Source organism: Pelodiscus sinensis, chromosome 1, assembly GCF_049634645.1.
Source record: "Pelodiscus sinensis isolate JC-2024 chromosome 1, ASM4963464v1, whole genome shotgun sequence".
Taxonomy (NCBI): Eukaryota; Metazoa; Chordata; order Testudines; family Trionychidae; genus Pelodiscus; species Pelodiscus sinensis.
Genome location: NC_134711.1, coordinates 330975041 through 331044114, shown reverse-complemented (window position 1 = coordinate 331044114; position 69074 = coordinate 330975041). Strand labels below are relative to the sequence as shown.

The 69074-nt window shown below is 52.4% G+C and overlaps 5 protein-coding genes across 5 annotated transcripts; 3 read left to right on the top strand and 2 right to left on the bottom strand.

The window, feature by feature from the left end:
• The first annotated feature begins 19535 nt into the window (after nt 1-19535).
• LOC142827392 (olfactory receptor 52B2-like) lies at nt 19536-20486 on the top strand. Its single transcript, XM_075922778.1, has one exon. It carries the CDS (start codon nt 19536-19538, stop codon nt 20484-20486), a length of 951 nt encoding a protein of 316 aa, XP_075778893.1.
• A 10019-nt stretch (nt 20487-30505) lies between these two features.
• Nucleotides 30506-32239, top strand: LOC102463410 (olfactory receptor 52B2-like). Its single transcript, XM_006128582.3, has one exon. The coding sequence runs from the start codon at nt 30506-30508 to the stop codon at nt 31454-31456; it is 951 nt and encodes a 316-aa protein (XP_006128644.3). The 3' UTR covers nt 31457-32239.
• Nucleotides 32240-41948: 9709 nt separating this feature from the next.
• LOC142827388 (olfactory receptor 52B2-like) lies at nt 41949-44110 on the top strand. The gene has a single exon (XM_075922760.1). The coding sequence runs from the start codon at nt 41949-41951 to the stop codon at nt 42897-42899; it is 951 nt and encodes a 316-aa protein (XP_075778875.1). The 3' UTR covers nt 42900-44110.
• Nucleotides 44111-46929: 2819 nt separating this feature from the next.
• LOC102445564 (olfactory receptor 51I1-like) lies at nt 46930-47874 on the bottom strand. The gene has a single exon (XM_006122361.2). The coding sequence runs from the start codon at nt 47872-47874 to the stop codon at nt 46930-46932; it is 945 nt and encodes a 314-aa protein (XP_006122423.2).
• Nucleotides 47875-60247: 12373 nt separating this feature from the next.
• Nucleotides 60248-62616, bottom strand: LOC142827387 (olfactory receptor 51I1-like). The gene has a single exon (XM_075922740.1). The coding sequence runs from the start codon at nt 61480-61482 to the stop codon at nt 60538-60540; it is 945 nt and encodes a 314-aa protein (XP_075778855.1). The 5' UTR covers nt 61483-62616; the 3' UTR covers nt 60248-60537.
• Between the last annotated feature and the right edge of the window lie 6458 nt (nt 62617-69074).

The window sequence follows — 69074 nt, the reverse complement described above, 5'->3', positions numbered from 1 at the left end:
AAGGGAAGGGGGGGACCAACCCCATCCGTCCTCTCCTCCAACACACCATCGCTATCCAGGGGCTACTAAAGCACTGGAAAACTCGGATTTTTGGCAGAGAACTTAGCAGTGAGCCGACAGGAGCACTGTGTCTAATCCCTATATAAAAGAAAGAAAATACACAGGAGCACTGTGTCTAATCCCTATATAAAAGAAAGAAAATACACAGGAGCACTGTGTCTAATCCCTATATAAAAGAAAGAAAATACAATCAATATTAGACCCACTCAGCTCCAACACTCACATATTCAGACACCTGGTGGCACGTCACGTCTTACTTTGTTACTAACTCTGGGGAGAGAGCGAGACCCCACCAGGACTCCTGGGCTCTATCTCAGCTCTGGAGGAGCAGTGGGGTCTAGAGGGTTGCAGCAGAAGGCAAGTACATTTCTGCTCTATAGAAACATCCGAATGACCAGGCTGGGTCAGAGCAAAGGTCCCTCTAGCCCTGTAACCCATCTGCCAACACTGGCCAGTGCCAGGTACTTCAGAAAGAATAAACAGAATCAGTAACCATCATGAACCATCCCTTGTTACCTATTTTGTTTGTTTTGGATCTGCTGCTTACACATCTAATTGAGCCAGCTTCTTGTGTTATGTTAGTGAAGGAGTAAATAAGATTTCCTTATTCTATGTTTCCACACCATTCATGATTTTTCACACCTCTAACTTATCCCCCCATTCTTTAGTCATTTCTTGTCCAAGCTGAAAAGTCCTTGTCTTGTTAATCTCACTTCATGTGGAAGCTGTTCCTTACACCCTAATCATTTCAGTGACCCTTGAGGTACCTTTCCAATGTTCAATATATCTTGTCTTAGATGGGGGGGCCAGACCTCCATACAGAATTCAAGATGTGGGCACACACTAACTATACATAGAGGCAATATGGTATTTTGTCTTATTATCAATTCCTTTCCTAATTATTCCCAATATGTTAGCTTTTTAGACTGCCACTGTACAATTAGGGGATGGAACGGGTCCCATATGAAGAGAGGTTAAAGCAACTGGGGCTTTTCAGTTTAGAAAAGAGGAGACTTAGGGAGGATATGATAGAGGTATATAAAGACATGAGTGGTGTGGGGAGGGTGAATAAAGAAAAGTTATTTATTAGTTCCCATAATAGAAGAACTAGAGGACACCAAATGAAGTAAATGGGTAGCAGGTTTAAAACTAATAAAAGAAAGTTCTTCATACAGCGCGTAGTCAATCTGTGGAACTCCTTGCCAGAGGAGGCTGTGAAGGCTAGGACTATAACAGAGTTTAAAGAGAAGCTAGATAATTTCATGGAGGTTAGGTCCATAAAAGGCTATTAGCCAGGGGATAGAATTGGTGTCCCTGGCCTCTGTTTGTCAGAGGCAGGAGAAGGATGGCAGGAGACAAATCACTTGATCATTGTCTTCAGTCCACCCTCTCTGGGGCACCTGGTGCTGGCCACTGTTGGCAGACAGGATACTGGGCTAGAAGGACCTTTGGTCTGACCCAGTACGGCCGTTCTTATGTTCTTATGTTCTTATTGAACAGATGTTTTCAGGGAACTATCCACAAGGATTCCAAGATCGCAATCTTAAGTGGAAACAGCGATTTTAGACCCCATCACTTTTCTATGTGTAGTTAGGGTTATATTTTTCCAGGTGCATTATTTTGCACTTATCAACACTGAATTCTGTCTACCCCTGTGTTGCTCAATCACTGAGCTTTGTGATTTCCCTTTGTAACTCTTTGCACTCAGCTGTGGCATAGTCACTGTTTACCCCTTTAAGAACAGCAGTGGTCCAAATACAGATTCCTGAAGCACAACACTCAGTCCTACACTATTTGTCCCTTATCCTTTAAGTGGGATAGCCAGCAATGTTTTCGTGTTGATCTAACAATCCTTCAGTCTCCGTTCTAGTCAGGAGGAGAGGATGGAAGATGATAAAATATGGGTAAGATCATACAAGAAACAATCAAATGAAAAAAGCATCTAACACATGAAGAAATGGCAGATAAATAGTGACAATTTTTTAAAGTATTTATACACCAACACTAGAAGTCATAATAACAAGGTGGGTGAACTAGAATGACTCATAGGTCATGTTAAAGGTTTAGAGAACATGACCTATGAAGCCAGGCTTCATGAACTGGGCTTGTTTAGTTTGGAAAAAAGAAGATTAAGGGGGGACATGATAGCGGTTTTCAAATATCTAAAAGGGTGTCACAAGGAGGAAGGAGAAAATTTGTTCCTCTTGGTTTCTGAGGACAGGACAAGGAGTAATGGGCTTAAAGTGCAGCAGGGGAGGTTTAGATTGCACATTAGGAAAAAATTCCTAACTGTCAGGGTGGTCAAATATTGGAATAAATTGCCAAGGGAGGTGGTGGAATCTCCCTCTCTGGAGATATTTAAGAACAGGTTAGATAGACATCTGTCAGGGATGGTGTAGACGGAGCTTGGTCCTGCCTTGAGGGCGGGGGGCTGGACTCGATGACCTCTTGAGGTCCCTTCCAGTCCTATGATTCTATGATTCTAAAGGAGGATATTGATATAATAGGCATTACGGAAGCTTGGTGGAATGAGGACAATCAATGGGATACAGTCACACCAGGGTACAAAATGTATCACAGCCGGTTGTGCTGGTGGGGGTGTGGCACTAGACATGAAAGAAAATGTAGAATCAAATGAAATAAAAATCTTAAATGAGCCAGAATGGAGAGAGGTAACTAGTGGTGTCCCCCAAGGTCCATACTGGGATCAATCCTATTCAGCCTATTCATAACTGATCTGCAGAAAGGGGTAAATAATGATGTGGCAAAATTTACAGACAATGCTCAAGATAGTTAAGCCAAAACAGACTGTGAGGAGCTCCAAAAAGATCTCACCAAACTAAGAGATTGGGCAACAAAATGGGAAATAAACTGTAATGTGGATACATGTAAAATAATGCACTTTGGAAAAAATAATCCCAACTCTACATACAATATGATGGGAACTAATTTAGCTACAACTACTTAAGAGAGGAATCTTGCATTGTGGGTAGATCTCTTAAAACATCCACTCAATGTGCAGTGGCAGGAAAAAAAAGCAAACAGAATGTTAGGAATCATTAAAAAGGGATAGAAAATGAGACAGAAAATATCATATTGACGCCATATAGAACCATGGTTCGCCCACATACTAGATACTGAGTACAGAAGTGGTTGCATAATCTCAAAAAAGATATATTGGCATTCGAAAAGGTTCAGAAAAAGGCAACAAAAATGTTTAGGGATCTGTAACAGTTCCCATATGAAGAGAGATTAAAAAGGCTGGGACTGTTCAGCTTAGAAAAGAGGAGACTAAAGGGGGATATAATAGAGGTCTATAAAATCATGACTGGGGTGAAAACAGTGAAGAAGAAGAAAAGTTATTTATTAGTTCCCATAACATAAGAACGAGGGGGTCACTAAACATAATTAATAGGCAGCAGGTTTAAAACAAACAAAAGGAAGGTTTTCTTCACTTAGTGCACAGCCAACCTGTGGAACTCCTTGCCAGAGGATGTTGTGAAGATCAGGACTTTAACAGGATTCAGAAAAGAGCTAGATAAATTCATGGAGGTTAGGTCCATCAGTGGCTTTTATACAGGATTAGTAGGAAAGGACCTGGGGATTGCAGTGGATGAGAAGCTGCATATGAGTGAACCATGTGCCCTTGTAGCCAAGAAGGCGAATGGCATCTTAGGGTGCATTAGGAGGATTATTTCCAGCCAAACAAGAGAAGTGATTATTCACCTTTAATCAGCACTGGTGAGTCCACGTCTGGAGTATTGTGTCTAATCTGAGGACCCCACTACAGAAAGGATGTGGACGCATTGGCGAGAGTCCTGTGGAGGGCAAGAAAAATGCTGAGGGGGCTGGAGCACATGACCTACGAGGAGAGACTGAGGGATTTGGGCTTGTTTAGTCTGCAGAAGCAAAGAGTGAGGGGGGATTTGAGAGCAGACTTCAATTACTTGCAGGGGGGTTCCAAAGAGTGTTTGTGTGTGTGAGTGTCTGGCTGTTTCGCTCTTTGGGTCTGTGTCAATGAGTGACTGAATGTGTGCGAGAGAGTATATTTGCCTGTCAGTCTCTCTGTGTGTAACATGCTGAGATGTTCGCGGTGAGGGGAGGGGAGGAGAGGCGCAGTCGGGGGGGCAGGCAGAGGTGCCGGGCTGGGGGGTAGCAGGGAACACCAGGGAGAACAGTGAGAGCTGGATGAGATTCCCCACTCCTGACATGGCCCAGTGCCCCCAGAGCCACCCACCTCCTGCACCAACCCCCCCACCAGTGGGCAGAGGAACCCTGGCCAGCGGCCCTGGGACAAATCCCTCCTCTCAGGACAGAGCCGAGGGACATGGACTCTCACAGAGCAGAGAAGATCCGGGTGTTAAAATTTCACTTTAAAAATCCCCCCTGTCCCTTCCCCAGCTGCCTGGTTTGCTGCCTGGGGGTGACGGGGCTTTGCTGGGCACCCGGCGTTTGGGCTCCTCTGCCCCGAGGGGACTTGCCTGGAACCGACTGGCCAGCGAGGGGCAGAATTTGCCCAGCACAGACGAGAAAAGGAAACGTTTGACGCTTTGTGGGGCTGGTCTCTGCCCTGGAGTCTCCCCACAGAGGGGTCAGAGAATCACCCCCCGTCTCTCCACGCAGCCGACTCACCGGGTGGGCAGGACAATGATCTTCAGTGGAAGGAACAAGCCCCCGGGCCCGGCTGCCTGGAGCGCAGGCTGCAGCCTGCCAGGCACCGGGAGTATTTATCCAGCATCCTGCCAGCAGCGCCGGGGACTCCCCCCGCCCCTGGGACACAGGCGGAGGCTGAGGTGTGACCAGGGGCTAATCAGGCACAGACGCCTCGTACAGCAGCAAGAGCTAATTGCCCCCGGCCTGGAGCCTGCCCAGGGATATAGACACGGCCGGCGTGAGTCCGACCCAGGGTCCATCTAGCCCAGGATCCGTCGTATGCCAGGGGCCAGGGCCAGGTGCCTCCCTGCCGGCTGGGTCCCTGCCAAGCACGGCCAGATTCCAGGCTCTGCTCACCCTGCCTGGCTCGGTGTTTTCTTCACTTTCTAACCAGGGAATAAAGTGAATTTCTGCAGGGCGCAGGCTGCCGGGCCTGAAGAATTACAGTTCTGAGCTCTTACACAGCCCCTTTGCCCCACGGATCTGAGAGAGCACTGCTAGGAGGGCAGGGACATGAGCCCCATTTGACAGATGGGGACACTGAGGCACGGGTGTAGTAGGGGAGTGTGGGGGGGGGGGGGCTTGGAACATAAACCCACGTATCAGAGGCCTCTGGCCTGGGCTAAAGTGCTCCAGGTTTTGCTGAGCTGAGGCACAGTCAGTCTGTGGGAAGCGGCAGGCCCGGCTCACAGAGATTGGCAAGCAGGGGCTGATAATGCAGATACACCCATGGCCAAGAGGGGCCGGGCCCAGAGCGCTCAGGCCAGCCCAGTGCGGGGGGGGGGCACCACAGCCCCTCGATCCCAGCTCACCCCCCCAAGGACAGGAGGACGCTGACCCCTGGGAACGGGGAGGGCAGGGTGAGACCTTGGCAGATACAGACCTTGTACCAGGCAACGGGAGGCCCCTGGCGACGTGAATGGGCAGCTCCCCAGTACGGCTGAGGGGGCCCTGAAGCATGAGGAGCGAGGGGAAATGTCTTTGGATCTGTGTGTGCTGACGTGTCTAGAGACACCGTCCCCGTCTGGCCTGGGGGCAGGGTCGCTGTGCTGGGTGCTCTGGGTGCTAGTGGTGATTGCAAGCGGGTTCTGAGTGTGGGTTTGGGGGGCTGACAAAGGGCTTCCTGGGTTGTTATTTTCTGTTTGCTCGTTCCGGGTCAGGGAAATCGAGTCAGGAAGACGAGTGAGAGCGAGGTTCAGAAGCAAAGGGAGCTGCAGCGAATCCGAGCAGCAAACAAGGAGCCAGAACACACCAGGCAAATGGAGCTAAAGAGGCTTGAGCTAGGAGCCCCAGCTGCCTGAGATAAAGCTGCTCACAAGAGAGCCCAAGGCTTTGTCTACGCTGCACCTGTGCTTTTTCAGATAGGCTCTTGGGGTACGTCTACACTGCATGGCTCTCGACGGAGCCATGTAGATTTGTTTATTGGGCAAAGGAAAATGAAGCGGCGATTTAAATAATAGCGGCTTCATTTAAATTTAAATGGCTGCCATGCTGAGCCAACAAACAGCGGATCAGCTGTTTGCCGGCTCAGCGTGCTAGTCTGGACGTTTAGTGGTTGACATCAAAGCCCTTTGTCGACCGTCCCGGTAAACCTCATCCCACGAGGAATAACGGGGCAGTCGACAAAGGGCTTTGATGTCGACGACAGAGCGTCCAGACTAGCGCGCTGAGCCGACAAACAGCTGATCCGCTGTTTGTTGGCTCAGCACGGCAGCCATTTAAATTTAAATGAAGCGGCAATTATTTAAATCGCCGCTTCATTTCCCTTTGCCTACAACCCTAATCTACATGGCTCCGTCGATGGAGCCATGTAGTGTAGACACAGCCTTTTTGCGCAAGAAACCCCTGTTGAGCGTCCACACACACCTTAAACACGAGAAGTCTTGTGCAAAAAGGAGCTGTTCCTCGTAGAAGGAGGTTTACCTAGGCCACACACAGCCCTCTGTTCTGTCGATTGACTGTAGATTTTCTTGCGCAAAAACGTGCTTGTGGTGAGGACGCTCCGCGGGGTTTTGTGCAAAAACGGTCTATCAGAAAAAGCACAGGTGCTCTGATGGCCATTTCTTGCACAAGAGCGTCCATGCAGAGTGGGCCTCTCTTGCGCAAACGCACACGGGTTTTGCGATGCGCTTTGAGGTCTGGAAGTGCTTTTGCGCAAGACGTTTTTGTGGAAGATCTCTTCCGCGAAAAGCTTCTTGCGCAAAAACCCTGCAGTGTAGACAAAGCCTTGGAGTTAGGTTGGTCTGCTCATCCAAGTGCCCTGCATGAAGAGAACTTGCTCCAGAGAAGAGGGGACTAGAAGAGGCTACACAAACTCGCCGTACTGACTGAGAACTTTGCACCATTTATTCTGGGAAATGACTTTTTTGTCCTGGGCTGAGTCCATCCCCAAGATTGTCAGCAAGGACCCTGGTGCTGAAATCCCAGAGGGGGAGGGAAATGCCACAGGGCCTGAGGAGGGGACAGGAGAGAGTCTCTCTCATTCTCCTCCAGCTGAGGGGGACAGTTTGCAGGCAGGGGGATGGACGGAGGAAGCCAGCCCTGACCCTGAGGTGTTGCCCAGTGTCGGTGGGTCTGTCCAGGCTGTGGCAAGTCCCGGGGGGCAGGGATGGGAACAGCAGGGACAGGTCCAACCCCTGGAGGCACAGAGGTGTGAGGCTTGGGACAGAGCCTTCAGGCAGAGGCCGGAGACCAAACGGCGACTGTGGGAGCCGAGGAATCCAGGGGCCTGGTGGATTTACCCCAGGAGGAAACAGGGCAGACTGCCGGGCTTCCCCAGGGAGGGTCTGTTATGGTTGGGAGCTGGGTGCATGCAGCTGGACAGGTGGCAGATGGGCCCGGAGGAGGGGGGGCAAGATGGGTCCATCTTTGACAGGGGGGGGCTAGGAGATGGACGCTGTCCGTAATCCCGAGCTGCCCGCCTGTCAATCATGCTTCGGGGGGAGTGGATAGTCTGGGCTCCCTGCGGGGGGGGGCTCTGCCTTTCGCCCCCTGGAAGCAGAAACTGTGGGGTCAGTGGAGCCCCCCTGGGTCAGAGCACACTAAAGCCAGACACCGGACTGGCCCTTGATGTGAGACGGGGGGCAGAAAGCTCGGGCTGCCTGTAGATGCAGGGGAGCCTGCTGAGGGGCCGCCTGAGGGGGGAGGCGAGAGACGCCTCAGCAGGGGGATGGGGATCTGTTGCCATTGGGAACCCATCCCTTCCCAGAGCCTCCAAGGCGTGCGGGATAGGGCAGACCTCACCAAGGATAATTTAGCATGATGGGGGAAGGATGGCTTAGTGGTTTAAACATTCCTCTGCTATACCTGGGGTTGTTAGTTCAATCCTTGCTGTGAGAAAAATCTGTAAGGGAGGGTAGATGGTCTGATTATGCAGGCAGGTGAGTGGACTTGATACCCTCTCAAAGTCCCTTTTAGCTCTATGAGATTGGTGTATCTCCAAATATTCAAGACAGATATGGACAATAAACCCCTGATAACCTGCTGAAAGTTTTAGGCCTGCTGGGGGCAAGAACAAGAGGATCCCAGGAACAAGCAGCTTCTAAAGCTCATGAGTGTGCACAGGTGTAGAGCTGAGTGTAACTGGAGAGGCACATCTAACCTGCCCTGCTGTAGGGGAGGGGAAACTGAGGCACACCACCTCATGGCAATAGGCGCTAAACACCAAGATGCTTACAGATGGACAGACATTGCTACCTGCACTCAGGGGACACTGCGACACCCACACTGGGGGGAAGGAACCAAAGACTCCAAGGTGAGGGACAGCCCCGGGGGTTCTGATCCCAGCTGGGGAGGGGTATCCCAGGAAACTGGGCCCCAAACTGCACTCGCCTTGGACCTGAAGAGGTTCTGTGTTTGTGCTGCTTCTCGGTGGGGGCAGGGACATCAGCTTGGGGCCTTGGCTGGGGGAGACCAGGGAGCTGGCCCAGCCGGACCAGGCAATGAGGAGCCCCAGAGAGCAGAAAGGTGAGCAGCAGTGTCTGTCAGTGCCCCGGGAGGCCTCCCCGAGGGGTCATCTGTGACACCCCCCGCCCATCACAAGGTCTCCAGGAGGCTTTGAGATCCATTTATTGATTTGCTTTTGATCCATTTTAATGAAACCACTAAAAAATAGTGAAGCTCTCACCAGTCTGGGGCAAGGGCAAAGGGGAGTTAGTTTTTGTGCTTCCCAATTTATGCTGGACAGAGAGGCATAATGAAGCTAATCTGTGAATTACGGTAATTTGGATGCACAGCGCGTATCTCTGCGTTCCATGGGGGGCTGCTGCCTCCTCACACACACGGGAGTTCATGGGCTAAGTGCTGGGTGATGATACTTTGCACAACGCTGCTAATCCTGCCCTCTTTCCAGTGTTAATATTCTACATCCAAAATATCCTCCCTGCCGAGCATGGATCGATCACACGGCAGAATGAACCCTACACGCAAGGAAGCCTTGGTAACCCAAGTCTTCTATTGCCTGAATACCCGGGATTTTGCATGGAGCCTTTACTGAGTTTGCTGCCCCCAATGTTCCTTATATTCTCCGCTGTTGACCAAGTTACCAGCAACCCTCTTTTATAAACAGCACAGTCAGCCCTGCCATGTTGCACCGATATGGGGCACGTGGCTGGTACAGACGGCATCTGGGAGTATTGTGGACTGCATGAGCAGCTTTGCGTTTCTGTTGAGTTAATGCCTTTTGCTGGCATTGTAAGACTTCCAGGACATGGACTTCTTCTGCACGGCCGTCTCTCTGCCTTAAGCACACAGAATTCTGCTCGCCTGATCGTTTCTGTACAGCAGCGAATCGCCGCACACCTGGGAAAGCCTGAAGCAGCTGAGCCATCTCGCTGTGACGCGACCCTCCAGGTTCTTTGTGGAAACAGGTTCATGATGCGAACGTGACAGAACTGAGACATGCTTTGTGGAAGATAACTCGTGTGAGGTGTCATTGGAAAGGTTACAATTTGCTGACCATGACTGTCCTATTTGTACAGCTGTCTCATTTGCATCTGAAGTGAGGCATTTTGACCAGGTACCAGTAGTTTTGCTGTGCTCCTTTGGGTGACACCCACTTCTAACACTTCAGGTACTGTGAGGACCGGGCCGGGTCTGGGCACAGCTGAGGGCATCCGCTCAGGGCGAATTGCTCAAATTCGGGGCTCCTTACAGCCCCCAGACTGGTGACCTTCCCAAACAGGCCACAAACCAGTCCCACAGAGCGCTTCAGCTGCCTGAAGCCTCACGAGCAAAACCCCTCCGACACCCCAGCAATATCCGTATCCCAGATGGCCCCGGACCTCATACACAGGTGAGGGGTCTTAGAACCCAATCCCACCTACCCCAAACAAGTTCTGTCCGGTTCCAAGAAACCAGCCACAGATCCCAGGTCAATTTACCCTCTGGACCTTACCCACAAATCACGCTGAGCCAATCCTTTAGAATCTAACATCTAAAGGTTTATTACTACAAGAAAGAAAAGCATGAGAGTGAGGTTATGGTATCATACATTACATGCACCGAATCTCCCAGTTATCGATGCAGGCTTGCAGCAGAGATGTTATAACTGCTGGCTTAAAAGTCTTTGGTGTACATCCTACATCAGGATGGGTCCACAGTTCTTTCTGGCTCTTCGATCCCTGCATTGCTGCCTCTGGGATGAAGAGCTGAGATGAGCACCAAGATGGAGTCGGATATATGGCATATTTTACCTCCTTCCTGGTTCCTTCCAAGCTGGCTAGAGTCCCATGGCCAGTGGCCAGGTGTGTCTTTGGCCTTCAGAGATCCATTGTTCCCTGGAGACTTGCTCATTAGCATGTCCATAGGAAAACATTCCTGGCCCATTACTCAACCACATACAGAGAAACTTCCAGTCTCCATACAGAGTTCATATCCATAACTCCACACACAGGCATTATACAGATATATGAAGAGCATGTACGGAACCAGTAGAAAGTAAGCTTTTGTTTGACACCTCACATGGTCCCCTTTGTACCGACTTTTGGGGTGAACACCAGCAGTGACCTGGCTGCTCCCCTCAAAATCCAATAACGTGACAGGTACAACAATGGAAAAGCGAGACAGATCTGATTGGCCATCACTGAGGACAATGAACCGTGGAAAGGCTGGACCTCCATGTGTATGCCCCCTTCTGACACTGACTCGTGGACAACGAGGGGATGTCTACACAGCAGAGGGTTTTTTGGAAAAAACAGCCATTTTTCTGAAAAACCTTCACTTATGTCCACAAGGCAGTTGCGTTCTTCCAAAAGAAAATCGAAAAAACAAAGGGGTTTTTCCGACATTGGTAAACCTCTTTCTACAAGGAAGAAGCCTTCTTCCAAAAGCGCTCTTTCGGACAAAGGCGTGTGTGGACGGGGAAGAGGGAGTTCTTTCGAAAGAAGAGGAAAGAGGAAAATGCACAGGTGCCCTGGTGGCCACTCCGTCTCTAGTAATCACCGCTTACATGTGAGAGAGTGTCCATTTGGTGAGGACACTATATTTCGGAAAAGCAGATCACGTTTTCGATGTGCTGTTGCTGTGTAGGGGCTCTCTTTCAAAAGAAGTTTTTCAGAAGATCTCTTCCGGGAAAGCTGCTTTTGAGAGAAGCCTGAAGTTTAGACACAGCCCGAGATACTACAGGGTCAGGTTACCTGGTCACCTAATACCATCCTACCTCTGGATGGCTGAACTTTTCCATGGCGAGGTGACATGAACCAAGGATTCCCACTTCATGGAAAACCTATATAAGGTGTGTGATTGAGGAGGATGAGGTGGAAAACAATCAAGGTCTTCAGTTCATGTCACCTCTCCCTCATCACCCAGCGTATGTCTAGACAACATGGCTCCGTTGATGGAGCCATGTAGATTAGTTTACCAGACATAGGAAAATGAAGCGGCAATTTAAATAATCACGGCTTCATTTACATAAAAATGGCTGCCACGCTGTGCCGATCAGCTGTTTGGCGGCACAGTGCAGTAGCCACATTCCACAAGACATAACAGGGTGGACGACAAGGGCTTCCCTTGTCGACTGCGGAGCTTCCAGAGTACCATGCTGTGTCACCAAACACCTGATCGGCACAGCACGGCAGCCATTTTGAGGTAAATGAAGCGGCAATTATTTAAATCGCCGCTTCATTTTCCTATGTCTAGAAACCTCATCTCCATGGCTCCGTCGACAGAGCCATGTCGTCTAGACATACCCCCAAAGAGAGAGTTGAGAACACCTGGAAAGGAAAGGATTTGAACTGAGGTCCGCAGGGGAGTACTGCTTGACCCATGTGGAGAATGGAGGGGTAACTCCATTCTGGGTGTTCTAGACATCCAGTTAGCTAAAGTCTCCTCTCCACAGTTAACTATTTGGACTTACGTCCATGAGCCCTAGACAGCCCCCAGAATGCTAAGGAAGTGGGACGTGAGCTGGCAGGAGGCCACGAAGACACAGTAAGGCCTTTTGAATTGGAAGCAGCAGCCCTTCCTGTTCCCCTTGGGTGGCCTGAGCAGAGCCCCAGCACGACAGGTGAAGAGCCAGGGAGCCAGGCTCGGAGAATCCAGTGACATCCACGCCTGGGAAGGAGACAGTCTTGGAACTGCAGATATGTGAGTAGAACAAGGAATGTTCCGCTAACGTTCCCTTTTCAGTGGATGGCAACAGCTGGGTTTTCACGCCCTATCCAGAGCGGCTCAAAAGCGTTTGAGTGTCCCTAACAGGAAGGAATTCCCAACTTCGCCTTCCTGGTTTTTAGGGGGTTTTTCATTGGGGTGGTGGCAGTGAACGGTTCTGAAAAAGCGGACGTGTTCCCTGGACGCAGGAGAGCTTTCCCGAAAACGTTCTGCCGTCTAGACATAGCCGAAGTGTGCTAAGTGCCACTACAGGGACAGTGAACCACAGTACGTGTGTGGGATACCCATGCTGGTATAGATCTCTGTCATATCCCCCTAATTCACATCTTGCCTGCGTTTATTCTCCCGATACCATACTCCGGTTACAAGACTCGCTGCTCCAAGACGCAGCCATTAATGGGGTCTACACATGTTAACTCGGCACCTCAGTTTTCTTTCATGCCTAGATCCACACCCCTGCCAATATGGCCTCCTCTCCCATTGCTCTGTTTTCTCTTGGTACCACCATGCTCCATTACGTTTCTGTGGCACCTGCTATAGACGAACATAATTAGGCAGAGACCCCGCTGCCCACAAGCCGCTCAGGCCCCTTTCACTCAGCTGCGTCTCTGCTGGAGCTGGAGGGGGAATTTCCAGCGGCGTTTCCATTCCTAGACACCAGGAACATCACTCCTGTAAACACACAAATCCCCTGACCCCAGCCTGCCCCTGCCTGCGGCTGAGCTGGAAACTGCTCTGTGCCCAGGGCTCCCTGCTGGCTCCGACCCCGCTGGGACTCCCAGGCAGGCAGGATAAATGTCCCTGCCTCCGAGCCCCGGCCAGTGCGGTTCCTGCCCCTGCAGCTCCCCACCTGGATCCCAGGCAGAGACTCCTCATCCCCGGCTGGGGCAGGAGCCCGGTGAGTGTTTGGGGGGGGAAGGTGCCCTCATGTGTCATCAGTGGGACCTGAGCTCGCCAAGGACCCAGTCCAGGGGAACCCCCCATAACCCCTGGTGTCCCTGGGAGCGGGGGCAGGTCGGGGGGAGCAGGATGGCGCCCGCAGGGGAAGGAAAGGCAGGGGAAGCACAGAGCGGGCTGCCAGGGGCATAAGTCTCGGTTTCCCTGCTCAAGAGCCAAGAGCAGCCCGGGCAGAGGCACCAGCATTTCCTGCCCTGAGCCCCCAGTGACGCCGCTACGAAATGCGAATGAACGTCCGGGACACAGACACGGGGGCAGGGCTGGAGGTGGCAGAGAGGGCGGGTGCATGGACAGACGGGCAGGGACAGACGGACGCTCTGTAGTTACTCTGTGCTGGGAGGGAAGGGGCAATTCTCATGCAGCAGCCGACGTCTCCGTTCTCAAACCCTGCGTCAGGGCTGCTGGGGGCTGGGCCGGACCGGGGGGGGGGGGTGGGGAAAGGCTGCTCGGGGACCCACAGTGGGGCTGTCTGGGTGCCGTGTCCCACTGACCCCGGGGCACACGCTGGCCCCAGACAGTCTCCAAGCTTGGCAGCCGCAGCTCCAGCATTTCCCTCCCTGCGCCAGGGCAGCCAGTGAGTCCCAGAGAGCAAAGGGCAGAGCCTCACCCATGGCCCCTGCCTGGCTCCGCTGCCTTTCTGGGCTGGGCAGGTTGCGCCCCTGGGGATCAGGTCTGTGTTACTGACAAGCTGCTGGACTGGGTCCGTGAATTAAAAACAGCAACCAGCAAAATTCAACTCCCACTAACTGGCGTTTCCAGCCTGGGTCAGAGCAGGGTCCGGTTTGACCAGCCTGCCCCCAGAGGCACCAGGGAATATAGGAACAGAACAGCCAGACTGGGGCAGACCAAAGGTCAGCCAGCCCAGTGTCCTGTCTGCCCACAGTGGCCAGCGCCAGATACCTTCACCTGATCCCTCTCCTGTCACCTATTTCCAGACAAACAGGGGCTAGGGACACCATTCCTACCCATCCTGCCTAATAGCCACTGATGGACCTAACCTCCATGAATCTATGTAGCTATTTTTTGAACCCCGTTAAAGTCCTAGTCTTCACAACATCCTTTGGCAAGGAGTTCCACAGGTTGACTGTGCGCTGAGTGATTGTTTTAAACCTGCTGCCTATTCATTTCATGTGGTGACCCCTAGCTCGTATATTGTGGGAATAAATAAATAACGGGAAGGGCAAGAAATTCCAGCACGGGCAGATGTGGGACAATGTGACACTTCTTCCGGCATCGTCGTGAGCTGCAGTCGTCAGCCACCGATTGCACGGACAGGCGAGAGGTTTCATCTCTCTTCCATACTCGTGTACTCAGCATTTTCATAAGTATTAATGGCTGGTGATTAGCACAGGGCTGCAGCCACGCTCTGCCCGGCAATGCCCAATTCCTACTGGGGAGAGGCTGAATTTCATTTGCTGCGGCCACACACGCTGCGGAGAGTCCTGGCCTAAGACCGGTGACTGTCCAGCACATGCAGGGAGATCGTACCACGGGGGAGACCACTGCTGGGGTCCTGGGCCCAGCTCTGGGGCCCTCAGCGGAAGGATGCTGTTGAACTGATGAGGGGTGAAGAGACTGGGGAACCGGCCTTCTGGGGACAGACTGGAGGCTCTCACTCGGCTCAGTGGCACTAAGAGGGGGACGGGGTTGTCATATTACCGAATTGGAGGGAAGCAGCCAGATCGCTGCTGCACCCCTAGGTGGGGGTGTTGGCCCCAGAAATTGGTATAAAAGGGAGCCATGTGGGGTATTGAATGGGAGCTTATTGTTTGCTGATCTTATGTACGCTATTTATGTGAGTGTATAATGTCTGTGTGTGTAGGTAGGAATCTGTAATCTGTGTGGAAGCTGAATATTTCTCTGAATGCGGTTGAGCATGGCTATGGACAGGCTGATTAGCCAGGCCCTGTAGGACAATGGCACTTGATGGGCCAAGGACACACCCAAAGAATGGGGGCTGTCACCTGAGAACAGCCAGCAGGAAAAACAGAGCTTGGCCTCTGACCAGGTGACCTGCTACATACAAGAAGAGGCCAGGAAGGGGATAAAAGGGGCCATGTGGTCGATGCCATTTTGTTCTCAGCTCAGCACTTCATCCCAGAGGCAGCACTGCAGGGATTGAAGAGCCCGGAAGACCTGTGGACCCATCCTGATGCTAGGATGTGCAACAAGAACTGTTAAACCAGCAGCTGTAACATCTCTGCTAGAGCCTGCATCGAGGACTGGGAGATTCGGTGCATGTAACATACTATTCCTTTAACAACCTGACTCTCAGGCTTTTCTTTCTTGTGATAATAAACCTTTAGATATAGATTCTAAAGGATTGGCCCAGCGTGATTTGTGGGTAAGGTCCAGAGGGTAAATTGACCAGGGATCTGTGGCTGGTTTCTTGGAACTGGACAGAACTTGTTCGGGGTAGGTGGGATTGGGTGCTAGGACCCCCCACCTGTGTATGAGGCCCGGGGCCATCTGGGGCACGGATATTGCTGGGTTGTGGGAGGGGTTTTGCTTGGGAGGCTTCAGGCAGGCAGCTGAAGCGCTCTGTGGGACTGGTTTGTGGCCTGTTTGGAGAGGTCACCAGTCTGGGGGCTGTAAGGAGCCCCGGATTTGAGCAATTCGCCCTGAGCGGACGCCCTCAGCTGTGCCCAGACACGGCTCAGTCTGTCACAGTGGCATAGTCGGCAGGATACACAGATCTTGGTTAATTGAGCTTTGGAATCAGGACCCCACGCTGTCTAAATTTAATTTTTAGTACTGAGAGTTTGGTTGGGTAAAGGGCAGCCGAAATGAGTCAGTGCCAGTAAGAGAGCCTAAGTAGAGAGGCTCTGAAGGATTTGTGCTCGGGGAGAGGCATTGCCTTTAGGAAAAGGGCCTCTAAACTCGATCTGGTAGTGTTGTTACTAACCAGAGATGTGGATGAAAAGGAGCAGAAGCAAGCCAAGGAAGCTGCTGAAAGAAGGCGGAAGGCAGATGAAGAAATTGCTAAGAGAAAGCAGGAGATGGATCGGGAACTTGAGATGAGAAAAGCAGAACATGCAGAGAGAATGGCAGAGCATGCAAAGAAGATGGCCCTAGCCAAGGAGGAAAATGCTAGACTTGACCTCCAGCTTAAGAGACTAAAAGAACAAGAGAGACTGTATCCTCCTGAAGGTTCAATGTATAACTCTGTGGGTATGCAGTGTGCTTATGATATGGCAGACGTATTTTGCCCAGCTGATGTGATGACCAAACCCCAAAGCATGTGTGAATGCAAACCTTTTGTGTTACCTGTAGCTAGCAGGGAGGTTTGGGAAGGGGGTGCATGTGGGTATGGAAAGTTTCCTGGAGCAGGTCAGTCTTGCTGTAACCAAGGGGAAAGTGTCTCTACATGTGTGCCTGTGGGTGAGGGCCCGTCTGATGCCTCAGAGGTGAGGCTGGAATCAGAAGCAGGGCAGGAAGAGCCCAGAAGTCAGGGAAATGTCTCTCTGGGGCAGTCTGGAGGGGCTGGCCAGAGTGGAGTTTTAGTTGAGGAGTTGTTGGCTGGTGAGGATTGTGGAATTGAACCTGCACAAGCTGAAATTGAGTTGTGTGAAGCACAGTGTGTGCAAGCTGGCAACTTGTCCGGTGGAAGTAGCAGTGGGGCAGTAAAGGAAGCTGTCTCAGTGGCTAGCTGTATGCCTAAGATTAGCCAGGGGTATTGGGAAAAGAGAGAAACTGTCTCTGGTTGCCTATCTGTGTGTGGGGGCTGTAAGGAGCCCTGGATTTGAGCAATTCGCCCTGAGCAGACGCCCTCAGCTGTGCCCAGACATGGCCCAGTCCGTCACAGGGGTGATGTGAGCGCAGGGTCTCCGTGTCCACAGGGGGAGCAGGCGTTTGCTAAGAGAGCTCCTCAGTCCCGCAGGGAAATCAATAACTAAATTCAACGGCTGGAAGGGGAAGCCGAACAAATTCAGAAACAAGGTTCGAATTGTTACCCGGGAGGGGGATTCGCCCTTGGGATAAGTGACCACACGCTGACCTGGATTCTCCACCCTTGACAATCTTTACATCAAGATTGGAGGGGTTTTATAAGGAGCTGCCCCCTTCAAACAGAGGCTGATTTCACAGAAGCCCTCCTGCCTGTATTATACAGAGTAATGGACAGGGGAAGTGCTGAGCAGCATCCGGTGACTAAGGGGTTAAACTGAGGTAGATACAAAGGTGTTGGCCAGTGGACCAGGAGAACCAATCCAAATAGAGGGTTGAAATGTGAATTGGATCTAGGTTCCCTGCCTGCTTTCTTTGGGGGGGAGTGAAAAACCAGTCGTTGAGAGAGACAGAATGATGTAAACCCAGGCAGGATTACCAGGCCTCCAAGGAATTTGGGGCATGAGAGTGAACTGAACAAAGAGAACTTTAGAAATAAAGTGAAAAGTGAATCTAGTCGTGTTCAGGGTATCCATGGGGATGGGTTCAAGTGTTCACCCCTGATTTTTTTAGGGATAAAATCACTGGATGGTGGCAGCGATTCTCCAAAATCTGTGTGTTGCAATTTGCGGGGGAAGTTTTTGTAACCAGTGCCTGGAGAGGCAAAGGTGGGTTTTTTTCTTTTCTTTTTGAGCTTTGCAGGCCTTCACCATCTGCACTCGGAGTCGCGGAGCAGGGAACAGCCCTGACATACAGGGAGTCACATGTGATGGTCCCAGGAGTGATTTCTGGCTTTCGAATCTGTGACTCTGGGAGTCACCCTCTCTGATGTGACCAGATGTGGAGGGGTCGGTGTATTTGCTTGCTCCGCTGCCTACTGTTGTGTTCAGCATCGCTCAGTGGGGAAGTACAGAGAAGGAACAGAGCTGGGAGAAGATGGTTACCAGAGGTCGCACAGCTGAACTCCGCCTGTCACTGTGTTTCTGCGTCTAGTCCCAGAGAGTTATCCGCCCGGCCAGTCTTGCTTTCTAGCTTGTTCCCTTGGGTTTGCGGGTGTTCACGTCTGTGCTCCCTGACGGGTCACTGTCCCAGGGTACGGTTCTGATGGTTACAGCTATAAATGCAGCTCTTGGACTCAGTTTGCAGTACAGCAAAGAAAGCCCTGCGATGGACGCCCCTCTATGCTTTATGAAATCAAGGGATGGACATGAATTTATGTGACGCAAAGGTGCTTTGAGCGAATTCTTTCATGCAAACCACCAATTTTCATGTCACAATCCACTGGGTCTGTTTCCCTTTCTTTGATGTGTGTGTCACTGGTGTGCGTAAAATTAGACACGTGGAGAGGGGAATACTCTGTGGGGATCAAATGTGCAGACCTGGCGGGTGTTATCTTCAAAGTCTTGATGAGTGACTGTTAAACAATCTCTTTTGCCCTTAAGTGCTAGCAGGGATTGGTAGGGAGTGGCCTAGATTACAAAAGAAGAGGAAAGCAGAGGCCTGGGTCTTTTGGCCGGGCTGCACCTGAAGGAAGGAGCCGAAGACCCCAGCGTGGGGAGACAGCCTGGTTTGGAGGGGCAGCTGGAAAAGAGGCTCTAGGGGGAGTTTGAGTAAGTTTCTCCTGAGGTTTCAGTGGAGAATTAGCCAAGAGATTTTGTTATTTTTGGTTTGTAACCTACTTTGCTCGGCCTGTTCTCACTTATCACTAATTAAATCCTACTGCTCGTGCTTAAGAAAATCATTTTTATTTTCTATTAAACCCAATGTAAATAATTGTTCCCTATGGGGGCAACCAGTGTGCCCATCCCCCCTTCCACTGCTAAAGGACTTAATTCTTTGGGGTCTGATCCCAGTTGGGGAGGGGTGTCCCAGGATGCTGGGCCCTACACTGCACTCTCCTTCACCTGAAGAGGTTCAGTGTCTCTGCTGCTTCTCGGTGGGGGCAGGGACCTCGGTCTGGGGCGTTGGCTGGGGGAGACCAGGGAGCTGGCCCAGCAGGACAGGGCGGTGAGGAGCCCCAGAGAGCGGGAAGGTGAGAGGCAGGGGCCGTGTCAGCCCCTCAGGAGGCCCCCCGAGGGCTCATCAGTGACCGCCCCCAGTCACAAGCTCATTTCAAGGGCCCTGTCTCCATCAGCCCCCAAATGTGCCTGTTTCGGGATGGAATTCCCCCCGTGCGGAGCACAAGCCCGGAGAGCACTGCCCATCCCCCTTCCCCTTGAGCCCTTGTGGCCCTGCAGGGGTGTGTGCGTGGGGTGGGCAAGGTGGGGGGATTAATGGGGCTGTAGATGTGAAATAGCCACGACCCCAGCAGGCACTGACCTTGTCTCTGATTCCAGCCAGGCCCGGCGCCCAAGCGGAGCCCTCAGCGCCCCATGGCCACGCCCAACAGCACAACGTTCAGTCACCTCAGCTTCATCCTGGTCGGCATCCCGGGCCTGGAGCCCTGGCACCCCTGGATCTCCATCCCCTTCGCGCTGATGTACACGGCGGCTGTTCTGGGGAACTGTGGTCTCCTCCTGCTCATCGCCACCCAGCGCAGGCTGCACGAGCCCATGTTCATTTTCCTCTCCATGCTGGCGGTGGCCGACGTACTGTTATCCACCACCACAGTGCCCAACACGCTGGCCATTTTCTGGTTTGGACCCAAGGCCATTTCCTTCGGTGCCTGCCTCACCCAGATGTTTTTTGTGCACTTTGTGTTTGTTGCTGAGTCAGGCGTCCTGCTGGCCATGGGGTTCGATCGGTACGTCGCCGTCTGCGACCCCCTGAAATACACGACTGTCCTCACCAACGAGAAGATCGGGAAAATAGCCACGGCCATTGTCATCAGAAGCTTTTGTATGGTTTTCCCTTTTGTCTTTCTCCTCAAACGGCTGCCCTTCTGCGCCAGCAACGTCATCCCCCACTCCTACTGTGAGCACATCGCAGTGGCCAAGCTGGCCTGTGCAGACATAACCCCAAATATCTGGTATGGCCTCGCAGTGCCTTTGTTAACCCTTGTACTAGACGTTGTGTATATCGCTGTGTCTTATGTGCTGATCCTCAGGGCTGTCTTCAAGCTGCCCACCAAAGACGCCCAGCGCAAAACTCTCGGCACCTGCGGCTCCCACGTCTGTATCATCCTCTTATTTTACGTCCCAGCCTTTTTCAGTGTCTTTAGCCACCGCTTTGGTCAGAACATCCCTAAACACATTCACATCCTGCTGGCCGATCTCTACGTGCTCGTCCCCCCCATGCTGAACCCCGTTGTTTATGGGGTGAAAACCAAGCAGCTGCGGGAACAAGTGAGCTGTGTGTTGTCTCGGAAGGGGAAATGGTGCTAAATGGTGCTGAGTCCTGAGCCATCTGACTTACTAGCAGGCTTCTTCCACAATGCAAGAAGAGGGTCCCTCGGCACCGACACATGGACGTTAACACTCTAGCTCCCAGTTGCAAAACAGACATTTTTAGCTCCTTGGATGTTTTGTTGTACGTCCAGGTGCACGGAACTACATGGGTCCTTCTTGAGAGAAGGCTGGGGGGCACTGGGAGAGCGCTGATAAAAGTCTCCACATGTTGTAAAGGTTCTTACCAAGAGGATGTTGATCTGTGGAACTCCTTGCTAGAGGATGTTGTGACAGCCAAGAATATAACAGAGTTCAAAAAAGAGCTAGATACATTCATGTGGGTTAGGTCCATCAATGGCTATTAGGCAGGTTGGGCAGGAACGGTGTCCCCAGCCTCTGCCAGAAGATGCGAATGGGTGGCAGGGGATGGATCATTTGATGATTCCCTTTCCTGTTCATTCTCTTTGGGGTACCTGACACTGGCCACTGTCAGACTAGAGGACACTGGGCTAGGTGGCCCTTTGTTCTGACCCCGCGTGGCCGTTCCTATGCAGGTTCCAATTGTTCTCCTGGCCCAATGACAGCAGGGCACGAAGCAAGGGGTCAATGGGGTCAGGGAGCTTGGGGCAGCTCTTAGGAAAACCTTTCCATCGCTCAGAGTAGCTGACACCGACACGGGGCCCAGGGAGGCTGTGGAACCCCCGTCACTGGAGAGATGTGAGACCGGGCTGGGCTCAGGGCTGACGGGATCGGTTTCACTGGCCCTGCCTCAGCGCCGGGGCAGGACGATACGACCCGGCGAGGCCCCTGGAGCCTGACGTCTCTCTGCAGCGCTGAGCACTGATCTGCTGAGGGGGCCGGGCCTGTTTCTTGCCCCTCGCCAGGGAAAGGAATCCCTTCTCCTTGCCCTGTCGCTAGGCCCCCTCCAGCCTCCCCGCCCAGCCCCTCTCCTGGGCTCGCCTCCCCTCACAGCTCAAAGGCCAGGCCTCCTGCGTTGGGTTTGCTTTTACACGGCCAGTGTAGCTTGGACGCACTCACATGCAGCATTCAAAGCCTGTGCACGAGGAGCTGTACAGCTGTGTTGCTCTGGGTCATAGGACAGCAAATAAAAACCCTGTTTTCTCAAAGCTTCTAGAAACTATTTCAGTTGCAGAAGGACCGAATTGTCCCAGCAGACCCAGGAAAGTGCGCCCAGCGCGGGGTGGGCCGGCAGGAGATCCTAGTCCTGCACTGCAAGAGGTTGCTATTCTCGCCTGTGCCCGTGCGCACTGGTGCAGAGCGTCCGAGCCAAAGCCTGGCCCCAGGCATTGCCAAGCTGTGAAGTGGCACCTGCTTTATCAGTGGCTCCTTCCAACCCTGCAGGCCCCCAGCACCCGCAGACCAGCACAGTCGCACAATAAAACCAAGTTCACAGCATGGCAGCTGGACTCTCACACCCTGAGAATACCCCCAGGGGCCTGGCAGACACGGCTCCGGGAGGCTGCCGGAAAACGTAATTCTCAGAAAGTCTGGAAGGTTCCACGACATTCGACAAGGCCCAGAACACTCTGGGAGGTGAGCGAGAAATGGACCCACCTCCGGGGGCCCTGAAACATTTTCCCCCAGCGCTCCATGCTCCCGGTGCTTGTTAATAACACAGCCCAGTGCCCCTCACGCCTGGCACCCAGCCAGTCCCCTGGGTCTCCTGGTCCTACATTCATATTCCCCCACCTGCTGCCCCTCAGCCAGATCGCAGGCGGAGATTCCTCATCCCCGGCTGGGCTGGGCCGGGTGCAGGAGGGGGGAGGAATTTGGGACTCTGGACCTGACTCTCTGACTCCCCAGGTGGCCTCAGGCCAGTAGCTCTGGTCCCTACTAGGGGCTGCCTTGATTTTGGGGGCCCAACTGTAGGCACCGAAATTTGAAAATTGGGGCCTAAATGTCGGTCCCCGCTTCCCCACCCCAGAGCAGAAAACCTTCCCCCAGCCCAGACAGCTAAGGCAGGAGGCAAGGCCGCCTGGCGCACGGGGGCCCAGCACCGCTCCGGTTTGGCCCCACTGTCCCTGGGCAGATGGAGACAGGGGAGCATCTGCCCCAAGCAGTGGGGGCAGGGCTGTGACTCCCCCCCCCCCCCGTGCTCCTTCCAAACAGCGTGTTCACACAGGAGAACACGTGTGTCTCCGTAGCTACCGCTGACCCCTAGCATGCTGCCCCCTCCGGGGACGGGCGGGGCGAGGGCAGGGTGCTGTGACCCGCGCTCTGGGCAGGGGATCCTGGCTCTGCCGAGGTGACCGGCAAAGCTGCTAGTGACGTCGCTAGCGCCAGGAATTCCTCCCCCGGCGCGCTGTGAATCCCCCTCATCCCCCCCCCTCCCCGGGGCTGCTTTTCCCTTTCAAAAACGACTTTCCCAGAACCCCCAGAGCCCTGTGGCACCGCAGAGACCGACACCGATCCCCACGCTGTGTCACGCGCCGTGGTGGGAACCCCCTGCCGCCGCTGAGACCCTCCTGAGTGGCCCCCTCACCCGGCGAAGGCAGGGCCCTTTCCCTCTTCCTCACCGGACACTGAACAGAACAAAGGCCCCCGTGGCCGCTGCCCATCGCAGACTCCAGGGGAACGTTCCCCCGGTCGGTGTCCCTGGCACGGAGGAGTCGCCCATCCGGCTCCCCACCCCCCTTTCCTCCATGCGCATTATCCCACACATGGAATGGAATGTGGATCAATGCAACGTAATGCACATCGGAGTCACTGTGGAGCGTTCTCTGAAAGCCTCCACCCAGGCTGTGTCTAGACGACTGGGCTTTTCCTACTGCTTCTACTGACTAAAATCTCCTTTATTTTGTTTCAAATCCAGTGTAAATAATAGTTACCTGGGGGGGGGGCAACCAGTGTGCACATTCCCCCTTCCATTGTTAATGGGGGCTCACCCGTATCCAGTTCTTCGGGGTCTGATCCTATTTGGGGAGGGGTGTCCCGGGATGCTGGGCCCTACACTGCACTCGTCTTGGACCTGAAGAGGTTCCGTGTCTGTGCTGCTTCTCGGTGGGGGCAGGGACCTCAGCTCGGGGCCTTGGCCGGGGGAGACCAGGGAGCTGGCCAGCAGGACCGGGTGGGGAGGAGCCCTCGAAATTGGGAAGGAGAATGGCAGTGGCCGTGTTGCAATTTGTATCCATCATTAAAATATCAAGGGAGCCAAGCAGAACACAAGGAGGGGTCCTTGGTGTCTGGTTAGCTGCAGCAAAAGCTTTAACATCCCCCCCCCACCACCACACACACACTCCCAGATGTGGGTCTACATCAGTGTTCCCTAAACTTTTTAAGACTGAAGAACATGAAACAATATTTTTTTTATGAGGAATACCAAGGATGTTTTGTCGATCAAAAAAAAATGGGGGGGAGGGGAAGGGTCAAGGGGACAATTATTGAGGAAAAAAAGTCGCCTGTCCCTTTAAGAGTGGCCATTTTTATTTCTGTAGTTCTCCGCGGCACACCTCCGACTGCCTTGCGGAACACGGTTTAAGAAGCACTGGCATAGATTGAAGTCACAGTCGGTGGGAGCCACGTACATTTCCCGGCATAACGACCACCCCTGGCTCCGCTTTGGCCTCCAAAGCAATTTACAAGGTCGCCCATTCAGATGACTTCTCTGGCAGAGCGAGGGGAACCAAGCCCTGGGGAGATGGGGTGTCCTCTAAGAGAGGTGCACTGTCAGGGTGCACGCCCCCACCGTGCCTCAGTGCCCCCTGACTGTCCTCATCTAGCCCCTCTCAGGGCAAGTTACAGTCTGTGCGGGTTGCTCATCATTGGCATTGGGGTTATCTCTACTGCCCCGCTTACCTGGGCTGCATTGTGATCCGCCTCCCAACCCGGGGCCTGGCCTCCCGCCCCTAGCCAGGGGGAGTCTTGGCTGGCCCTCTCCCAGCCCGGGCTCAGGGCCTCAAGCCTGGTCTTAAAGGGCCAGTGCAGGGCAGGCGCCCTGTCACACACACAAAGAGCTTGAGGGGTGAGCAGGAAGGATGCCCGGAGGCTTTGCTGTGTGAAAGGGGCTCCCTTTGCAGATGTGACAAAGTGTGTGGTCTCCCGGCATTTCCGACACAGCTATTGGTCATGTATTGAGATAGGGCTGTGTGACGTAGTGGGGGTACCTGGCTGGTTTCTATGCTGCTGGCTCTGGGGTAACCCCCACTGGTTGCCGTGGGACCCAGCAAAGCAGGATGAGTCACTATGCAAACCAGTATGGCCAGACACCCCCCATGGAGAGGAACAAAGGAAGGTGGATGCTGCCCTGTCTGGGGGGCAGGGCTGGAAGAAGGTTAGTGAGTTGTTGGCTGGAAGCATGGAGGAGACAGCCTAGGGAAAGGGACTGGACTTTAGGGGCCCAGTCTCCCCCATCTCAAGGGGGCCTGAGGCATCCTAGCCCAGCTCTGTGACCAGATTCCATCTGTGCTGTGCTGTATCCTGGAGAGGCAATAAACTTCCTCTATTCCACCGGCTGGTGCAGTCTGTTTGTGCCATTTCGGGGTGCAGGAGACGAGGGACCCCCCAACGCGCCGTAACAGCCTGTATCCCCATTCTATTGGGCATTGAGCAAACAAGCCCCAAAAGGGTCCCCAGAGCAAAACGAGAATCAATTTACAGGTCACAGCCATGATGGGACATTCCCGGTTCACAGATACTGGAACCACAGTCCCTGCTCAAAACTCCCATTGACTTTGATTTCCCATCATAGGAGACAAAAGGAAAGCTCTAAAAAGAGGAGATAATGGAGTCGGTGGCAGGCCACTGGCCACGCAGGGTTTTAATTGCTCAGCTGTATTATCACTCAGCTGCGTCTCTGCTGGAGCTGCAGGGGGAATTTCCAGCCGAGTTTCCGTTCCTAGACACCAGGAACATCACTCCCGTAAACACACAAATCCCCTGGAAACTGCTCTGTGCCCAGGGCTCCCTGCTGGCTCCGACCCCGCTGGGACTCCCAGGCAGGCAGGATAAATGTCCCTGCCTCCGAGCCCCGGCCAGTGCGGTTCCTGCCCCTGCAGCTCCCCACCTGGATCCCAGGCAGAGACTCCTCATCCCCGGCTGGGGCAGGAGCCCGGTGAGTGTTTGGGAGGGGAAGGTGCCCTCACGTGTCATCAGTGGAACCTGAGCTCGCCAAGGACCCAGTCCAGGGGAACCCCCCACGGCCCCTGCTGTCCCTGGGAGCGGGGGCAGGTCAGGGGGAGCAGGATGACGCCCGCAGGGGAAGGAAAGGCAGGGGAAGCACAGAGCAGGCTGCCAGGGGCACAAGTCTTGATTTCCCTGCCACAAAGCCCAGGGCAGAGCCAGGCAGAGGCACCAGCATTTCCTACCCTGAGCCCCCATTGACACCGCTACGAAATGCGAATGAACGTCCGGGACACAGACACGGGGGCAGGGCTGGAGGTGGCAGAGAGGGCGGGTGCATGGACAGACGGGCAGGGACAGACGGCAGCTCTGTAGTTACTCTGTAGTTACTCAGCAACCAGCAAAATGCAGCTCCCGCTAATGGGCGTTTCCAGCCTGGGTCAGAGCAGGGTCCGGTTTGACCAGCCTGCCCCCTGCAACTGGCAGCAGTACCAGAGGTGCCAGGGAATATAGGAACAGAACAGCCAGACTGGGACAGACCAAAGGTCAGCCAGCCCAGTGTCCTGTCTGCCCACAGTGGCCAATGCCAGATACCCTTACCAGATCCCTCTCCTGACACTTATTTCCAGACAAACAGGGCCTAGGGACAGCATTCCTACCCATCCTGCATAATAGACATTGATGGACCTAACCTCCATGAATCTATGTAGCTATTTTTTGAACCCCGTTAAAGTCCTAGTCTTCACAACATCCTTTGGCAAGGAGTTCCACAGGTTGACTGTGCGCTGAGTGATTGTTTTAAACCTGCTGCCTATTCATTTCATGTGGTGACCCCTAGCTCGTATATTGTGGGAATAAATAAATAATGGGAAGGGCAAGAAATTCCAGCCCCGGCAGATGTGGGACAATGTGACACTTCTTCCGGCATCGCCATGAGCTGCAGTCGTCAGCCACCGATTGCACGGTCAGGCGAGAGGTTTCATCTCTCTTTCATACTCGTGTACTCAGCATTTTCATAATTATTAATGGCTGGTGATTAGCACAGGGCTGCAGCCACGCTCTGCCCGGCAATGCCCATTTCCTACTGGGGAGAGGCTGAATTTCATTTGCTGCGGCCACACACGCTGCGGTGAGTCCTGGCCTAAGACCGGTGACTGTCCAGCACATGCAGGGAGATCGTACCACGGGGGAGACCACTGCTGGGGTCCTGGGCCCAGCTCTGGGGCCCTCAGCGGCATGAGGTCGTTGAACTGGTGAGGGGTCCGTAGAAGCGACTGGGGAACCGGCCTTCTGGGGACAGACTGGAGGCTCTCACTCCGCTGAGTGGCACTAAGAGGGGGACGGGGTGATGTGAGCGCAGCGTCTCCGTGCCCACGTGAGGAGCAGACGTTTGCTAAGAGAGCTCCTCAGTCCCGCAGGGAAATCAATAACTAAATTCAACAGCTGGAAGGGGAAGCCGAACAAATTCAGAAACAAGGTTTGAGTTGTTACCCGTGAGGGGAATTCGCCCTTGGGACAAGTGACCACACGCTGGCCTGGATTCTTCACCCTTGACAATCTTTACATCAAGATTGGAGGGGTTTTATGAGGAGCTGTCCCCTTCAAACAGAGGCTGACTTTACAGAAACCCTCTCGCCTGTATTATACAGAGTAATGGACAGGGGAAGTGCTGAGCAGCATCCGGTGACTAAGGGGTTAAACTCAGGTAGATAGCAAAGGTGTTGGCCAGTGGACCAGGAGAACCAATCCAAATAGAGGGTGGAAATGTGAATTGGATCTAGGTTCCCTGCCTGCTTTCTTTGGGGGGGAGTGAAAAACCAGTCGTTGAGAGAGACAGAATGATTTAAGCCCTGGCAGGATTAGCAGGCCTCCAAGGAATTTGGGGCATGAGAGTGAACTGAACAAAAAGAACTTTAGAAATAAAGTGAAAAGTGAATCTAGTCGTGTTCAGGGTAATTTTTTTTTTAATGTTGCGGTTTGGTTTGAAGTGCTCTGTGTGAATCTCTGCCCTCCCTCCCCATTTACCATCTAGCATTGTGACCAGAGACTTTTCTCTGCGGGTATGTCTACACTACAGAGTTTTGTCAGAAAAATGGACGTTTTTCCAACTAAACTTGAGGAACGTCCACACTGCAATCGCATTCTTCTGCAAGAAAATTGAAAGAACAGAGGGGTTTTCCCGACATCGTTAATCCTCATTCTGTGAGGAGGGGAAGCCTTTTTGTGAAAGATCTCTTTCGGAAAAAGGCGTGTGTGGAAGGGGAAGAGGGAGATCTTTCAGAAGAAGAGGAAAAAACACAGGTGCCCTGGCAATAGCAATCACAGCTTACATTCGAGAGAGCATCCATTCAGTCTGGACGCTCTCTTTCGAAAAAGAAGATTGCATTTTCAATGCACTTTTTCAGTGTGGACACGCTCTTTCAGAAGTTTTTTTGGAAGGTCTCTTCCAAAAGAAGCCTGCAATCTAGACATAGCCGGAGTTTTAATTTGTTTGCCTTAGTTGCTCTGTAACATCTAGCAACCAAATTTGTTTTCTCAAGTTCTAATTCAAAAAAACTTTTTCTAAGGTGATGTTTAATTCTTGTGTCATGGGAGATCAGTCTGTGTATCTGCAGGCCTCTGACTGAGAAATCAGCTACTGGAGCCTGCAGCTTGTTTTCCTCTTTTCTTTTTTCAAGCTCTTTTAAGGCAAAGGAATTCGGGGTATCCGTGGGGGTGGGTTCAAGTGTTCACCCCTGATTTTTTTAGGGATAAAGATCACTGGATGGTGGCAGCGATTCCCCAAAATCTGTGTGTTGTGATTTGGGGGGGAAGTTTTCGTAACCAGTGCCTGGAGAGGCAAAGGTGGGATTTTTCTTTTCTTTTGGAGCTTTGCAGGCCTTCGCCTTCTGCACTCGGAGTCCCAGAGCAGAATGATGGTCCCAGGGGTGATTTCTGGCTTTCGAATCTGTGACTCTGGGAGTCACCCTCTCTGATGTGACCAGATGTGGAGGGGTCGGTGTATTTGCTTGCTCCGCTGCCTACTGTTGTGTTCAGCATCGCTCAGTGGGGGAGTACAGAGAAGGAAGAGAGCTGGGGGAAGATGGTTTCCAGAGGTCGGACAGCTGAACTCCGCCTGTCAGTGTGTTTCTTCGTCTAGTCCTAGAGAGTTATCCGCCCGGCCAGTCTTGCTTTGTAGCTTGTTCCCTTGGGTTTGCGGGTGTTCACGTCTGCGCTCCCTGACGGGTCACTGTCCCAGGGTACGGTTCTGATGGGTACAGCTATAAATTCAGCTTTGAACTCAGTTTGCAGTACAGCAAAGAAAGCCCTGCGATGGACGCCCCTCTATGCTTTATGAAATCAAGGGATGGACATGAATTTATGTGACTCAAAGGTGCTTTGAGCGAATTCTTTCGTGCAAACCACCAATTTTCATGTCGCAATCCGCTGGGTCTGTTTCCCTTCCTTCAATACGTGTGTCATTGGTGTGCGTAAAATTAGACACGCAGAGAGGGGAATACTCTGTGGGGATCAAATGTGCAGACCTGGCGGGTGTTATCTTCAAAGTCTTGATGAGTGACGGTTAAACAATCTCTTTTGCCCTTAAGTGCTAGCAGGGATCGGTAGGGAGTGGCCTAGATTACAAAAGAATAGGAAAGCAGAGGCCTGGGTCTTTTGGCCGGGCTGCACCTGAAGGAAGGAGCCGAAGACCCCAGGGTGGGGAGACAGCCTGGTTTGGAGGGGTGTGACGTAGTGGGGGTACTTGCTGGGCTGTGGTGACCCCTGCTGTCTGGAGCAAGACCCAGCAGGGAAAACCTCACTAGGCCAAGGTAGTGCCAAACTTGTTGAACCAGTGGCCAGACACCCCCCATGGAGAGGAACAAAGGAAGGTGGAATGCTGCCCTGACTGGGGGGCAGGGCTGGAAGGGAATTTAGTTAGTTCCTCACTGGAAGGCAGGGTATAAGGAGCTGGGGAGGGGGCTGGGACTCCCCTATCTCAAAGGGGGGGGGCACTGAGGCCTCTTAGCCCCAGTTCCTGTAACCAGATTACATCTGTGCTGCGCTGTGCTGGAGGAGCAATAAACCACCCTCAATTCCACTGGCTGGTGCAGTCTGTTTGTGCCATTTCGGGGTGCAGGAGACGGGGGACCCCCAACGCGCCGTCACAAGGGGCAGCTGGAAAAGAGGCTCTAGGGGGAGTTTGAGTAAGTTTGTGCTGAGGTTACAGTGGAGAATTAGCCAAGGGATTTTGTTATTTTTGGTTTGTAACCTACTTTGCTTGGCCTGTTCTCACTTATCACTAATTAAATCCTACTGCTCGTGCTTAAGAAAATCATTTTTATTTTCTATTAAACCCAATGTAAATAATTGTTCCCTATGGGGGCAACCAGTGTGCCCATCCCCCCTTCCACTGCTAAATGACTTAATTCTTTGGGGTCTGATCCCAGTTGGGAAGGGGTATCCCAGGGAGCTGGGCCCTACACTGCACTCTCCTTGCACCTGAAGAGGTTTAGTGTCTCTGCTGCTTCTCGGTGGGGGCAGGGACCTCAGTCTGGGGCGTTGGCTGGGGGAGACCAGGGAGCTGGCCCAGCAGGACCGGGCAGTGAGCAGCCCCAGAGAGCGGGAAGGTGAGAGGCAGGGGCCGTGTCAGCCCCTCAGGAGGCCTCCCCCGAGGGCTCGTCAGTGATACCCCCCCAGTCACAAGCTCATTTCAAGGGACCTGTCTCCATCAGCCCCCCAAACGTGCCATTTCAGGATAGAATTCCCCCTGGTGCAGAGTACAGGCCTGGAGAGCACTGCCCATTCCCCTTCCCCATGAGCCCTTGTGGTCCTGCAGAAGCGGAGGTTGGGGGGGAGGTGGGGAGATTTAAGTGTGAAATAGCCACGACCCCAACAAGCACTGACCTTGTCTCTGCTTCCAGCCAGGCCTGGCGCCCAAGCGGAGCCCTCAGCTCCCTATGGCCGCGCCCAACAGCACAACGTTCAGTCACCTCAGCTTCGTCCTGGTCGGCATCCCGGGCCTGGAGCCCTGGCACCCCTGGATCTCCATCCCCTTCGCGCTGATGTACACGGCGGCTGTTCTGGGGAACTGTGGTCTCCTCCTGCTCATCGCCACCCAGCGCAGGCTGCACGAGCCCATGTTCATTTTCCTCTCCATGCTGGCGGTGGCCGACGTACTGTTATCCACCTGCACCGTGCCCAACACGCTGGCCATCTTTTGGTTTGGACCCAAGGCCATTTCCTTCAGTGCCTGCCTCACCCAGGTGTTCTTTGTGCACTTTGTGTTTGTTGCTGAGTCAGGCGTCCTGCTGGCCATGGGGTTCGATCGGTACGTCGCCGTCTGCGACCCTCTGAGGTACACGACTGTCCTCACCAATGAGAAGATCGGGAAAATAGCCACGGCCATTGTCATCAGAAGCTTTTGTGTAATTGTCCCTTTTGTCTTTCTCCTCAAACGGCTGCCCTTCTGCGCCAGCAACATCATCCCACACTCCTACTGTGAGCACATCGGGGTGGCCAGACTGGCATGTGCAGACATAACCATAAATATCTGGTACGGCTTGGCAGTGCCAATTTTATCCGTTGTACTAGACGTTGTGTTTATTGCTGTGTCTTATGTGCTGATCCTCAGGGCTGTCTTCAAGCTGCCCACCAAAGACGCCCAGCGCAAAACTCTAAGCACCTGCGGTTCCCACGTCTGTATCATCCTCTTATTTTATGTCCCAGCCTTTTTCACTTTCTTTAGCCACCGCTTTGGTCAGAACATCCCTAAACACATTCACATCCTGCTGGCCGATCTCTACGTGCTCGTCCCCCCCATGCTGAACCCCATTGTTTACGGGATGAAAACCAAGCAGCTGCGGGAACAAGTGAGCTGTGTGTTGTCTCGGAAGGGGAATTGGTGCTAAATGGTGCTGAGTCCTGAGCCATCTGACTTACTAGCAGGCTTCTTTCACAATGCAAGAAGAGGGCCCCTCGGCACCGACACATGGACGTTACCACTCTAGGTCCCAGTTGAAAACAGATTTTTCAGCTCCTTGGATGTTTTGTTGTACGTCCAGGTGCACGGAACTACATGGGTCCTTCTTGAGAGAAGGCTGGGGGGCACTGGGAGAGCGCTGATAAAAGTCTCCACATGTTGTAAAGGTTCTTACCAAGAGGATGTTAATCTGCGGAACTCCTTGCTAGAGGATGTTGTGACAGCCAAGAATATAACAGAGTTCAAAACAGAGCTAGATACATTCATGGGGGTTAGGTCCATCAATGGCTATTAGGCAGGTTGGGCAGGAACGGTGTCCCCAGCCTCTGCCAGAAGATGCGAATGGGTGGCAGGGGATGGATCATTTGATGATTCCCTGTCCTGTTCATTCTCTCTGGGGTACCTGACACTGGCCACTGTCAGACTAGAGGACACTGGGCTAGGTGGCCCTTTGTTCTGACCCCGTGTGGCTGTTCCTGTGCATGGCCCAATTGTTCTCCTGGCCCAGTGAATGCAGGGCATGAAGCAAGGGGTCAATGGGGTCAGGGAGCTTGGGGGCAGCCCTTAGGAAAACCTTTCCATCGCTCAGAGTAGCTGACACCGATACGGGGCCCAGGGAGGCTGTGGAACCCCCGTCACTGGAGAGATGTGAGACCGGGCTGGGCTCAGGGCTGACGGGATCGGTTTCACTGGGCCTGCCTCAGCGCAGGGCTGGACGATACGACCCGGCGAGGCCCCTGGAGCCTGACGTCTCTCTGCAGCGCTGAGCACTGATCTGCTGAGGGGGCTGGGCCTGTTTCTTGCCCCTCGCCAGGGAAAGGAATCCCTTCTCCTTGCCCTGTCGCTAGGCGTCTTTCGGCCTCCCCGCCCAGCCCCTCTCCTGGGCTCGCCTCCCCTCACAGCTCAAAGACCAGGCCTCCGCATTGGGTTTGCTTTTACACGGCCAGTGTAGCTTGGACGCGCTCACATGCACCATTCAAAGCCTGTGCACGAGGAGCTGTACAGCTGTGTTGCTCTGGGTCATAGGACAGCAAATAAAAACCCTGTTTCCTCAAAGCTTCTCGAAACTATTTCAGTTGCAGAAGGACCGAATTGTCCCAGCCGACCCAGGGGAGTGCGCCCAGCGCGGGGTGGGCCGGCGGGAGATCCTAGTCCTGCACTACAAGAGGTTGCTATTCTCGCCTGTGCCCGTGCGCACTGGTGCAGAGCGTCCGACCCAAAGCCTGGCCCCAGGCATTGCCAAGCTGTGAAGTGGCACCTGCTTTATCAGTGGCTCCTTCCAACCCTGCAGGCCCCCAGCAACCGCAGACCAGCACAGTCGCACAATAAAACCAAGTTCACAACATGGCAGCCGGGCTCTCACGTCCCTTTGCTCTCACATCCCACTGAGATACGGGCGATGCCCCATCCTGAGAATATCCCCAGGGGTCTGGCAGACACGGCTCCGGGAGGCTGCCGGAAAACGTAATTCTCAGAAAGTCTGGAAGGTTCCACGACATTCGACAAGGCCCAGAACACTCTGGGGGGTGAGCGAAAAATGGACCCACCTCCGGGGGGCCTGAAACATTTTCCCCCAGCGCTCCATGCTCCCGGTGGTTGTTAATAACACAGCCCAGTGCCCCCCATGCCTGGCACCCAGCCAGGCCCCTGGGTCTCCTGGTCCTACATTCATATTCCCCCCACCTGCTGCCCCTCAGCCGGATCGCAGGCGGAGATTCCTCATCCCCGGCTGGGCTGGGCCGGGTGCAGGAGGGGGGAGGAATTCGGGACTCTGGGCCTGACTCTCTGACTATCCCAGGTGGCCTCAGGCCAGTAGCTTCTAGTCCCTACTAGGGGCTGCCTTGATTTTGGGGGCCCAACCGTAGGCACCGAAGTTTGAAAATTGGTTCTAAATGTCGGTCCCTGCAGCCCCACCCCAGAGCAGCAAACGCCTCGTGGAATGAGGTGTACAGATAGTTCGGAACAACTACGTAGTTCGAACTATCTAGCCCATGTCGCGTGTAGCCGCGCTGCACGGGGTTCGAACAAGCCGGCTTTTAAAAATGGCGGATCCGGCTTTATGCTAATGAAGCCCGGGAAATTCAAATCCCGGGCTTCATTAGCATGTTCGGTATGCATACATTACCCCGCTAGTTCGAACTAGCGGGGTAGTGTAGACATACCCTAAGATCCTGGAAAAAATTTTGAAGGAGAAAGTAGTTAGAGACATTGAGGCTAATGGCAATTGGGACAAATTACAACATGGTTTTACAAAAGGTAGATCATGCCAAACCAACCTGATCTCCTTTTTTGAGAAAGTAACAGATTTTTTAGATAAAGGAAATGCAGTAGATCTAATCTACCTCGACTTTAGTAAGGCATTTGATATAGTACCACATGGGGAATTATTGGTTAAATTGGAAAAGATAGGGATTAATATGAAAGTTGAGAGGTGGATAAGCAACTGGTTAAAGGGGAGACTACAGTGGGTCATACTGAAAGGTGAACTGTCAGGTTGGAGGAAGGTTACTAGCGGAGTTCCTCAGGGATCAGTTTTGGGGCCAATTTTATTTAATCTTTTTGTTGCTGATCTTGGCACCAAAAGTGGAAGGGTGTGTCTAGACTACATGCCTCCTTCGACGGAGGCATGTAGATTAGCCAGATCGGAAGAGGGAAATGAAGCCGCGATTAAAATAATCGCGGCTTCATTTAAATTTAAATGGCTGCCCCGATCTGCCGATCAGCTGTTTGTCGGCAGATCGGGGGAGTCTGGACGCGATGCCCCGACAAAGAAGCCTTTCTTCATCGACACAGGTAAACCTGGTTTCACGAGGCTTACCTGTGTCGATGAAGAAAGGCTTCTTTGTCGGGGCATCGCGTCCAGACTCCCCCGATCTGCCGACAAACAGCTGATCGGCAGATCGGGGCAGCCATTTAAATTTAAATGAAGCCGCGATTATTTTAATCGCGGCTTCATTTCCCTCTTCCGATCTGGCTAATCTACATGCCTCCGTCGAAGGAGGCATGTAGTCTAGACACACCCGAAGTGTCCTAATAAAATTTGCAGATGACACAAAGTTGGGAGCTATTGCCAATTCAGAAAAGGATCGGGATATCATACAGGATGATCTTGTAAACTGGAGTGATAGCAATAGGATGAAATTTAATAGTGAGAAGTGTAAGGTTCTGCATTTAGGGATTACTAACAAGAATTTTAGTTATAAGCTGGGGACACATCAGTTGGAAGTAACGGAGGAGGAGAAGGACCTCGGAGTCCTGGTTGATTATAGAATGACTATGAGCCGCCATTGTGACATGGCCGTGAAAAAGGCTAATACGGTCTTGAGATGTATTTGGCGAGGTGTTTCCAGTAGGGATAAGGAGGTGTTAGTGCCATTATACAAGGCATTGGTGAGACCCCATTTGGAATACTGTGTGCAGTTCTGGTCTCCCATGTTTAAGAAGGATGAATTCAAACTGGAACAGGTACAAAGCAGGGCCACTAGGATGATCCGAGGAATGGAAAACCTGTCTTATGAAAGGAGACTCAAGGAGCTTGGCTTGTTTACTTTAACCAAAAGAAGGCTGAGGGGAGACATGATTGCACTCTTTAAATATATTAGAGGGATAAGTACCAGGGAGGGAGAGGAATTATTTCAGTTTAATACCAATGTGGACACAAGAACAAATGGATATAAGCTGGCTAGTAGGAAGTTTAGACTTGAGATTAGACGAAGGTTTCTAACCATTAGAGGAGTGAAGTTCTGGAACGGCCTTCCAAGGGAAGTAGTGGGGGCAAAAGATCTATCTGGTTTCAAGATTAAACTAGATGGGTTTATGAAGGGGATGGTTTGAGATAACATGATCTTGGTAACTAATTGACCATTCATTATCAGTGGGAAATAGGTCAATGGAGGGATGATAGGAGATACTATAGAGAACCTTCTGGGTGTCTGGCTGGTGAGTCTTGCCCACATGCTCAGGGTTTAGCTGATCGCCATATTTGGGGTCGGGAAGGAATTTTCCTCCAGGGTAGATTGGCAGAGGCCCTGGAGGTTTTTCACCTTCCTCTGTAGCATGGGGCGCAGATCACAGCTGGAGGATTCTCTGCATCTTGGGGTCTTCAAAGTATTTGAAGGCTTCAATATCTGAGATCTAGGTGAGAGGATTATTCTAGGAGGGGTGGGTGAGATTTTGTGGCCTGCACTGTGCAGGGGGTCGGACTAGATGATCATAATGGTACCTTACAGTCTATGAGTCTATGAGATAGGGCTGGATCCCCATTCTATTGGGCATTGAGCAAACAAGCCCCAAAAGGGTCCCCAGAGCAAAACGAGAATCAATTTACTGGTCACAGCCATGACGGGCCAGTCCCGGTTCACAGATACTGGAATCCACAGTCCCTGCTCAAAACTCCCATTGACTTTGATTTCCCATCATAGGAGACAAAAGGAAAGCTCTAAAAAGAGGAGATAATGGAGTCGGTGGCAGGCCACTGGCCACGCAGGGTTTTAATTGTTCAGCTGTTTTATCACTCAGCTGCGTCTCTGCTGGAGCTGGAGGGGGAATTTCCAGCCGCGTTTCTGTTCCTAGACGCCAGGAACATCACTCCCGTAAACACACAAATCCCCTGATCCCAGCCTGCCCCTGCCTGCGGCTGAGCTGGAAACTGCTCTGTGCCCAGGGCTCCCTGCTGGCTCCGACCCCGCTGGGACTCCCAGGCAGGCAGGATAAATGTCCCTGCCTCCGAGCCCCGGCCAGTGCGGTTCCTGCCCCTGCAGCTCCCCACCTGGATCCCAGGCAGAGACTCCTCATCCCCGGCTGGGGCAGGAGCCCGGTGAGTGTTTGGGGGGGGGGGGAAGGTTCCCTCACGTGTCATCAGTGGGACCTGAGCTCGCCAAGGACCCAGTCCAGGGGAACCCCCCACGGCCCCTGGTGTCCCTGGGAGCAGAGGCAGGTCGGGGGGAGCAGGATGGTGCCCGCAGGGGAAGGAAAGGCAGGGGAAGCACAGAGCGGGCTGCCAGGGGCACAAGTCTTGGTTTCCCTGCCACAAAGCCCAGGGCAGAGCCGGGCAGAGGCACCAGCATTTCCTACCCTGAGCCCCCAGTGACTCCGCTACGAAATGCGAATGAACGTCCGGGACACAGACACGGGGGCAGGGCTGGAGATGGCAGAGAGGGCGGGTGCATGGACAGACGGGCAGGGACAGATGGAAGCTCTGTAGTTACTCAGCAACCAGCAAAATGCAGCTCCCGCTAACGGGAGTTTCCAGCCTGGGTCAGAGCAGGGTCCGGTTTGACCAGCCTGCCCCCTGCAACTGGCAGCTGCACCAGAGGATCCAGGGAATATAGGAACAGAACAGCCAGACTGGGACAGACCAAAGGTCAGCCAGCCCAGTGTCCTGTCTGCCCACAGTGGCCAGTGCCAGATACCCTCAACTGATCCCTCTCCTGTCACCTATTTCCGGACAAACAGGGGCTAGGGACACCATTCCTACCTATCCAGCCTAATAGACATTGATGGACCTAACCTCCATGAATCTATGTAGCTATCTTTTAAGCCCTGTTAAAGTCCTAGTCTTCACAACATCCTTTGGCAAGGAGTTCCACAGGTTGACGGTGCGCTGAGAGATTGTTTTAAAAGTGCTGCCTATTCATTTCACATGGTGACCCCTAGTTTGTATATTGTGGGAATAAATAAATAACGGGAAGGGCAAGAAATTCCAGCCCGGGCAGATGTGGGACAACGTGACACTTCTTCCGGCATCGCCGTGAGCTGCAGTCGTCAGCCACCGATTGCACGGACAGGCGAGAGGTTTCTTCTCTCTTCCATACTCGTGTACTCAGCATTTTCATAATTATTAATGGCTGGTGATTAGCACAGGGCTGCAGCCACGCTCCGCCCGGCAATGCCCAATTCCTACTGGGGAGAGGCTGAATTTCATTTGCTGCGGCCACACACGCTGCGGTGAGTCCTGGCCTAAGACCGGTGACTGTCCAGCACATGCAGGGAGATCGTATCATGGGGGAGACCACTGCTGGGGTTCTGGTCCCAGCTCTGGTGCCCTCAGCGGCAGGAGGCCGTTGAACTGACGAGGGGTCCGTAGAAGAGACTGGAGAACCGGCCTTCTGGGGACAGACTGGAGGCTCTCACTCGGCTGAGTGGCACTAAGAGGGGGACGGGGTGACGTGAGCGCAGCGTCTCTGTGCCCACGGGGGGAGCAGACGTTTGCTAAGAGAGCTCCTCAGTCCCGCAGGGAAATCAAGCACTTCCCCTGTCCACTACACTTTACAAACTCAGGTAGATAGCAAAGGTGTTGGCCAGTGGACCAGGAGAACCAATCCAAATAGAGGGTTGAAATGTGAATTGGATCTAGGTTCCCTGCCTGCTTTCTTTGGGGGGGAGTGAAAAACTAGTCATTGAGAGAGACAGAATGATTTAAGCCCAGGCAGGATTACCAGGCCTCCAAGGAATTTGGGGTATGGGGGAAATCTCGTTCCCCTGGGGTACAGAGCCCCCAGCAGGGTCCGAGGCCGGAGGTCAAATCAAATCAGTCAGGCAGGAGAGAAATCTAGAAGGGAAAACTTTATGATGCATGCATGCAGGCTGACAGCAGAGCCATCGCAGTCAGCCCTGAGTTACAGGTTTTTTGATCCTTTATACCAGGGGAGTCCAAACTTTTTTCAAAGAGGGCCAGATTTGATGAAGTGAACATGCGTGAGGGCCGACCATTTTGCCTGACATTCTTCGAACCATTAAAATTAAATGCAAATTAACTATTTTATGCAAAGTTTATTGCAAACGGCATACTTTTCATTTTGTCACATGGATGACAAATCTAAACCGGTGTTAAATCACTCTGCCTTTCATATCTGAAGGCCAGATGAAAAAAAATCCAGGAAGCTGAAATATATGTCAGGAACATTGTAAAGTACGTTACATATTATTGGTAATAAAGGTTGTCTGTCAACTTTTAAGTTCAAAAAATATGAACAGGAACATATCACCAAGTATACATGTTATGTCCAAATATATTTATTACTGATTTAGACCAACTGACATTAACTGAGATTTTACAATGTATTCATCTCAATACATATGGATTCGTTGGGGGCCATAAAAGATAGATATTGCCAAATTACCTGTGGGGCCGTATTAAACCGGAACACGGGCCGCAATTGGCCCGCGGGCCGGACTTTGGACATGCCTGCTTTATACAGAATGCTTAGACAGTTCAGTTGTGGATTGTTTTTCTTTAACATATCAAAGTCTCAGCAGAAGCACTCTGAGACTTCTGTTCACCCCAGGAGTGCTAGAAGTAAGTTTTACAGAACAAAGCCATATGAGAACTTGAGTGGAGAAGTTTACAAGGCAAACTGTGACAAAGATAAGGGTTTACATGACAAATTGTGACAGACTAGGAGTATCCATGAACTTGAGATAGGCATTGTAAGGGTCTTTGATTAGAGTTAATTTGATTTCACTCTGATACAAGGAGAAAGGTCTGGAAAACATAACCCTTACAGCAGTTTTCTTTTAGAGAGTTTTGATTTCCTGCACAGTCGCCCCTTTAGACACAATTGGAGTTATTTGATTTTTCTCCCACAGGGGCATGAGAGTGAACTGAACAAAGAGAAATTTAGAAATAAAGTGAAAAGTGAATCTAGTTGTGTTCAGGTTAATTTTTTTTTTAATGTTGCAGTTTGGTTTGAAGTGCTCTGTGTGAATCTCTGCCTCCCCTCCCCATTTACCATCTAACATTGTGACCAGAGACTTTTCTCTGTGGGTATGTCTACACTACAGAGTCTTGTAGGAAAAACAGCCATTTTTCCGACAAAACTTGAGGAACATCCATACTGCAATCGCATTCTTCTGCAAGAAAATTGAAAGAACAGAGGGGTTTTTCCGACATCGTTAATCCTCATTCTGTGAGGAGGGGAAGCCTTTTTGTGAAAGATCTCTTTCGGAAAAAGGCATGTGTGGACGGGGAAGAGGGAGATCTTTCGGAAGAAGAGGAAAAAACACAGGTGCCCTGGCATTCCGGTCATGGCCATCACAGCTTACATTCGAGAGAGCATCCATTCAGTCTGGACGCTCTCTTTCGAAAAAGCAGATCGCTTTTTTAATGCGCTTTTTCAATGTGGACACGCTCTTTCAGATGTTTTTTCGGAAGATGTCTTCTGAAAGAAGCCTGCAGTCTAGACATAGTCCGAGTTTTAATGTGTTTGTCTTAGTTGCTCTGTAACATCTAGCGACCAAATTTGTTTTCTCAAGTTTATCTTTTGTTTTCTAATAAAAAAAAAAACTTTTTCTAAGTGTCACGTTACTGGAATTTGAGGGAAGCAGCCAGATCACGGCTGCACCCATAGGTGGGGGTGCTGGCCCCAACAAGGGTCTAAAAGGGAGCCATGTGGGGTATTGAATGAGAGCTTATTGTTTGCTGATCCTGTGTACGCTATTTATGTGAGTGTATAATGTCTGTGTGTGTAGGTCTGTCTGTGTATCTGCAGGTCTCCGACTGACAGGTCAGCTACTGGAGCCTGCAGCTTGTTTTCCTCTTTTCTTTTTTCAAGCTCTTTTAAGGCAAAAGAACTCGGGGTATCCGTGGGGGTGGGTTCAAGTGTTCACCCCTGATTTTTTAAGGATAAATATCACTGGATGGTGGCAGCATATCCCCAAAATCTGTGTGTTGTGATTTGGGGGGGAAGTTTTTGTAACCAGTGCCTGGAGAGGCAAAGGTGGGTTTTTTTCTTTTCTTTTTGAGCTTTGCAGGCCTTCACCTTCTACACTCGGAGTCCCGGAGCAGGGAACAGCCCTGACAAACAGGGAGTCAGGTGTGATGGTCCCAGGAGTGATTTCTGGCTTTCGAATCTGTGACTCTGGGAGTCACCCTCTCTGATGTGACCAGATGTGGAGCGGTCGGTGTATTTGCTTGCTCCGCTGTCTACTGTTGTGTTCAGCATCGCTCAGTGGGGAAGTACAGAGAAGGAAAAGAGCTGGGAGAAGATGGTTTCCAGAGGTCGCACAGCTGAACTCCGCCTGTCAGTGTGTTTCTGCGTCTAGTCCTAGAGAGTTATCCGCCCGGCCAGTCTTGCTTTGTAGCTTGTTCCCTTGGGTTTGCGGGTGTTCACGTCTGCGCTCCCTGACGGGTCACTGTCCCAGGGTACGGTTCTGATGGTTGCCGCTATAAATGCAGCTCTTGGACTCAGTTTGCAGTACAGCAAAGAAAGCCCTGCGATGGACGCCCCTCTATGCTTTATGAAATCGAGGGATGGACATGAATTTATGTGACTCAAAGGTGCTTTGAGCGAATTCTTTCGTGCAAACCACCAATTTTCATGTCACAATCCGCTGGGTCTGTTTCCCTTCCTTCGATACGTGTGTCAATGGTGTGCATAAAATTAGACATGCGGAGAGGGGAATACTCAGTGGGGATCAAATGTGTAGACATGGAGGGGGTTATCTTCAAAGTCTTGATGAGTGACGGTTAAACAATCTCTTTTGCCCTTAAGTCCTAGCAGGGATTGGTAGGGAGTGGCCTAGATTACAAAAGAATAGGAAAGCAGAGGCCTGGGTCTTTTGGCTGGGCTGCATTTGAAGGAAGGAGACGAAGACCCCAGCGTGGGGAGACAGCCTGGTTTGGAGGGGCAGCTGGAAAAGAGGCTCTAGGGGGAGTTTGAGTAAGTTTGTGCTGAGGTTTCAGTGGAGAATTAGCCAAGAGATTTTGTTATTTTTGGTTTGTAACCTACTTTGCTCGGCCTGTTCTCACTTATTACTAATTAAATCCTACTGCTCGTGCTTAAGAAAATCATTTTTATTTTCTATTAAACCCAATGTAAATAATTGTTCCCTATGGGGGCAACCAGTGTGCCCATCCCCCCGTTCCACTGCTAAAGGACTTAATTCTCCGGGGTCCGATCCCAGTTGGGGAGGGGTATCCCAGGATGCTGGGCCCTACACTGCACTCTCCTTGCACCTGAAGAGGTTCAGTGTCTCTGCTGCTTCTCGGTGGGGGCAGGGACCTCAGTCTGGGGCGTTGGCTGGGGGAGACCAGGGAGCTGGCCCAGCAGGACCGGGTTGTGAGGAGCCCCAGAGAGCGGGAAGGTGAGAGGCAGGGGCCGTGTCAGCCCCCCAGGAGGCCCCCCGAGGGCTCATCAGTGATACCCCCCCAGTCACAAGCTCATTTCAAGGGCCCCGTCTCTGGCTATTTCTATTAGCCCCCCAAACATGCCTGTTTCAGGATGGAATTCCCCCCGTGCGGAGCACAGGCCTGGAGAGCACTGCCCATCCCCCTTCCCCTTGAGCCCTTGTGGCCCTGCAGAAGCGGAGGTGGGGGAGGAGGTGGGGGGATTTAAGTGTGAAATAGCCACGACCCCAGCAGGCACTGACCTTGTCTCTGATTCCAGCCGGGCCCGGCGCCCAAGCGGAGCCCTCAGCTCCCCATGGCCGCGCCCAACAGCACAACGTTCAGTCACCTCAGCTTCATCCTGGTCGGCATCCCGGACCTGGAGCCCTGGCACCCCTGGATCTCCATCCCCTTCGCGCTGATGTACACGGCGGCTGTTCTGGGGAACTGTGGTCTCCTCCTGCTCATCGCCACCCAGCGCAGGCTGCACGAGCCCATGTTCATCTTCCTCTCCATGCTGGCGGTGGCCGACGTACTGTTATCCACCACCACAGTGCCCAACACGCTGGCCATCTTCTGGTTTGGACCCAAGGCCATTTCCTTCAGTGCCTGCCTCACCCAGGTGTTCTTTGTGCACTTTCTGTTTGTTGCTGAGTCAGGCGTCCTGCTGGCCATGGGGTTCGATCGGTACGTCGCCGTCTGCGACCCCCTGAGGTACACGACTGTCCTCACCAATGAGAATATCGGGAAAATAGCCACGGCCATTGTCATCAGAGGCTTTTGTGAAATTGTCCCTTTTGTCTTTCTCCTCAAACGGCTGCCCTTCTGCGCCAGCAACATCATCCCCCACTCCTACTGTGACCACATCTCGGTGGCCAGACTGGCGTGTGCGGACATAACCATAAATAGCTGGTATGGCATCGCAGTGCCTTTGTTAACCCTTATACTTGACACTGTGTTTATCGCTGTGTCTTATGTGCTGATCCTCAGGGCTGTCTTCAAGCTGCCCACCAAAGACGCCCAGCGCAAAACTCTCGGCACCTGCGGCTCCCACGTCTGTATCATCCTCTTATTTTACATCCCAGCCTTTTTCACTCGCCTAAGCCACCGCTTTGGTCAGAACATTCCTAAACACATTCACATCCTGCTGGCCAATCTCTACATGCTCGTCCCCCCCACACTGAACCCCGTTGTTTACGGGATGAAAACCAAGCAGCTGCGGGAACAAGTGAGCTGTGTGTTGTCTCGGACGGGGAATTGGTGCTAAATGGTGCCTAGTCCTGAGCCATCTGACTTACTAGCAGGCTTCTTCCACATTGCAAGAAGAGGGCCCCTCGGCACCGACACATGGACGTTACCACTCTAACTCCCAGTTGCAAAACAGACTTTTTCAGCTCCTTGGATGTTTTGTTGTACGTCCAGGTGTATGGAACTACATGGGCCCTTCTTGATAGAAGACTGGGGGGCACTGGGAGAGCGCTGATAAAAGTCTCCACATGTTGTAAAGGTTCTTACCAAGAGGATGTTGATCTGTGGAACTCCTTGCTAGAGGATGTTGTGACAGCCAAGAATATAACAGAGTTCAAAAAAGAGCTAGATACATTCATGGGGGTTAGGTCCATCAATGGCTATTAGGCAGGCTGGGCAGGAACAGTGTCCCCAGCCTCTACCAGAAGATGCGAATGGGTGACAGGGGATGGATCATTTGATGATTCCCTGTCCTGTTCGTTCCCTCTGGGGTACCTGACACTGGCAGCTGTCAGACTAGAGGACACCGGGATAGGTGGCCCTTTGTTCTGAGCCAGTGTGGTCGAGGGAGGCTGTGGAACCCCCGTCACTGGAGAGATGTGAGATGTGGCTGGGCTCAGGGCTGACGGGATCGGTTTCACTGGCCCTGCCTCAGCGCCGGGGCTGGACGATACGACCCGGCGAGGCCCCTGGAGCCTGATGTCTCTCTGCAGCGCTGAGCACTGATCTGCTGAGGGGGCCGGGCCTGTTTCTTGCCCCTCGCCAGGGAAAGGAATCCCTTCTCCTTGCCCTGTCGCTAGGCGCCCTCCGGCCTCCCCGCCCAGCCCCTCTCCTGGGCTCGCCTCCCCTCACAGCTCAAAGGCCAGGCCTCCGCGTTGGGTTTGCTTTCATTGGCCAGTGGAGCCATTGGGGGCAGGGTGAGACAGGGGAGCCCCTCCCCCGCCAGGGATGCGCAGGCCAATGGTATAAACATCCCCTCGTCTCCACCCCGGTCAATGTGACCAGGCCCAACCCCTGAGCAAATGGCACCCGGGCAAGCAGCATCTTCGGTGACCCCCCTTTGGAATTCCTTCTTTGTATTGCCCCTGTAGCCTGTCTCGTGCTTGGACGCGCTCACATGCACCATTCAAAGCCTGTGCACGAGGAGCTGTACAGCTGTGTTGCTCTGGGTCATAGGACAGCAAATAAAAACCCTGTTTCCTCAAAGCTTCTCAAAACTATTTCAGTTGCAGAAGGACCGAATTGTCCCAGCAGACCCAGGGAAGTGCACCCAGCGCGGGGTGGGCCGGCGGGAGATCCTAGTCCTGCACTGCAAGAGGTTGCTATTCTCGCCTGTGCCCGTGCGCACTGGTGCAGAGCGTCAGACCCAAAGCCTGGCCCCAGGCATTGCCAAGCTGTGAAGTGGCACCTGCTTTATCAGTGGCTCCTTCCAACCCTGCAGGCCCCCAGCACCCGCAGACCAGCACAGTCGCACAATAAAACCAAGTTCACAACATGGCAGCCGGGCTCTCACACTCTGAGAATACCCCCGGGGGCCTGGCAGACACGGTTCCGGGAGGCTGCCAGAAAACGTAATTCTCAGAAAGTCTGGAAGGTTCCACGGCATTCGACAAGGCCCAGAACACTCTGGGGGGTGAGCGAGAAATGGACCCACCTCCGGGGGCCTGAAACATTTTCCCCCCAATACTCCATGCTCCCTCTCGTTGTTAATAACACAGCCCAGTGCCCCTCACGCCTGGCACCCAGCCAGGCCCCTGGGTCTCCTGGTCCTACATTCATATTCCCCCCACCCGCTGCCCCTCAGCCGGATCGCAGGCAGAGATTCCTCATCCCCGGCTGGGCTGGGCCGGATGCAGGAGGGGGGAGGAATTCGGGACTCTGGGCCTGACTCTCTGACTCCCCCAGGTGACATCAGGCCAGATTGATTTTGGGGGCCCAACCGTAGGCACCGAAGTTTCAAAATTGGTTCTAAATGTTGGTCCCACCTGCCCCACCCCAGAGCAGCAAACCTTCCCCCAGCCCAGACAGCTAAGGCGGGAGGCATGGCCGCCTGGCGCACGGGGGCCCAGCACCGCTCCGGTTTGGCCCCACTGTCCCTGGGCAGATGGAGACAGGGGAGCAGCTGGCCCAAGCAGAGGGGGCAGGGCTGTGACCCCCCCCCGTGCTTCTTTCAAACAGCGTGTTCACACAGGAGAACACACGTGTGTCTCCATAGCTACCGCTGACCCCTAGCATGCTGCCCCCTCCGGGGACGGGCGGGGCGAGGGCAGGGTGCTGTGACCCGCGCTCTGGGCAGGGGATCCTGGCTCTGCCGAGGTGACCGGCAAAGCTGCTAGTGACGTCGCTAGTGCCAGGAATTCCTCCCCCGGCGCGCTGTGAATCCCCCTCATCCCCCCTCCCCGGGGCTGCTTTTCCCTTTCAAAAACAACTTTCCCAGAACCCCCAGAGCCCCGAGGCACCGCAGAGACCGACACCGATCCCCACGTTGTGTCACGCGCCGTGGTGGGAACCCCCTGCCGCCGCTGAGACCCTCCTGAGTGGCCCCCTCACCCGGCGAAGGCAGGGCCCTTTCCATCTTCCTCACCGGACACTGAACAGACCAAAGGCCCCCGTGGCCGCTGCCCATCGCAGACCCCAGGGGAACGTTCCCCCGGTCGGTGTCCCTGGCACGGAGGAGTCGCCCATCCGGCTCCCCACCCCCCTTTCCTCCAGGCGCATTATCCCACACATGGAATGGAATGTGGATCAATGCAACGTAATGCACATTGGAAATATAACCCCCCTGTGCGAACAATGTGATGGGGATTCATTTGGCTACAACTACTCATGGGAGAGATCTCGGAGTCACTGTGGAGCGTTCTCTGAAAGCCTCCACCCAGGCTGTGTCTAGACGACTGGGCTTTTCCTACTGCTTCTACTGACTAAAATCTCTTTTATTTTGTATCAAACCCAGTGTAAATAATAGTTACCTGGGGGGGGCAACCAGTGTGCACATTCCCCCTTCCATTGTTAACGGGGGCTCACCCTTATCCAGTTCTTCAGGGTCTGATCCTATTTGGGGAGGGGTGTCCCAGGGAGCTGGGCCCTACACTGCACTCGCCTTGGACCTGAAGAGGTTCCGTGTCTGTGCTGCTTCTCGGTGGGGGCAGGGACCTCAACTCGGGGCCTTGGTCGAGGGAGACCAGGGAGCTGGCCCAGCAGGACCGGGTGGGGAGGAGCCCTGGAAAATGGGAAGGAGAATGGCAGTGGCCGTGTTGCAATTTGTGCGGGAATCTTCTTGCCGCCCACAGGACCAGCCCTGTGGCTTTTGGTTCCATCAATAAAATATCAAGGGAGCCAAGCAGAACACAAGGAGGGGTCCTCGGTGTCTGGTTAGCTGCAGCAAAAGCTTTAACATCCCCCCACCACCACACACACCCAGATGTGGGTCTACATCAGTGTTTCCTAAATTTTTTAAGACTGAGGAACATGAAGCAATATTTTTTTTTTATGAGGAATACCAAGGATTTTTTTCGACGAAAAAAAAGCGGGGGGGGGGGGAGCTTCAAGGGGACAGTTATTGAGGAAAAAAAAGTCACCTGTCCCTTTAAGAGTGGCCATTTTTAATTCTGTAGTTCTCCGCGGCACACCTCCGACTGCCTTGCGGAACACAGTTTATGAAACACCGGTATAGATTAAACTCACAGTTTAATGAACCAAGTACATTTCCCGGCATAACGACCACCCCTGTGTCCACTTTGGCCTCCAAAGAAATTAACAAGGTCGCTCATTCAGATTACTTCTCTGGTAGAGCGAGGGGAACCAAGCACTGGGGAGATGGGGTGTCCTCTAAGAGAGGTGGAGATGGGTTGTCCTCTAAGAGAGGTACACAAAGAGCTTGAGGGGTGAGCAGGAAGGATGCCCGGAGGCTTTGCTGGCCACGCAGGGTTTTAATTGTTCAGCTGTATTATCACTAGAGCGTTTGGAATGTTTTCTGGAAAGATCTAACCTTCATCCAACAGGGCACTGAAACCTCGTTCAAAACATTGTATCGGACAGGATTCTCTAGGTCACATGAAGTTTCCAGAGAAAACTCGGAAGATCCCCTTGCGAATCTCCTTTGTTTTCACACTGTAAACAATGGGGTTTAACACAGGAGGGACCAAGAGGTAGATATAGGGCGTAAGAATATGCACCAGTCTAGGGACATTTTTCCCAAACCTGTGCAAAACGGAGACACCGAGTGTGGGGACATAGAAGAGTAGGACGGCACAGATGTGGGAGATGCAGGTGTTCAGGGCCGTGAGGCGCTGCTTCTGGGATGCAACATTTAAAACAGTCTTCAGAATCTTAATGTAAGAGAGGATGATGAACAGCGAGTCCAAGCCGTATGTGACAACAATGGCAAACAATCCATAGATGTTATTGACGGTGGTGTCTGCACATGCCAACCTCATCATGTCTGGGTGCAAGCAGTAGGCATGGGAGAGGACGTTGCTTTTGCAGATTGGCAGACGTTTAATCAGAAAGGGGAAAGGGAAGTTTATACCGGTACCTTTCATCACAGCGGCCAGCCCGATTCTTACGATCCTGGGGTGGGTCAGGATGGCCGCGTAGCGCAGCGGGTTACAGATGGCCACCAAGCGATCGAACGCCATGGCCACTAAAATCCCCGACTCCATGAAGGAAAAGAAATGAATGAAAAACATCTGGGCCAGGCAGGCGTGGAAAGCGATGTCTGTGGATTGGAAGCAGAAGGTGCCGAGCACGGTGGGCAGTGTTGACAGAGACATCCCGAGGTCACTGACTGCCAACATGCAAAGGAACAGATACATGGGCTGGTGGAGACGCCGGTCTGCCCAGACAATGCAGAGAACAAGGCAATTCCCCACCACGGCAGTGACGTATAACACAACGAAGGGGACGGCGATCCAGTGGTAAGCCGCCTCCTGGCCTGGAAATCCAGTCAGCTGGAACGTCGCAGGGTGGAAGCTGGTGCTATTGAAACCCACCATGCTGAGCAGTCGCTGTCCCGGCCAGCTCCCAACCCCTGTGTCAATGCAAAACGAACCTGTGAGTTCCCCTGGGACCAGGGCACCGGGAAGGGACCTGCAGTTCCGCACTGACTTGCCAAATCCTAATACAGAAGAGCCCTCTCCTGCCAGCATGGGGCTGCTCTCACCAGGGAAATTGGTGCGGACTTGTTCAGAATGGAGCCGGAGAAGCGAGTTTCTTAGAGTTCGGGTTCTACCCTCCTTCGTTGAAAGGGAGGCGGGAGATTCTGCCCCTCCCGCTCTGCTGCCCACAGCTGAGGAACGTGCTTCGGAAAAGTGTCAAACAGGAGACCCGAGCCAGAGCGAGCCCAGCGGCCCTGCCGGTGACACACCCCCATGTTGGAAGCACATTTCAGCTACTTCAGATTTTGGAGCTGGGGAGTGGGGGGACAACCTGTGCATGGCAGGATGCAGCGGGGGGAAGAGGGTGAGAGCATGAGGGGAACGGACCGAGGGCAGAGGCTTCAGCAGTGTTACTGAGCATGTTCAGCACACGCCAAGCATCAAAGGGGAGGGGGGAACAACCCCATCCACCCTGCCCCCACCCACACACCATCGCTAGCCAGGGCCTACTAACGCACTGGAAATCTCTACTTTTTTGGCAGAAAACTTAGCAGTGAGCTGACAGGAGCACTGTGTCTAATCCCTATATAAAAGAAAGAAAATACAATCAATATTAGACCCACTCAGCTCCAACACTCACGTATTCGGACACCTTGTGGCAAGTCACTTATGGGACACTGTTAAACTTAACATGGTAGGTTGTGTCTACGTTATCACCCCTTTCCGGAAAAGGGATGCTAATGTAGACTTCGGAATTGCAAATTCCGCAGGGGATTTAAATATCCCCCGCGGCATTTGCATTTACATCGCTGCCGCTTTTTTCGGGCTTCGGGATAAGCCGGAGAAAAGTGGCAGTCTAGACGTGATTCTCCGGAAAATAAGCCCTTTTCCGGAGGATCTCTTATTCTTACTTATTTAAATCCCCCACAGAATTTGCAATTCCGAAGTCTACATTAGCATCCCTTTTCCGGAAAGGGGTGCCAATGTAGACACAGCCGTAATGTCTAGTCTTAGGATCATAGAACCATAGAGTTGGAAGAGACCTCAGAAGGTCAAGTCCAGCCCCCTGCTCTAGGCAGGACCAATCCCAACTAAATCAACCCGGCCAGGGCTTTGTCAAGCCGAGACTTAAACACCTCTAGGGATGGAGACTCCACTACTTCCCTAGGGAACCCATTCCAGTGCTTCACCACCGTCCTAGTGAAATAGTTTCTCCTAATATCCAACCTGGACCTCTCCCACCGCAACTTGAGACCATTGCTCCTTGTTCTGCCATCTGTCACTACTGAGAACAGCCTCTCTCCAGCCTCTTTGGAGCCTCCCTTCAGGAAGTTGAAGGCTGCTATCAAATCCCCCCCTCACTCTTTGCTTTTGCAGACTAAACAGACCCAAGTCCCTCAGCCTCTCCTCATAGGTCATATGCTCCAGCCCTCTAATCATTTTGGTTGCCCTCCGCTGGACCCTCTCCAATGCGTCCACATCCTTTTTGTAGTGGGGGGCCCAGAACTGGACACAATTCTCCAAATGTGGCCTCACCAAAGCCGAATAAAGGGGAATAATCACTTCTCTGGATCTGCAGGCAATGCTCCTCTTAATGCAACCTAATATGCCATTAGCCTTCTTGGCTACAAGGGCAACTGTCTTACTTTGTTACTAACTCTGTATAGAGAAAAAGACCCCTACCTGGGCTCTGTGTCAGCTCTGGAAGGGGCGTGGGGTCCAGTGGGGTACAGCAGAGGACAGATACATTTCAGTTCTATATAAGAATATCGGCTCGGCCAGGTTGGTTAGACCAAAGGTCCTTCTAGCCCTGGATCCCGTCTGCCAACACTGGCCAATGCAAGGTGCTTCAGAAGGAATAAACTGAAGAGGCAACCATCATGCTCCATCCCCAATCAGCTATTTTGTTTGTGCGAGATCTTCTCCCTATAAATGTAATTGGGCCAGCTTCTTGTGAAGGAGTAAATAACATTTCTTTATTCTATTTTTCCACGCCATTCATGATCTTCTACTCCTCTAACATATTCCCCACCTTTTAGTCATTTGTTTTCCAAGCTAAAAAGTCTCAGTCTTGTGATGGTTAAAAACCCTAATCATTTCTGCAACTCTTTTTGTACCTTTTCCAAATCCAGTAGCTCTGTTTTTAGATGGAGTGACCAGATCTGCATACAATATTCAAGATGTGGACACACACTATTCCTTTCCTAGTGATTCCCAATATTCTGTGAGCTTTTTAATTTGTAGACTGTCACGGCACTTTGAAATGATCTTTTCAGGGAAGTCTCCCGAACGATTCCAAGATCTCTTTCTTAAGTGGAAACAGCGATTTTAGACTCCATCATTTTTGCATGTATAGTTAGGATTATATTTTTCCATGTGTATTACTTTGCACTTAGCTGCACCCTTGTTGTCTGCCCTTGTGTTGCCTAATAACCCAGTTTTGTGAGATCCCTTTGTAATTTTTGGCAGTCAGTTTTGGAAGAGTCGCTGTTTACCCCTGTTTCAAAAACATTAAAAATTGCATAGAAAAGTGAAACAAAAAACAGGACTATGTAGCACTTTAAAGACTAACAAGATGGTTTATTAGATGATGAGCTTTCGTGGGCCAGACCCACTTCCTCAGATCAAATAGTGGAAGAAAATAGTCACAACCATATATATTGTGACTATTTTCTTCCACTATGTGATCTGAGGAAGTGGGTCTGGCCCACGAAAGCTCATCATCTAATAAATCATCTTGTTAGTCTTTAAAGTGCTACATAGTCCTGTATTTTGTTTCAGCAACACCAGACCAACACGGCTACATTTCTATCACTATAGAAAAGTGAGATGACTTAGAAAGGTTAGATGTCCTCAAGTCACTAGAGCCTGATGAAATGCATCCTAGAATACTCAAGGAGCTGATAGAGGAGGTACCTGAGCCTTTAGCTATCATCTTTAAAAAAGCACGGAAGACGGGAGAGATTCCAGAAGACTGGAAAAGGGCAAATCTAGTGCTCATGTATTAAAAGGGAAATAACAACCCAGGGAACTACAGAGCAGTCAGTTTAAACTCTGAGCCAGGGAAGATAATGGAGCAAGTAATTAAGGAATTCATCTGCAAACAACTGGAAGAAAATAAGGTGAAAGGTAACAGCCATCATGGACCTGTAAAGATCAAATCCTGTCAAACCAATTGTATAGCTTTCTTTGATAGGGTAACAAGTCTTGTAGATGAGGGATGTAACCCCCCTTTTCCCTTGCTCGGGAACAGGTCACACTCACAGGTGTGCCTGGGCATCTGATGTTTTTAACATAAGGAGATCCTGAGTACCCCAGCGGTGGTGGTGTTAGTTGGGGATTCCCTGTCCACCCCCTTGCTGCAGTCCCTTGCACCTAAAGAATATGCAATGTTGGTGCCTCCCCCTGACTAGCCCTTTACACACTTCATGGTATGCCTTGGGAGCCTCCCAGAATAGAATTATTCCAGCAATAGTCTGGCTCAAGACAACAATTCTCAATAATATGCATCTCATTGATTACATTAGAATTCACACAGCTTTACTTACCAATGTAAAGAAACAGGGTTGAACAGATTAAAAGTGAATAAAATCAATTAACAAAGTACAGAGAAAGAAAGGGAATGTATCTATCTGTATTTACCCTGCCACCATTTATCCCACCCCACAGTGTCCCAGAACCCTGCTGGTGTGGGCGCGCTTGCAGGTCTGCAGCTGGAGCGGAGACATCCCTGGGCGAGTTCTGTGTGTGTCAGTCCAGGCAGGCAGCCAGCTGCAAACTCCCGCAGCCAATGGTGCTGGGTCCTGCCATGAGGCAGGGGACTGGAGTCGATGACCCCTCGCGGTCTGTTCCAGTTCTAGGATCCTAGGATAACCTTGATGAGAAATGGTCCAAATCCAGATCCCTGCAGCACAACACACATTCCTACACGTTGTGTCCCTTTCTCTATTCCGTGGCGTACCCGGCAGTGTTTTCATGATGTTCTAACGATCTTTTGATTAACGACTTCCCAGCCTTTGGCGATTCTTAATCACCCGCCTCCCGCTTTTATCACAAACTCCCTGCCCCAAAGGCAAAGCTGCAAGCAGCTCAAACTCTGTTGCATTTAAGAACTGCCTCTGGAGTCAGGATATGGGCTTTAAGCAGACCCCAAGTGGGAAATCCAGGGGCTCAGTCTTTCAAGGGGGGGATGCTGCCCTTTAGTCCCCCATAAATGGCACCGTTGCCTGGGAGCTAGCTTGTGTCTGCGAGCGCTGGCCAGGGACAGGCCCAGCTCCTAGTGTGGGAACCCAAAGGAGCCAGAGTGAAGCCGGGGAGAAGCCAGTGGCAGGAGAGGGAGATGAGAAGGAAGAAACTTGTGGGGAATTGTGCTGGCCTGTGTGTTTGTTACCCGAACATTCCTGGGTTTTATTGCCCCTTACAGCAGGGTGTGTGTGTGTGTGTGTGTGTGTGTGTGTGTGTGTGTGTGTGTGTGTGTGTGTGTGAGTGACTGTCTATGTATCTGTGTGTGTGTTTCTGTTTCACACGTTGTCTGTGTGAGCGTTAGCGTGACAGTGTCAGGGTGAGTCAGTGTGTTTCTGTGTGCCTGTGTCTGGGTCCGTTTCTCTGTTTGTGTCTGAAGCAATAGGAGTATGTGTGTGTGAGTATAATTCGGTGTGCAGCTGTGTGTGTGTTTGTCCATCTGTCTGTCTGGGTGTAACATGCTGAGATGTTCCCGGTAAGGGGAGATGAGGGGAGGCGCAGTCGGGGCAGGAGGCAGAGGTTCCGGGCTGGGGGATGGCAGGGAACACCAGGGAGAACAATGAGAGCTGGATGAGATTCCCCACTCCTGCCATGGCCCAGTGCCCCCAAAACCACCCACCTCCTGCACCAACCCCCCCAGCAGTGGGCAGAGGAACCCTGGCCAGCGGCCCTGGGACAAATCCCTCCTCTCAGGACAGAGCTGAGGGACGTGGACTCTCAAGCAAAGCTGGGGATCTCTGGGCCTTAAAAGTCTCGTAAAAAATTCTACCCCTGCTTTGTTTGCTGCCTGGGGGTGATGGGGCTCCTGGCGTTTGGGCTCCTCTGCCCCGAGGGGACTTGCCTGGAACCGACTGGCCAGCGAGGGGCAGAATTTGCCCAGCACAGACGAGAAAAGGAAACGTTTGACGCTTTGTGGGGCTGGTCTCTGCCTGGAGTCTCCCCACAGAGGGGTCAGAGAATCACCCCCCGTCTCTCCGCGCAGCCGACTCACCGGGTGGGCAGGACAATGATCTTCAGTGGAAGGAACAAGCCCCCGGGCCCGGCTGCCTGGAGCGCAGGCTGCAGCCTGCCAGGCACCGGGAGTATTTATCCAGCATCCTGGCAGCAGCGCCGGGGACTCCCCCCGCCCCTGGGACGCAGGCGGAGGCTGAGGTGTGACCAGGGGCTAATCAGGCACAGACGCCTCGTACAGCAGCAAGAGCTAATTGCCCCCGGCCTGGAGCCTGCCCAGGGACAGAGGCCCGGCCGGCATGTGCCCAGGGATCCCAGGCAGCCAGCCGAGGGCACTCAGGCAGGGCCAAGCTGCACAGGATGGGGCAGCCCCTCCCCGCAGCTGGTGGCTGTTCCCTTCTTCAGATTCACCAGCCAGCCCTGAACAGCCCCTGTGACGCCTTCCTGGTTACCCCGTCACCAACAGCACCGTCCCCCCGAGCAGCCCGCGTCCGGCACCCTCCCGAGCCCAGGGCCATGGGATGGGCGCACGGCAGCTCTGACTCGTCCCTAAGGCCTCGGGCACGGTACCCCCCAGGTTCGTGAATATTTCACAGTTGGCCCCGACACACGTGTCCAGCGAGTTGTTCTGAACTACACAAATGTCTGTGACAAGAAAGCAAAGAGAGAGTGTGCTGGTTCGAAGACCAGTGCCAGCCCCCTCATGAATTCACTCCTGAGATCCCTAAGGAGCGTGACAGTCCCAAGGCCTCGGGCACGGTACCTCCCAGGTTCGTGAATATTTCACAGGTTGCCCCAAAACACGTGTCCAGCCACGTGCCGGGGTGAACCAGCCACAGAGCCCCCTGCTGGAGGCTTCTGGCCTTGCCACTCCACGCCCAGCAAACCACAGACTGGAGAAACCCGCCTCCTCCCTAAGGAACCCAGCCCAGTCCTTCCCCACCCTCCTAGGGAAATAGTTTTTCCTAATATCCAACCTGGACCTCTCCCACTGCAACTTGAGCCCATTGGTCCTTGTTCTGCCATCTGCCACTACTGAGAACAGCCTCTCTCGATCCTCTTTGGAACCTCCCTTCAGGAAGTTGAAGGCTGCTCTCAAATCCCCCCTCACTCTTCTCTTCTGCAGACTAAATACACCCAAATCCCTCAGCCCCTCCTCATAGGTCATGTGCTCCAGCCCCCTAATCATTTTGGTAGACGTCCACAGGGCCCTCTCCAATTTGAGGGATTTGGGCTTCTTTAGTCTGCAGAAGAGAATCATAGAATCATAGAATCATAGGACTGGAAGGGACCTCGAGAGGTCATCGAGTCCAGCCCCCCGCCCTCAAGGCAGGACCAAGCTCCACCTACACCATCCCTGACAGATGTCTATCTAACCTGTTCTTAAATATCTCCAGAGAGGGAGATTCCACCACCTCCCTTGGCAATTTATTCCAATATTTGACCACCCTGACAGTTAGGAATTTTTTCCTAATGTCCAATCTAAACCTCCCCTGCTGCACTTTAAGCCCATTACTCCTTGTCCTGTCCTCAGAAACCAAGAGGAACAAATTTTCTCCTTCCTCCTCGTGACACCCTTTTAGATATTTGAAAACCGCTATCATGTCCCCCCTTAATCTTCTTTTTTCCAAACTAAACAAGCCCAGTTCATGAAGCCTGGCTTCATAGGTCATGTTCTCTAAACCTTTAATCATTCTTGTCGCTCTTCTCTGTACCCTTTCCAATTTCTCCACATCTTTCTTGAAATGTGGCGCCCAGAACTGGACACAGTACTCCAGCTGAGGCCTAACTAGTGCAGAGTAGAGCGGCAGAATGACTTCACGAGTTTTGCTTACAACACACCTGTTGATACAACCTAGAATCATATTTGCTTTTTTGGCAACAGCATCACACTGTTGACTCATATTCAACTTGTGGTCCACTATGACCCCTAGATCCCTTTCCGCCATGCTCCTTCCTAGACAGTCGCTTCCCATCTTGTATGTATGGAACTAATTGTTCCTTCCTAAGTGGAGCACTTTGCATTTCTCTTTATTAAACTTCATCCTGTTTACCTCTGACCATTTCTCTAACTTGCTAAGGTCATTTTGAATTATGTCCCTATCCTCCAAAGAAGTCGCAACCCCACCCAGTTTGGTATCATCCGCAAACTTAATAAGCGTACTCTCTATCCCAATATCTACATCATTGATGAAGATATTGAACAGTACGGGTCCCAAAACAGACCCTTGAGGAACTCCACTTGTTATCCCTTTCCAGCAGGATTTTAGAACCGTTAACAACAACTCTCTGACTACGGTTATCCAGCCAATTATGCACCCACCTTATCGTGGCCCTATCTAAGTTATATTTGCCTAGTTTATCAATAAGAATATCATGCGAGACAGTATCAAATGCCTTACTAAAGTCTAGGTATATGACATCCACCGCTTCTCCCTTATCCACAAGGCTCGTTATCTTATCAAAGAAAGCTATCAGATTAGTTTGGCATGACTTGTTCTTCACAAACCCAAGCTGGCTATTCCCTATCACTTTATTACCTTCCAAGTGTTTGCATAGGATTTCCTTAATTACCTGCTCCAGTATCTTCCCTGGGACAGACGTTAAACTGACCGGTCTATAGTTTCCTGGGTTGTTCTTATTCCCCTTTTTATAGATGGGCACAATATTTGCCCTTTTCCAGTCTTCTGGAATCTCCCCTGTCTGCCATGATTTTTCAAAGATCATAGCTAAAGGCTCAGATACCTCCTCTATCAGCTCCTTGAGTATCCTGGGATGCATTTCATCAGGACCTGGTGACTTGCTGACATCTAACTTTCCTAAGTGACTTTTAACTTGTTTTTTGTGAATCCTATCTTCTAAACCTACCCTCTCTCTGCTTGTATTCACTACGTTAGGCACACCTCCAGACTTCTCGGTGAAGACCGAAACAAAGAAGTCATTGAGCATCTCCGCCATTTCCAAGTTTCCTGTTACTGCTTCTCCCTCCTCACTAAGCAGTGGGCCTACCCTGTCCTTGGTCTTCCTCTTGCTTTTAATGTATTTATAAAAGGTCTTCTTGTTTCCCTTTATGCCTGTAGCTAGTTTGATCTCATTTTGTGCCTTTGCCTTTCTAATCTTGCCCCTGCATTCCCGTGTTACTTGCCTATATTCATCCTTTGTTAGTTGTCCTAGTTTCCATTTTTTATAGGACTCCTTTTTTATTTTGAGATCGTGCAAGATCTCCTTGTTAAGCCAAGCTGGTCTTTTGCCATATTTTCTATCTTTCCTACACAGCGGAATTGTTTGCTTTTGGGCCCTTAACAACATCCCTTTGAAATACTTCCAACTCTCCTCAGTTGTTTTTCCCTTCAGTCTTGCTTCCCATGGGACCTTACCTACAAGTTCTCTGAGCTTATCAAAATCTGCCTTCCTGAAATCCATTACCTCAATTGTGCTGGTCTCCCTTCTACCTTTCCTTAAGATCATGAACTCTATTATTTCGTGATCACTGTCCCCTATACTGTCTTCCACTTTCAAGTTCTCAACTAGTTCCTCCCTATTTGTTAAAACCAAATCCAGAACAGCTTCTCCTCTGGTAGCTTTTTCAACCTTCTGAAACAGAAAGTTGTCTCCAATGCAGTCCAGAAACTTATTGGATAGCCTGTGCCTCGCTGTGTTAGTTTCCCAACAAATGTCTGGATAGTTGAAGTCCCCCATCACCACCAAATCTTGGGCTTTGGATAGTTTTGTTAATTGTTTAAAAAAGGCCTCATCCACCTTTTCCACCTGGCTAGGTGGCCTGTAGTAGACTCCTAGCATGATATCACCCTCGTTTTTTACCCCTTTTAGCTTAACCCAGAGACTCTCTACACAGCTATCTCCTACGTTCATCTCCACTTCAGTCCAAGTGTGTACATTTTTAATATACAAGGCAACTCCTCCTCCCTTTTTTCCCTGTCTGTCCTTCCTGAGCAAGCCGTACCCTTCCATACCAACATTCCAATCATGCGTCCCATCCCACCAGGTTTCTGTAATACCAATGATATCATAGTTGTATTTATTGGTTAGCAATTCCAGTTCTTCCTGCTTATTACCCATACTTCTCGCATTTGTATATAGGCATCTAAGATACTGATTTGATCTTGCCTCCCTGTTGTGCCCTGACCCTCCTTTCTCCTTGCCATTGTAGGCCGTAGTCCCCCCCCATTTCCAACCCATCTCCCAGTCCCGCACATGCAGCACTTACCTGTGGGCTTTACTCACCTGCCCCCAACAAACCTAGAAGAGTGAGGGGGGTTTGATATTCGCCTTCAACTTCCTGATGGGAGATGCCAAAGGAGAGAGACGGCAGAGCAAGGAGCAATGGTCTTAAGATGCAGTGGGGAAGTCTAGGTTGGACATTAGGAAAATCGATTTCCCTAGAGGTATGTCTGCACTGCATTCCTCTTTCGAGAGAGGAATGCAAATGCAGGTGAGTGAAATTACAAATGAAGCACGGATTTGAATTTCTCATGCATCATTTGCATTATCGTGTCCAGGCACTTTTTTGAAATACCCTATTTTGAAAGAAAATGCAGGCCAGAGGGGGTTATTTGGAAAAAAAAGCCTTCTTTCAAAATAACCCTTACTCCTTGAAAAATTAGGTTTAAGCGTTATTTTGAAAGACGGGTTTTTTCTGAAAACAACCGCATCTTTGCCCACGAAAGCTTATGCTCCTACACTTCAGTTAGTCTATAAGGTGCCACAGGACTCCTCGCCGCTTTCGCATCTAAACAGCGTTTTTTATCTCAAAATAGGGTATTTCAAAAAAGCCGCCTGCTGTGATTATGCAAATGAAGCATGGGAAATTCAAATCTGCGCTTGATTTGCAATTTCGCTCACCTGAATTTGCATTCCGCTCTGGAAAGAGGAGTACAGTGTAGACATACCCTAGGCAGCTGGGGAAGCACAGGGATGGGTTCCTTAGGCCGGGGGTCGAATCTCCATCCCTAGAGGTTTTAAAATCTCAGCTTGACAGAGCCCTGGCTGGGATGATGGAGTCAGGGCTGGTCCTGCTTTGGGCAGGGGCTGGACTTGGTGACTCCTGAGGTCTCTGCCAGCCCTGGGATTCTAGGATTCTGCTGCTGCCCCTTTAAAATGCTGCCTCTGCATGTGTTTCAAAGGGTCAGCCTTGCAGCCCAGGCTCAGCAGGGAGTCCCCAGCTGCCCCTGGGTTCTGCTGCCACACAGACCCTGGGATCAGCTGGGCAGTCCCTGGGCTCCATGGCAGCTGCCCCTTTGAAATGCCACAGATAGCTTTTTAAAGCAGAAGCCCTGGAGCCCGGGGTCATCTGGGGACTCCCTGCTGATTCTGGGCTCCCCATGGCAGCGGGACTCAGGATCAGCTGGGCTCTCAAGTTGATGCTGGGTTCTGTGTTGCACTCCCCCTTTGATGCGCCACCGAGGCGCTTCAAAGGGGCTGCACTGCATGGAGCCAAGGGTCAGCTGGGGACTCCAGCTGATCCCGGGCTCCATGAAGAGCTGGCCCGGTGACACACCGGGGTGGCGTTTCAAAAGGGAGGCGCACGTGATTAATCGGAATTACATTTTTTAATTCCTTGACAGCCCTGGTTTATTCATTGAAAGGAAAAGTTTGACACTAAATAAAACCAGAAAGTGAAATGTCTAGAAATGTCTCATCAAAACGGACCCATCTCTGTGGACTGGGCTGGGTCTGGAAATGGCCTTTTAAGGCTGGCAACCATTCCAGAGACCTGTCCCACCCGCTGGCAGGAACAGACTCCCCAAGGAAATTGTGAGCAACAGACACCACTTGGCAACACTGCCCTGTGCTTCCCACTGCTCTGGCCAGGTTCTCTTCCCAAGCAGCAGCCACATACAATGTCTGGCCCAGGCCCACTGTATTGCAGCGTGTTTCTGCCCATCTCCTTATTCCTCCAAGCCATTTATCTGCCAGGGAATGTGGATAGCCAGGCACAGGGCAGACAGGGACACAGCCTGGTGGCCTGTCTCTGTTTATTTGTCGGCAATGTGGTACTTTTTGAGTGCTGCGGCCAACCCATTACAAGGTTTCAGGAACTCTCCTAGCCACTCATGGGCTCAGCCCTGTGGGGTTACGTGCCTTCAAAAAAACCAACCAAGTGGCAAAGGGGAACACAAGCAGGAGTTCTTGGTGTCTGATTAGAAGCACCAGCAATGTCATCCCCTTCTGGAACTGGCTCTAGAGCGAAGCCACGGTTGATGGGAGTCACGTGCACCTCCCAGCGTAACAAACGTCCCCATCTCAGCTCTGGCCTCCAACGCAATGTCAGTGTCACCCCTTGGGATGAGTTCTCTGGCAGAAAGAAGAGAACTCAGAAGGGGGAAGAAACGGGTGTTGCCTGACTTCCCTTGAGAGGGGGCACACAATGAGCATGGGGAGTGGGGCAGAAAGATGCTCCCCAGCCCCTGGTGTGGGCAAGATGTGTGCAGATGTGACAAAGCATGTGGCCTTCCCCCATCACACCTATGGGGGACCTATGGTGAAGGCAGGAGTGCTGCCCCTCCCCACCCCCGTCCTCGTGCGAGATACACGGGGCTGACAATGGGTCTGTGCTGTAGAACTGACATCAGACCAGCAAGGTCTCTGGTTTACAGGAGCGTTTCCGTCCTCCTATTTCCCTTTTATAGCCAGGGCCCAGCCATGATGTTTTGGCCCCTGCTCACAGCCACACTCTCCACCCCGAAACACTGATTGACTTTGAATTCCTTTAATGTCTGAGACAAATGGAAAGCCATCAAAGGTGCTACAGGACACTCACTGTGACGGCGCGTTGGGGGTCCCCCGTCTCCTGCACCCTGAAATGGCACAAACAGACTGCACCAGCCGGTGGAATAGAGGAAGTTTATTGCCTCTCCAGGATACAGCACAGCACAGATGGAATCTGGTCACAGAGCTGGGCTAGGATGCCTCAGGCCCCCTTGAGATTGGGGAGACTGGGCCCCTAAATTCCAGCCCCTTTCCCTAGGCTGTCTCCTCCATGCTCCCAGACAGCAACTAACCAACACTCTTCCAGCCCTGCCCCCCAGCCAGGGCAGCATTCCACCTTCCTTTGTTCCTCTGCATGGGGGGTGTCTGGCCATACTGGTTGAGAGATCCCTTTGCATAGTGACTCATCCGGTTTTGCTGGGTCGTGGTACCCACGGCAGCCAGTGGGGGTTACCCCAGAGCCAGCAGCATAGAAACCAGCCAGGTACCCCCACTACGTCACACTCACCATATACAGTTTGAGTGACTTTAGTATGTTACAGTTGGATAGCTTGAAATAACTTCTGGAAAGATGTGGAGCTCTTCTGTCAAGGCATTCAATACTCGTCGAAGCAGACCTTAACTCATACAACTCCCTGTTTACATTATGTCTCTAGAGAAAAGGCGGAAGATCCCCTTGCGAATCTCCTTTGTTTTCACACTGTAAATGACAGGGTTTAACACAGGAGGGACAAAGAGATAGACATAGGACATAAGGATTTGCACAACATGAGGGACATTTTTCCCAAACCTGTGAATAACAGAAAGAGAAGTTATTGGAACAAAGAAGAGTAGGACGGCACAGATGTGGGAGATGCAGGTGTTCAGGGCCGTGAGGCGCTGCTCATGGGATGCAATATTTAAAACTGTCTTCAGAATCTTAATGTAAGAGAAGATGATGAACAGCGAGTCTAAGCCGAAAGTAAAGACAATGGTAAATAGCCCATAGACGTTATTGACAGTTAAATCTGCACACGCCAGCCTTATCATGTCTGAGTGCAAGCAGTAGGCATGGGAGAGGACGTTGCTTTTGCAGATTGGCAGGCGTTTAATCAGGAAGGGGAAAGGGATGATCGTGCTGGTACCTTTAATCACAACAGCCAGCCCGATTCTCACAATCCTGGGGTGGGTCAAGATGGTCCCGTAGCGCAGCGGGTTACAGATGGCCACAAAGCGATCGAACGCCATGGCCACTAAAATCCCCGAATCTATGTGGGAAAACAAGTGAATGAAAAACATCTGGGCCAGGCAGGAGTTGAAAGCGATGTCTGTGAAATGGAAGAGGAAGGTGCCGAGCACGGTGGGCAGGGTTGACAGAGCCATCCCGAGGTCGTTGACTGACAACATGCAAAGGAACAGATACATGGGCTGGTGGAGACGCCGGTCTGCCCAGACAATGCAGAGAACAAGGCAATTCCCCACCACGGCAGTGACGTATAACACAACGAAGGGGATGGCGATCCAGTGGTAAACCGCCTCCTGGCCTGGGAACCCGGTCAGCTGGAACGTCGCAGGGTGGAAGCTGGTGCTATTGAAACCCACCATGACGAGCAGTCGCTGTCCCGGCCAACTCCCAACCCCTGTGTAAATTCAAAATGAACCTGTGAGTCCCCCTGGAGTAAGGGGACAAGGAAGTCCACACTGACTTGCCCAATTCCAACATGCCAGAGCCCTCTCCTGCCAGCCTGGGGCTGCTCTGCCAGGGAATTGGTGAGGACTTGTTCGGATTGGGGCCGGAGGAGCGAGGCTCTTAGAGTGCGGGTTCTACCCTCCTTCGTGGAAAGGGAGGCAGGAGATTCTGCCCCTCCCGCTCTGCTGCCCACAGCTGAGGAACGTGGTTCAGGAGGGGGGTTGGTAACGTGGCCCCCGGCTTGTCACACTCAGACTAGAGGAGAGATGCACATTGTATCAGCAGGAGAAATTAGCCCTTGGATGGAACAGCCGAGATCAGCTGGGAATTCCTGTTCCTGGGCAAGTGGGCTGCTTTTCTACAAGCCCTGCTCTGGCTGGACCAGGGATTCATTCAGGGCAGGTCTCCGGCAGGAGCTCAGAGTCGCTGCTCACACTGGTCCCGTCCGGCCGTATCCCATGTCTCTGCCTGCGAAGGGGGCACGTGGCTCCTCTCCATCGCCCCTCGCTCACTGCCGCCTCCCCCGCCCTCCCCATAAAGCAGAGAGAAGTCAGGAGACCTACAGGCCTGGTCTGACTCTGGCCGAGTGCGAAGGGCGACCTCCTCACCATAACCCCTCAGAGCTTCTGCGCCTGCCCCAGCTCTGCGGGGGTTGGAAAGTGTCAGGCAGGGGATGCAGCTGAAAGCAGGATGGGGCCTGCGTGTCCCTGAGCTCTGCAGGGAGCCAGGCACTTCCTGGCCCTCTCAGGCGCGTGGAGCGTGTGGCGAGTACAGATTTCTCATGGCCCATGGGACGGGCCCAGGCGCAGGGGAACATCAGCACGGACGGGGGACGAGACAGGCCCAGCAATGCGCACGCACAAGGCCCAGGCTGAGCAGGGTTCAGTGGGACTGGACGGCAGGTCGGTCGGAGCAGGGTTTGTCCCCCTGGCTCTGGCAGCACCGGGAGCTGGATTGTGATTCTCTGCACTTGTAGGCAGGCTCCTGACAGCTCTCATCCAGCTGGAGCGCGGAGCGTGGGGGGGAGAAGGGGGACAGGGCTGAGCTGTGCCAGGTACAAACCGACCTGCCCGTGACTCTGGCTAGAGCGAGCCCAGAGACCCTGCCATGGGCATGCGCCCGGCTTGCTGAGAGCTAGTCTGCATCTGCGAGCACTGGCCGGGGATGGACCCAGCTCCTAGTGTGGGAACCCGAGGGAGCCAGAATGAATTCAGGGAGAAACCAGCGACAGCAGTTAGGGGATGGGAAGGAAGACGCTTGTGGGGAATGTGCTGGCCTGTGTGTCTGTTCCCTGGGCACTCCTGGGTTTTATTGCCCTTATAGGAGCTGTGTGTGCGTGTCTGTCTGCCTGCCTGCCTGTCTGTCTATCAGTGTGTGTGTGTGTGTCTGCCTGCCTGCCTGTCTATCAGTGTGTGTGTGTCTCTCTGGGTGTAACACGCTGAGATGTTCATGATGAGGGGAGGGGAAGGGAGATACAGTCGGGGCAGCAGGCAGAGGTGCTGGGCTGGGGGGTAGCAGGAAACACCAGGGAGAACAATGAGAGCTGGATGAGATTCCCCACTCCTGACATGGCCCGGTGCCCCCAGAACCACCCACCTCCTGCACCAACCCCCCCAGCAGTGGGCAGAGAAAGCCTGGTCAGCGGTCCTGGGACAAATCCCTCCTCTCAGGACAGAGCCGAGGGACGTGGACTCTCACAGAGCGGACGAGATCCGGGTGTTAAAATTTCACTTTAAAAATCCCCCCTGTCCCTTCCCCAGCTGCCTGGTTTGCTGCCTGGGGGTGACGGGGCTTTGCTGGGCACCCGGCGTTTGGGCTCCTCTGCCCCGAGGGGACTTGCCTGGAACCGACTGGCCAGCGAGGGGCAGAATTTGCCCAGCACAGACGAGAAAAGGAAACGTTTTACGCTTTGTGGGGCTGGTCTCTGCCCTGGAGTCTCCCCACAGAGGGGTCAGAGAATCACCCCCCGTCTCTCCGCGCAGCCGACTCACCGGGTGGGCAGGACAATGATCTTCAGTGGAAGGAACAAGCCCCCGGGCCCGGCTGCCTGGAGCGCAGGCTGCAGCCTGCCAGGCACCGGGAGTATTTATCCAGCATCCTGGAAGCAGCGCCGGGGACTCCCCCCGCCCCTGGGACGCAGGCGGAGGCTGAGGTGTGACCAGGGGCTAATCAGGCACAGACGCCTCGTACAGCAGCAAGAGCTAATTGCCCCCGGCCTGGAGCCTGCCCAGGAACAGAGGCCCGGCCGGCGTGTGCCCAGGGATCCCAGGCAGCCAGCCGAGGGCACTCAGGCAGGGCCAAGCTGCACAGGATGGGGCAGCCCCTCCCCGCAGCTGGTGGCTGTTCCCTTCTTCAGATTCACCAGCCAGCCCTGAACAGCCCCTGTGACGCCTTCCTGGTTACCCCGTCGCCAACAGCACCGTCCCCCCGAGCAGCCCGCGTCCGGCACCCTCCCGAGCCCAGGGCCATGGGATGGGCGCACGGCAGCTCTGACTCGTCCCTAAGGCCTCGGGCACGGTACCCCTCAGGTTCGTGAATATTTCACAGTTGGCCCCGACACACGTGTCCAGCGAGTTGTTCTGAACTACACAAATGTCTGTGACAAGAAAGCAAAGAGAGAGTGTGCTGGTTCGAAGACCAGTGCCAACCCCCTCGTGAATTCACTCCTGAGATCCCATATCCTGGTGGAGTTGATGAGCTTTGTAGCTGCAAATGGTTCTTCCTGCCTCAGTGCGGAGTTACCAATTCAATGGCCATTTCAGGGGCACCAGGGTGTGCCGGGGTGTCAGCCTGTGACTTGAATCTTTCTCTACCCAGCATCCCAGCAGATGGGAGATTGAAAGCATCAGACGCCAGGGCCTTTATACAGCGTGTTTCCCAGCAGGCTCGGAGCCACTCCAGCCTGGGTGCGCAACAGGCCCTCATGCATCCGTGGTCCAAACAGAGGCCTCTCCCAAGCATCCATGGTCCACAGGTTAGCTGAAGAGGGAGGCCTCGCACCCAGATGGTTTGCCATCCCCTGCAAAGAGGGGTGAATTCAGTGTAAACAGGAACCATTTGCTTACACAGGTCACCTCTGACAATACCACTGCGCACACACAAACACCTATGTTCCCTGAAAGTGTGTCCCTAAAGGTTGAATTTGGGTCATTGATCCTGAGGGGGATCGACCCTTGCCTGTCTATAAACTATCCTGGAAAGTGACCCCTCATTCTCGCAGGCCTTGGGAGCCAGGCCAGTCTACAGACAACCCCCCAACCTGAAGCAAATACATATCACACCAGCAGCCACACATCATACCGCAAACACACTCAACCCAGCAACCTACCCATGCAACAAACCCCGCTGCTAACACTGCCCACGCATCTACACAAGCGACACCCTCACAGGCCTTAACCACGTCAGCCACCACACCAGGGGCTCATACAACTGTACATCCTCCAATGTGATCTATGCCATCAAGTGCCAGCAATGCCCCACTGCCATGGAGACTGGCCAAACTGGACAGTCTCTGTGAGAAAGGTTAAATGGACACAAGTCAGACGTCAGAACCGGTAACACAAAGAAACCTGAAGGGGAACATTTAAATTAGCCTGGGCACTCAACTGTGGATTTCAAAGTAGCCATTCTTCCACAAAGGGATGTCACCAGCCAATTTCAGAGAGAGAGTGAGAGTGCAGAATTGATCTGGATCTGCAAATTTGACACTGAACAAAGACATTAATGGGGTGTCTTTTTAGAAAACCAGCCTTCCCTGTGTTTAACACTTTGTGTATATCAGAAGCAAAGTATGGGACACTTCCAGCCAACCTGATTAGCCTCATTTGCCCTTGTCCTACAATTATCAGACACCTTTCCCCTTCTGTTGCTGTTAGTTCTGGGTTCCTGTTATTTCCACTCCAGCTCATCTGAGGAAGGGGCTTTGCCAAGAAAGCTTAGGATACTCTCTGTGGTTTTTGTTAGTCTCTGAGGGTACGTCTAGACTACAGGCTTTTGTTGACAGGATAACGAGCCTTGTGGATAAGGGAGAAGCGGTGGATGTCATATACCTAGACTTTAGTAAGGCATTTGATACGGTCTCGCATGATATTCTTATTGATAAACTAGGCAAATATAACTTAGAGAGGGCCACGATAAGGTGGGTGCATAATTGGCTGGATAACCGTAGTCAGAGAGTTGTTGTTAACGGTGCTAAATCCTGCTGGAAAGGGATAACAAGTGGAGTTCCTCAAGGGTCTGTTTTGGGACCCGTACTGTTCAATATCTTCATCAATGATGTAGATACTGGGATAGAGAGTACGCTTATTAAGTTTGCAGATGATACCAAACTGGGTGGGGTTGCAACTTCTTTGGAGGATAGGGACATAATTCAAAATGACCTTAGCAAGTTAGAGAAATGGTCAGAGGTAAACAGGATGAGGTTTAATAAAGAGAAATGCAAAGTGCTCCACTTAGGAAGGAACAATCAGTTCCATTCATATAAGATGGGAAGCGACTGTCTAGGAAGGAGCATGGCGGAAAGGGATCTAGGGGTCATAGTGGACCACAAGTTGAATATGAGTCAACAGTGTGATGCTGTTGCAAAAAAAGCAAATATGATTCTAGGTTGTATCAACAGGTGTGTTGTAAGCAAAACTCGTGAAGTCATTCTGCCGCTCTACTCTGCACTAGTTAGGCCTCAGCTGGAGTACTGTGTCCAGTTCTGGGCGTCACATTTCAAGAAAGATGTGGAGAAATTGGAAAGGGTACAGAGAAGAGCGACAAGAATGATTAAAGGTTTAGAGAACATGACCTATGAAGCCAGGCTTCATGAACTGGGCTTGTTTAGTTTGGAAAAAAGAAGATTAAGGGGGGACATGATAGCAGTTTTCAAATATCTAAAAGGGTGTCACAAGGAGGAAGGAGAAAATTTGTTCCTCTTGGTTTCTGAGGACAGGACAAGGAGTAATGGGCTTAAAGTGCAGCAGGGGAGGTTTAGATTGGACATTAGGAAAAAATTCCTAACTATCAGGGTGGTCAAATATTGGAATAAATTGCCAAGGGAGGTGGTGGAATCTCCCTCTCTGGAGATATTTAAGAACAGGTTAGATAGACATCTGTCAGGGATGGTGTAGACGGAGCTTGGTCCTGCCTTGAGGGCGGGGGGCTGGACTCGATGACCTTTCGAGGTCCCTTCCAGTCCTATTATTCTATGATTCTATGATTCTAAGTTGCAGTGGGGGAGGTCTAGGATGGATATTTGGACAAGCTATTTCCCTAGGAGGGTGGGGAAGCGCTGGGATGGGCTCGCTAGGGACGGGGTGGACTCTTCATCCCTAGAGGTGTTTAAGTCTCGGCTTGACAAAGCCCTGGCTGGGTTGATTGAGTTGGGTTGGTCCTGCTTTGGGCAGGGGGCTGGACTTGATGACCTCCTGAGGTCTCTTTCAGCTCTATGATTCTAGGATTCTATGACCCCTCTGAGACTTTCTTGGCATGTGTGACACTGAATCTGACCAATGCCCTGCAGCCCAGCACCCTGTCCTCTGACAGCGGCCAATGGCAGGTGCATAACAGAGAACGAGCAGACCGGGGCAGTTACTGCGTGATCCGTCCCCTGTCGAACAAACTTTTTGGGAGTGCGGGAAGCTTAGCCACACGCATTATTATCTGGCTAACTGAAATCATGCCGGTCCAGAGATGCTACCAGACCAGAGAGTGCCAGACTAGAGGGGTTCAAGCTGTAGTTTTTGACTTCACAAAGTCCTCTGGCAGTGAGTTCCAGAGGTTGTGCACTGTGGGAAGAAACACCTCCTTTTGCTTATTTTAAACCCACGGCCTGTTAATTTCACTGGGTGACTCTGGTTGGGGTGGTGCATGAAGCAGTAAATCACACTTTTATATTCACTGGTTCCACTAATAGACCTCGATCGTCTCCCTCCTTACTCATCTCTTTTCCAGACTGTAAAGTCCCGCTAGTTTTCATCTCTCGTCCTATGGCAGCCGTTCCATACCCCTCTTCATTTTTGTTGCCTTTTTCTCAACCTTTTCCACTATCTATTATTTGAAGTAGGTCAACCACATCTGTGCACAGTATTCCAGATGTACCATGGATTTATATAGTGGCATCTGATCTATTCTGTCTTATTCTCTCTCCTTTCCTTAATGATTCCCAGCACTTTGCTTGCTTTTCACACTGCCCCTGCACACTGATAGGACGTTTTCAGAACTTTATCCACGGTGACTCCAAAACCTCTCCCGTGTGTGATCTGCATCCATGTTTCAGAGTGTGTACATCTGTCTGTTTGTGCGTCCATGAGTCCGTTTGCTCAATAACTCCTCCAAAACCATAAGAGCTAGGACCACCAAATTTGAGATGCTAAGTTATCCTAACTTAAACCAAGGCCTGGGTTCGGTGGTGGCAGGAAAACAGGAAGTGCCTGGAATCCGATGGTTTTCCAGAACATGGCCAGGGAGGGGCAGAGAGAGGAGAGACGTCATACTGCAGACTCACCACTGGGGGCAGCGAGTGCAGAGAACAGCCATGCTGCACAGAGACCCCTGGGGTCAGTCACAGGTGGACCACAGGGGCTCCCTGTAGACAGGGCTCAGCACCCTGCCCAGGAAGGGTCCCCCCGTCCTTCAGCCCCAGCTAACGCTGGACCAGGGATAGCAGCCCAGCCCGGGACCCATAATTCACCCCAGGGCCAGGGAATATGACCCAGGCCCAGCTCCGGCCCCAGCTCCAGGCCTGCCCCCCAACACGTGCCTGGGGAACGTGACCCAAGCCAGCCCCCCCTCCCAACACACACACCTGAGGCTGGGGGTAGGGAAGGCGTCCCACCTCCACATACAGGCCATGGCTGGGCAAAGGGGACCATGCCCGGAGGACAGGCGGGGGAGGTGGGAGCTGTGGCCCAGTCCAGCTCCCACCCACAGAATAGGTGGGGGAGGGAGCGTGGAGCCACGACTCAGCCTGGCCCCCATCCAGAACCATCCTGGCCCCCTGCGCCAGAGCACAGCCGGAGCACGGGTCCAGAGAGGGGCCCTGGCAGTGCGACCCCGGACAGGGCTGCGCTCTCACACCCTCTCAGCCAAGCTGGACATCCCTGCTGGCTCGTGCCTCCCGCCCTCCCTTGGATCTGCACCAGGGCAGCGCCCAAGGGGCCCGCAGGGCTTGGCACTGGGCTGCCAGCTCTCCAGCACGCTGAGCCTGCCGGGGAGCGGGGTCCCGTGTTCATCCTTCCGCAAGGAGCAGCCCCAGTCCGGCCCTGAGAGCTGTGTCATTAACACCGGGGGGAGGTGAGATGGCAGCCGGCCAGGGGCAGACGGAAAGTCACGGAGGAGCAGCTCTGAGCTGACGCCCGAGCTGCTGGAGGAAATCCCACGTACGAATCAGCTGTTGGAACTGCTCTCGAGGTCTTGTGTCGGGTTTGCATGGCTTTTATTTATAAGTCATTTGCAATCTCCCCTCGCTCCAGCTACCGAGTGTGCAGCTGTGATACAGAGGACAGTCACGTTTGGCACCGTC

Coding starts and splice junctions, on each gene's coding strand:
- LOC142827392 (XM_075922778.1), top strand. CDS start 19,536: ATGGCCACGCCCAACAGCACAACGTTCAGTCACCTCAGCTTCATCCTG.
- LOC102463410 (XM_006128582.3), top strand. CDS start 30,506: ATGGCCGCGCCCAACAGCACAACGTTCAGTCACCTCAGCTTCGTCCTG.
- LOC142827388 (XM_075922760.1), top strand. CDS start 41,949: ATGGCCGCGCCCAACAGCACAACGTTCAGTCACCTCAGCTTCATCCTG.
- LOC102445564 (XM_006122361.2), bottom strand. CDS start 47,874: ATGGTGGGTTTCAATAGCACCAGCTTCCACCCTGCGACGTTCCAGCTG.
- LOC142827387 (XM_075922740.1), bottom strand. CDS start 61,482: ATGGTGGGTTTCAATAGCACCAGCTTCCACCCTGCGACGTTCCAGCTG.